Raw genomic sequence first — 72089 nt, forward strand, 5'->3', positions numbered from 1 at the left:
TGTGAATCTTTGTCTATGGTGGCTGGGACTACTGTATACATTGAGCATGTATACGCTTTGTTGTGATACGTTGCCAGGGAGAATTTCGACCATAACGTGCTCAATTTCGGGCACATTGAGACCGTGCGCTGTGCAGGTAATCTTGTTAGCGACCAGGGTGGCGATACCACGTCTTCCCGAGGGGCCGGGCAACCACTGGTATCCGGAAAACGTGGCGGTTGGTACTACAGTCTCTTGTAATAGCATGATGTGAGGTTTGGCTTCGTGGCTACGGAGGTATTGCTGCAGGAAAGCTTTCTTGTGGGTGAAGCTCCTGCAGTTCCATTGCCAGATTCGCAACTCGTCAATTGGCCTGGCCATCTTGAAGCATTTAGGAGTTGGCCTCAGCACCCGGCGGGTGCATAAGGGCCGCGTGATGCGGTGGACTGGGCACGACTGTACGTTGCGACAACGGCTTATCCGCGGCAACGGCAGGGGCGACGACGTGATCAAGATATTGCTCCACTTGGCCCAAACGATTACCGTGTACCGCGAGAGTAGACTGCACGAGAGCCATGCTTTCGCCAAGAAAGCAAAGGCTTTCCTTAATCGCCGATAGCGTGCTCTTAATGTCGTCTAACTCTGCCTTTAAAGCTGGCTGTTCGTGGGCGACCGCGCGTTTTTTGGGTGCGCTCTCGCCGTCGTCGTTACCGGCGCCTACCGGTTGCGGCTGCAACGGAGTGACTGCATTGTCGTCGTTGTCGGTTGTGGGCATAGCAGCGCGTGCGTTTCTGTCAGTTTTTAGTTCGGCAATTGCGACTGTGAGTTTACGTATTGTTTCTTTCATCATCGCATTTTCGTGCTTTAAGATCGCTATCTCAGATGTGTTGCGTGTATCATGCTCTGGGAGTGAACCCGACCCTACCTGTGATGTAGTCTTTCCTTTTCTCCGGACGGCGTCCGCCCAAGTGAGAGGTCCCCGCTTATTCTTGTTGGCGTTGCCTGACGATGGTGGTGCCGATGGGCTAGGCGATCGTTGACGCGAGACCCCGGTGAGACTAGGGGTGAGGCCTGGAACCAGCATGAGGCCCGGAACCAGAGTGGGAGCCGGAGCGTGACCCGGGCCGGGAACCTGAACGGGAACCGTGACGTAAACCAGAACGAGACCTGGAGTAGCCTCGCGATATAGATCTGGTTGGGGTCACGCTTCGCGTGCCGCGGGAGTGGGTCCGAGGGTGGCTCCGGGACCTCGATACACGCACGGTGCGGTTCCTGGGACGACTCCGGGATCGGGACCGGGATCGGCTGCCATCGGATCGACCATCTGTAGAAAGCTTCGAGGCCTGGTCGTCGTCAGCGGTTGCGTAGAACTCGTTCATTGCTTCGTAACTGTTGTGTCGCGTCGAGTGTGCTCGCTCCCATCGTCGTCGGCGCACCACGTATGGAATGTGGTAGCGTTCTTTACATTCCCTGTCGGCAGTGAGGTGGGTTCCTCCGCAAAGCTTGCATGTTGGTGTGCAGCGGTGTTCTTTTTCGGGGTTCGGCATGCTACAGCCTCTGCACATAACGTCTCCAGGGTTCGGGCACACGTCCGCTCGATGGCCGAGCCGACCGCAGGCGTAGCAAATATCTATCTGTCTACGGTATAGTGTACATTGAAGTAGCACCGATCCGTATCGCACAAAATTGGGCACACGATGTCCATCGAAGGCCACGATCACTGCAGTGGTACTTCCGATGCGCTTGGCAGCCAAAACTAGTGGATTGCGGTCGTTGACAATCTTCGCATCAATGTCCGCCGAACCGTCTTGCACGGAAATCCCTCGAATGACACCTTTGCATGTAGAATATGGTGCCGCTTCGTAGGCACTAACTTCATAGGTCTTGTCAGCGATGCGAATTTCTTTAACGCGCACGTAGCGATTAGCGTTTTCTCTCTTCGGCGTGCTTGCTACTAAGATATTCTGTTTAATGTTGGGGCAGAGCGTGTCTGCTTGCTGTTCCGATGGGCTAATACCTGCCGAAGTCGAAATGGCTTCAGCGATTGTCGCAGAAATACAAAGAAATTCTTCACATGGTATGCACCTCTATTTTGACCTAATTAATACCTGATATCAACCCAGGACTCCCATGCATTATGGTATAGGGGGTGTGTCTGCAGCGCCTGCAGAGGACCACTCATTGGTAGAAGCTGTTGCTAGCGAAGTGCCTCAAGACAATGGTAATGTTTATTTGCAGTTTATTTATGGATATTTTTCAATCAAGCTTTTTCTCTGTAGCTGATGGCATGCACGACAGCACGCAAAACAATGTGACAGCATTCGCCACTACTCTAGAGGGCCGTGTAAGTAGCATACTTATATGTATATTGAGCCGAGAATGGGCTAGTTGGTGAAACATCAACGCTTTCTTTACACAAAACTGCGAAGAGTACTGACAAAGCTAAAAGACACATGAAACATCATCAAAAACTAGCAGCAGTTTAATGCAGTAATGAATAAGAAATATACATTACATGTTTGTTTTGGTGCTAGTTTTATTCCAGCAGTTGTACTTTTGCACAAGAAAAGTTATTTCAATATAACTATTCAAAAGTGCTTTGTCTTTTGTTCAGTTTCACATTGCAAAGAGATAATTATTATTGCTGAGCAGGCCACCAAGATATTTAACAACAAGAAGGTGACCATTGCTGCGTGGGAGTGTGCGCAAGCCATTTGGGCACAGGAAGCTCGAGCCTGCAGGACTGCCAGTGGTCCTTTAATGCCCAAGGAAGAGACGACAACTTAACCCATAAAATGTGCAAGTTGTGAATGGTGGGCATATTTGTTTTGTTGAAAATTTGTGCATCTTCTTCTTTATCTATAGCCTTCACTTTTTTGAAGAATGCTTGGCTTATTGCGACAAATCCAAAAAAGAAGTTGTAACAGCGGCTACGCGTAAGCTCCAGCACATACTATGCGAGAAGATTCAAGATGTCAAAAAGAAGCTGAAGCAGGAGAAAGCTTTAGATAAAAGACATATAAGAAAGTGTAATTCTGAAGCCTGGCCTCCTTTTTGCATGAGGAAAGGCACTTTTTCCATGAGAACATCACGCTTCTTACGATATGAGAATGCTCCCAATTTCTTGCCAAAAACAGATCCCATTTGCTGCTGGTATGGCCTTTGTTTTTGGCTGGAATAACTTGTTTCCAGCTAAAACGACTTTCATTACTGGCCAGACTTATTTTGATTTCCGGCTCGAATGATTTCTATTTCCGGCTAGAATGATTTCTACTTCCAGCTAGAATGACGTCCACTTCCGGCTAGAAATATTTCCAGTTCCGGCTAGGATGGTTTCCATTTCTTGCTAATGTGAGTTTCATTTCAAGCCAGAACGGCTTACATTCCCGTCAGGTAAATGTTGGCTGGAATCGATTTCTTGTCTCATAATACGGCCGGGACTAGAAATTTTTCCGGCTGGGAGCATGTCGCCTGATGGTGACACGTCCTTGCAAGTGGAGCATACCATGGAATCACTGTCTTTTCTGTTGCTGTTAATCCTCCTGACATATAGATGTAGCATGCCACGCGAGAGCTCATGTGTTTATCGCACGCCTGCAGAATCAAGCTCCCTGACGCTATCACGTGATTGCTGAGAGAGTGTAAGGGGAGAGTTGACAGCCTCTTACATAGCCAACTACGCGCTGCGAAATGTGTTAGCCGTTTTGAAAGTGCTAGGACTAGCTGCTGCGCATGCACAGTAAGGTAGCATACGATCACGGGGCACCCCACTGGACGGAACTCCGCCATAAGCTGCTTCGTTTCTAAAAATATTTTGTTCAGAATTAGCCCAAAGCTATTTGACCAGCTCGTCGCACTGATGCGGATACAGCCGTTCAGCAGCAGTGAAAGCAGCTGTCACGGCAGCCCACCCTTGCCCTCGCACTCGGGTTCAAGGACGTCTAGTTGTCACCAGAGGCACCGCCATCATTGACAATAGGAGGAATCGGAGACGTGGTTTAATCCCCTCTTCCCCTCGCCTCGGCTGAAGGGAACTGCAGCACTTTTAAAAATGCATTCATTAAGAATTAGCTCTGTATGCTTCAGTACAAATGGCCCCAAATTGGGTCCCAGGGACATAGGAAGCTGTTGAACCCCTGATACCACATTACGTACGCACCAGTGTGGTAACCTTCATAATGACCACAGTCTAGGTCACTGTGGGTTCGCACTTAGAAAGACACAGCGCGGCATCCACCATGGAATTTTTACATGTAGCGCAATGCAGAGGGGTTGAACGCCATGCGGAAATATGCACAGTGCAATTTAATAACACACAAACACTCCATTTGCCATTGACGGCACTCCAAGAAGAAAGCACAACGTCCGCGTGTGCGCACGTGCACGATACACAAATTGGGAAGTTGCAAGCCCTTCAAAGCTGCTAATGGCAAGCTGCGATATGTCGTTTAAGAAAAGGGTCACTTGCACTGCTATTCTACGCACTCTCACGATGACCACAATAGTTTGTTGTGAGAATGTAGACCATGTAGTGCGACCATGTAGAAAAATAAACTTGGCCAAGGGTGAGGTTGCCGCGCACAAAACGCGAACAGGAAGTGATATTTCAAACAATAAATCACCTCACTGGGTCAGGCATGTTTCAGTCATAATTCAGCAAGTACCGGTGAGAACAGTTGGCCGCGTACTGCTTTTTGGTAGTTGTGACTGCCGTACAAGAAAACGACGCACCACCACCTCTCGCATCAAGAGCCGTAGACACTGCTGTTCTTGTCTAGGGTTTCTAGGCTGTCTTCACTGAGGCACGCAACAGTACAGTGCCAAATGAAAACAACAAAGGTGGAGTGCCAACCATTTTCGGACAAATGGTCGCGAGCTTCGAAAACGAACCCTTCAAAATACATGAATTTCTTCAGTACTGATGAGTGGCGGCCACGGCAAAACTTGGCGTAAGGACACTTGTGGAGGACCAGAAAAGATAGGGATGAACGCCCTGCCAATGTGGACCTTTGCTGTCCCTACTGGCCTCCTAAAGAATGTCGAGTGTATCCTACTATCCCGGAGAAAGTTATTGGGTTTCAAGTTGTTTACTTGTCTTCTATGCAATGGCCACCGGTAAAAATGGAACAACAGGCTAGGAGCACAGGATAAGATATAGTTACTCGCGACCGTGTATACCAACGCTCATCGTAGGCTTCTCACAAACTTCATGCAACTGCTGCATATACATGCACAATCGGAAGTCCAGCCGGCTTCCAACAACGCAGTCATACGAGTGGTGATGCAGACGACAGGAGACACCGGCATTTCCATGTATTCCCACAACCACCCTGGAAAAGCATGTGATTTCTGCCAAACTTTTTCCTCTGCAGTTTGCATTGCGAGGGCCTCTCCATAGCTTAATTTCCTCTATGTTAATGCACTGCTGCGTCAGAATTGTTTTTGCGATCGAATGTACGTTTTCAAGGCACATCTTGTCTATTGTTCCGTAAACGCGTTGATGACGTAGCAACACTGAGTGAATCTTCAAAAAATAAAGACAGCAAGCCTACCATGCAGTCTTTGGGTGAGAACTCCACAGTATCTGTCTTTTTCAAAGTGGATGCCGTCTCACTGGGCGAGCAAAACGTACGAGTTTCGACGTTCTGTTTCGCGAGGCTTTCATCACCGCAGGCTTGTCTGCTTGATCATCATGTCGTGCGATACTAAGCGCAGCGCGACCAATATATGTGATTATTAGTGCCATGTACTTCTTATCAGCCGAGAATCGATGCACATGCTAGGCCTAGTCACTTTGCTAACTCATGGTCAGCCATCTACATTTTGAAGGGAAAAAACTGTTTCTCTAAGGCAAAAGGAAGAAAAGTACCTCCGCTTAATGATGAACATTTGGGACATCGCAGTTTCTCCTTTAAAATAGCGAGGGCCATTCCATTTATTTAATTGTGTGGGGAGTCTTTTCTAACTATATACCCGCTCGCTCTCCGTAGATCAGCCTGGAACTGTGGGTTCGGCGAGGACAAGTTTGCGCTTGACGGAATGTTCCACACACAATTGGTTTTCGGTGTCGCTGATGGGTGGTTCAACGTTTCTTAGAAGAAATGTAGCTGACATTCAAAGCCACATGCAAACTCACAGTCACGACCAAAACTACGACTGAAAAGGAGGAAGGTATAGAAGCAACCCACCATTGGACCGATGAGCAGCACATAATGTTCACAAAAATGGCACGCAAGCCATTAGAGAAGACTCTGAACAAAGTGGAGGTGAATGCGCCGCAAGAAATTCTCGGCGGTTTGAACGACGGTGCTTTCGAAGGCTTGGAAATAACCGGTTGATGTGTTGCCGTTTCAACACCACTGTGATTTAGCTGGCCACAGGAAGGAAACAAATGTGAAAGCCTATGGAAGCACTCAAGCCCAAGAACGAGGTCTGTTGGATCAGACCCCTGTCAATGCGATAGTAGAATAGAATCAATTGTTTTGTATTAGCCGAGCAACCAAAAGCATCCGAAGTTCGTCGTTGATGTCAAGATTGCAGGGGAGCAGGTGACTAAAGAAGTAAATTCGAGAGCAGTGCCGTTAAATTATCAGCCAAAAAGAGTTTGAAGAACAACCAGTAGCAAAGAAGCTACAAAAACGAAACATTCAGCATGTCACTTGGACTAAGTAGTGTTTCTAAGTTTAAGGAAAACTATGGTTCAATTAGAATTACAGGGCTGTAAAGGGCTCGAGGTCGATGGCGGGAACGGCCGGCTTCATTAAGGTAGCTCGCTTCCCGCCACCGTCCCCAAAGCTGATCTTCGCCAATGAGGGGACGCGTTAAGAGAGGTAGAATGAAGATGTATTTACATTGTCGAAAAAAGATAGAAACTATTTATTTATTTATTTATTTATTTATTTATTAATTGATACCCTCAGGGCTTACAAGAAGCTTTATAGAGGGGAGGGGCTAAGGTACATCGATACATGCAAGAACAAATATATACAGTACCATAAAATATAAAGCAAAAACAATATTATAACGGAAGAAAAATATAACAATGTAGGTAAACGAGCGAAAATAGTAACAAATAAATGTATATTTATACATCTGATAAGACGCAACATAATAAAGCAGTGATAAACAGAGGGTGGCAGTTGATAATATAACACAAAAATTTGAGTTATGTACTTAGGTTCATAAATAAATACAAAAGTAGTGATGCAGGAAGAGGAACTAAAACATACAGGATTACTAGAATGACAAAAAATGCATACAGAGTAACAAAGAAAAAGACAAATAAATAATAACTAAGAACAAAACAATAAAAATACGTGTAAAAGTATGTGGCAATCAAACAATAAATCGCAACTGCAATAGGGGAGCAGCATGGTAAAGGCTTATAACGCGTTTTTTAGTGCTTTACGGAAACGACCTGTGTCTCAGATAGCGACAAGTGACGCAGGCAGGCGATTCCACTTGTGATATGTTTTCGGCAAGAATGAATATGAGTAGGAGGTTGTGCGCTGTGAAGGTACATGAAGTTTGCAAGGATGATCGACACGTGAGGAGATATAAGATGCTGGTGTAATGTATCGTGACTTGAGCTCATGGTTATGATAGTAGATCTTGTGAAAAAGGGAAAGACGAGCTAACTTCCTACGAGAAGAAAGGAGAGGAAGGCCAAGTGTTAGTTTCATAATAGTGACCCTAGCAGATTTATGGCAATTGTTAAGGATGAAACGGGCCACTTGATTTTGCGCATATTCAATTATGTTTTTCAGAGTAGCATGGCCAGGGTCCCATATCGAGCATGCATATTCAAGGGTACATCTAACATAGGTGATGTAAAGTTGCTGTTTTAGTTTCGGTGGAGTTAAAGAAAAATTTCATTTAGGATAACCTAGCATGCGGTTAGCTTTCGATGTTATGGGTTCGATGTGTTTTTTCCAAGAAATATTGTTTGTCTTAAGCACACCGAGGTATTTATAGCACAGTACTTCATCAAGGGGAGTGTTGTTAAGTTAGTAAGTAGGGCAGGTCAACTGATTACGTGAAATTCTCATTGTTTTGCATTTATACGTGTTAAGTTCCATTAGCCAGAGCTTACACCATGTTCAAGTGTTATTTAGAGCATGTCGGAGTGTTAACGTATCGTTAGAGCTTTCAATTACGCGATATATGACGCAATCATCGGCAAACAGACAAATAGTACTTGCAATTTGGTTAGGAAGGTCATTGATGTAAATTTAAAAAATTAAGGGTGCTAAAACAGAGCCTTGGGGTACGCCTGAACTCACCGGTACTTCAGGAGAGTCAGTATCGTTAGTGCTCACATATTGCGTTTGGTTAGAAAGAAACTCTCGAATCCAATTAAAGGCCAAGGAATCAATATTTATTTGGCCGAATTTTAGTAAGAGTAAGTGATGGTTAACTCTCTCAAAAGCCTTTGCAAAATATAAAAATATGCAGTCTACTATCAAGCCGGCATCTAAAAATGCATGGAAATCATTGCAAAATGTTATTAATTGCGTTTCGCATGAGAAGGACTTACGGAACCTATGTTGACTGCTATGAAAGAACTTATTTGATTCTAAAAAGTACACTAGATGTGAAAAATTGACATGTTCAAAGGTTTTACAGGGTCTTGATGTCAAGAAAATAGGTCTATAGTTATGAGGGTTGTGAGTGTCACCGGATTTGTGAAGTGGAACCACCTTGCCTATCTTACAGTTTCTGGGTAAGGAGATGCTGTTGAGAGATTTGGTGAAAATAAGGTTCAGTATATTGGAACTATATTCGGCAGTCGCCTGTAAGAATTTCGACGTGACACAATCTATGCCGCACAAGGATGATCATTTTAAGTTTTTAATAATGGAGCAGATACCAGAAGAGTAGATTATAATGGGTTCCATTGGTAGGTAGCAAAGTGCAGTGAAGGGCGGAGAGATGCCAGACTGAGTGGGACCAAATGAACGGGAAAAAACGATGTTAAGTAAGTAAGGCTTTTAAAGCGTTTGTTAGTGCTTTACGGAAACGACCTGCGTCTCTTATAGCGACAAGTGATGCAAGCAGGCGATTCCACTCGTGACATGTTTTCGGCAAGAATGAATATGAGTAGGAGGCTGTGCGCTGTGAAGGTACATGAACTTTGCAAGGATGAACTTTGCAAGGCTGCTTGGGATCGCCTCACCTGATTCATCAGTAAGAGTTATAGTTTGATCATCGCGGGTTTTCACAACATTCCAAAATCATTTTGGGTTGGTTAGGAGTAGCAACGGAAGTGAAGTGTTATAGAAATTAAACTTCGTTTCCCTCAAAGCACTGGAGTATGCTTTTGCTGCGGCCACATAAGCTGACCACTTATCAGCAGATGCCGATTTCTTTACAGCACGAAAGAGCCTACCTTTTTTGTTAGATAGCCGATTCAGGTGTCTTGTGTACCACATTACATTAGATGACTGATACACCTTCCTTACAGGAATATGTTTTTTTTATCAGATGCAACACTTGGTTTTTAAAACACACCCATAATTCTGTAACAGAAGCGTCAGTGTACAAAGAACGAAAGCTGTCGAGGAAGGTAGAAAGCTCATTGTTCACAGTGTCAAAATTAGCCTTATTATAACCTTTTATAGGTTTAAAGCGCTTGCTCCTTTTAGTCGTTGGTACAGAGATTGAAAAATGCAGTACATCATGGTCACTGAGTCCAGGCAAGTGAGTTATTTTAGATGTAATATCAGGTGATTACATCAGTATCAAGTCTAGTAAAGATGATGTAGTGGAAGTAACACAAGTAGAAAAACTTACTAGTTGTGATAGATTGAAATCCAAGCACGTGGTTAGAACGCAACTAGTTCCAGCTGAAGCAGGCTCCACAAACGGGCATGGATCAGACCACTGAATTGATGGAAAATGAAAATCACCTGGAAGGAAAACTGGAATACCGGCAAACAGTGCCGAGATATGGCTTAGGGAATCATCAATTTCCTCACAGAAAGATCCGATGGAACTAGGCGGGCAGTAGCAAATGCCAAAAACCATCTTCTGGACACAAATGATTACAAAGCACCACACCATTTCCGAATTGCATGGGATTTTTAAGAACGAACATTGAAAACATTCGTTCACGGCAATGAGGACACCACCACCCTTTCTCTCAGAGCAATCATAACGATGTATGGTGAATGTTTTCTGGCACTGAAAAAGCTCACACGATGCAACTTCGTCGGATAGCCAGGTTTCAGTCAACAGAGTTATATCTGCATCCGTGTCATTAATTATAGCGCTTAGGCTGTCTCTTTTTGGAATAAGGCTGCGCACATTGGCATAAAGTATTGAGAGCACTGATGGTGAGCCACCACCCCTTGCACTGTCCTCGCTAGTGGCAGAATAAGGGCGGCCTGATCGGTTTGCCCTTGGTGTAGCAGCAATGGCGAGTGGTGGTGAAAGCGCCTCACAAACGGAATTGGTGTGAGCATCAAACGCGTAGCACTTTTTGTTTGCATATAGTCTTTTGTACCGCAACTTCAAAGGCACTTTTAAACCAACGCCGTACTCTGTCAGCTTTTTACGAGCATGGTGAGTTGATGTAGAGAAATTTTCTGAAATACCAATGCCACTACCCGCAAAGCAGATTTCTTAGGCAGTAGGATCATTTTTTACTTGGAACTGCAAAAATTAGCAATGAGTGGTCTATTTTTGCCTGTCACGTATTTGCCATGTGGTGTGCCCGTGCTATGTCTCCAGATGATAACTGAACATCCAGTCTGTCTCGGGCCGTAACGATAATTTTTTCTTCTGATTGGTGGGCGTTTTCAATTGGGACGTCTGGTAAGCCGTAAAACAGCAGATTATCACGTCGGGATCTTTTTTTCTTCTGATTGGTGGGCGTTTTCAATTGGGACGTCTGGTAAGCCGTAAAACAGCAGATTATCACGTCGGGATCTGTCCTCACCCTCATCAAGTCGGGCTCACAATTCATTAGCCTCAGTTCCACGCGAATTTGAACTGGCGTGTGATAGATAGTTCTTGTTGTATGGACTATCGTTAACCGTGTTGTCTATTGCTTGTAGCCGCAGAGTATAGTTGGTCACAGCAGTAGCAACCATCTCGTGTGAAACTTTAAAATCTGCCATTGCCCGTGACATACTGGATTGGTTATTGTCAATTCTAATACAACCCTCATTGGTCTCCTTAACCATCTGGATCAGCTCCGTAAAGGCCTTGTCCAGCCCTGGATTTTCTTCAATATCGCCCCAAAGTAAAAGCAGTAAGGAAGAGAAAGGTTCAAGCAATGCTTCTGGGCACGGAAGCACAATCGCAAATGGGTCAGAAGTCTTGTAACATTTGCAAGGTAAGAGAAACGGGCCACCAACCTGCACAACAAGAAAGATTTGCCGCGAGTCCTTCATTCTGTTTCTGTTGCCGTGCCCAAAGGCGGGGCGGCAAGTGGCGTGTCCTTTAAAACCGTCTGCTGTCACACGTGACGATGACGGTGACGTTGCACTGCGTTGATGGTGGTCAGGGCAGGCCATGACGCTGCTGAGAAGGCTGGGAGCTCCGCTTTCAAACGCGCGTGAAGATTCAGTGAGTGCGCAGGCATCCGAGTGCGTCGATGTCGAGCCGCCGCAAGGAATCTGGTCGGCGGACAGTGATCGCTGATACGGTCGATGGCTGGTAAGAACGCCCCGGCGCTGCACAACAAAATGATGTGCCGTGAATCCTTCATTCTGTTTGTGCCGCCGTGCCCATTGGGATCCAGAAGATCCTGCATTATGTACAGCAGATATTCACTTCATGATGCCGCACATGATTCCCCTCAAGATTCAGCACATGATTCAGCACTATTAACAAAAATGCTTCAGCTTTTATAGCCCGCCGTCACCGCCATCCAAAGGAGGAGGTGACCACTCTTGCCACAAAGCAGGGGACGAAGTTTTTGTGATCCACCCACCAGAAAGGGTGCAGATATTGCACCACACGGCTGGGCGAAACGGTCCAATGGTAACAGGAATGCACCACTTAAAGACGCACCCGGCTCACGCCTTGAAGGCACCGCAGGGCGAGCAGGTAGAGTCCGGAGAGGGAAAGCTGAGCTTGTCCGGAGAGATGGCTGCTAACCCGAATGACCGCAGCGGTCCATGCTGCTTAAACCACGGTAACCTAAAGCTCAAAACATCGCTGCGTGGCCATGATTTGTCGACGACAAAGACTTTTCATTGACTGTCTTAAAATGATGTCACTGACAGGTGACAGGAACGTGAGCTGGGAAACCGAAATCGGGCTTTTTTAGCAATTCAGTGAGCCCAGACTATCAAACGAGTCGAGGTATAGCATTGAATGAATGGCCAGGATTTTGAATACACACATAGTTAATAATTTTTGGAAAACATTTCACGACGGCATCAAGTATATATAATATAAACCTTATTTATTAAGCAGAACAATAGCAGAAACTTGGCTGTGGATGAAGCTTTAGTAAAGTGAAGTATTCAGTTTATTTATGTGTTAAACATGAGATAGCATAATTGTATAAATGTGCAAGATCTACTTATTTTATTGTATGATGCATATGAATTGCATTCATGATGCACTGATTTGTGGTAGTAGATATAAAAGTCTCTTGCCTTCATAGCATGCCTTCTATGTATGAAACAGCATGTTTTGTTATCTGATTGGAAGTCTGGTCATATATATGTTTACTACGTGTATGAGCAGTGCTGTTTAGTAAACTCAACTGGAAAGTGTCACATGTGGTGTATGTTTTACTTGCTTACCTCACTAAAATGAGCAATATAATAAAGTTTTTTTGAGACACTATAGAAAAAGTGAACCGTTTATTTATTTCAATGATCCTTTTTCCTTTTCTGTCTATCTTGCTCCTTCCCCTGTTTGATACTCTACAACACTTTTTTTGCAACAAGTAGTGGTGCACTAACATGGTTTATACTGTGATGTTCTAGTGTTCATGTCTAGTGAATATATTCATTAATGTACCCTTCTGCTTGTGCAAACTTTGTGAATTGCTTGGGCTGCGCTGTCTCACATTGCATACTTTAGGTTACTTTTCATTGCTCGAAGATTTCTGTCTCTAACAAGCAAGGTCTCTTGTTTACTTTGTGTCGCAATGACTGCCCTGGTCTTCCAGTCTGGTGTAGTTTGTTTCCCCTGAACATTTTAATCTTGTTCTGTTGCATTTCATTATATGTGCACTTTATTTTATGTACCTACCAGTCACCAACATTCTACAGTTTACTGTTATAAATTTAATATACTCAATAAAGGTTCTCACTGGCATTTTTGGACTCATAAGTCTTTAGTATACATAAGGTTTTGTTTTTGTGTTTACTGGTGATCTTCACTGCATAATAAAGGAGTGCAGATGCCGAAATCTGAATCATCTGACATGAAACTGATTGCAGCATGAGCTTTGTATACTTGCAAGAAATGTACCACCAGTATACATCTTTGCAGAAAATATGACACCAACATTTTTTCTAATGATGCCAAGGGATCGACTATGCAATTATCTTGTTTTAATTTTTTTTATTTAAAAATACTACTGCCTCGGTTTCGAGACAAAGCAGGAGAGAATACGTGTTTTAAGACAAACAAACAATGAGGAAAAATAATTAAATGCTAAGAATATACAAAAAAGAAGCAGTTATGGTATGCTTACATGGCTTCTGTGTTCCTATCAATAAAATGCTGATGGGAACACAGAAATGGAACAACCGCTAAGACAACGCAAAAAATAGATGAATACTAGATGGAGTCGTGTAGCTTCTCAATGAACTGTTCATGAGTCCGTGAAAGAAACAGACCATTCAAGTTGTTCGAGATTTCGACAGTGAATATGAAAAAATGAAATGGTCAATATGTGCCCTGATATTGATTGATATGTGGGGTTTAACGTCCCAAAACCACCATATGATTATGAGAGACACCGTAGTGGAGGGCTCCGGAAATTTCAACCGCCTGTGGTTCTTTAACGTGCACCCAAATCTGAGCACACGGGCCTACAACATTTCCGCCTCCATCGGAAATGCAGCCGCCGCAGCCGGAATATGTGCCCTGGAAGGAATAATGTTTAGTCTGTGGGTTTGTCTAGTGACAAGTAAGTTTGCAGTTACAAGAGAGAACGATGCCTGAATACGGGATGGCTTTGCCCCCCACGTCAAGTATATTTGTAGAAAGAGTCAAAGAATTTATTTTGCTTTTGTAGGATGAAATAAAAGAGTTTGCATGATGTGGTGGATATGTTTAGTTAAAAAAATCGTAATAGCAATAGACAACCACTATGATTTAGGAAATAAAGATGGACAGTGTAAAATGTCCTGTTTCTTCCTGTTATAAATGTGTGATTTGTCAAATTTCTCTGGTATAATTGTGCACACACACCCAATTTCCTGCAAATATTTGCTATATATAAAACATAATCATTGCATGTTAAGTTGTAGTGCTAAATGTTACATTCAAACTCAGCAAACTATTTCCAGCTACAATTTTTTGCATTTTCTGTCGAATATCTGTGAATTACTTAAATATGATATGTTTTAATCCTATAGAGAACTAGCCATCTTTGTTTTTATGACCGACCTTATTCTCTAATGTGTATATAATTTGTTATAATATTACAAGGTGGGGTAGCCACTACATTTTCAGTTGGATTGTGAGAAGTGCCTTTTGTTAGCTAATGGTGATATGAACATTGCTCTGGAGGATGTATAGCACAGGAGGTAACACACTTGCAAAAGCATACATTATTGTATGATATAAACTGGTATATGGTATCCCTAGCTGAAGCTGAGTACTTTGTTAGGAGGTTCTCTGCCACCAGTAGGGCATTCATAAGGTTGGTTGTCCATAAAAGCGTCTCTACGAGAGGGAAAAAAAGGTGCTGCCACCAACCCCACTTTCGACAGTTGTCCCTTTTGGCTGCATAGTGGAAAACCATGAAAGGAAGAGAAGTGTTACTTCTACACAGTAATCATACAATTACTTGATGAAGTTTACTGCACTTATAATGTGTTTTTTCACTTTTTTTCCATGTATCAAGATGCCTTACTGTAGGTTTTCTGCAGTGTGGTCACCTATGCAACCCATGTGCACAGAGCCTTGCAGAAAGGGCTTTCGCTGAGTAGGGGTATTGTGACGTTCGAGCATTTTTTCATGGCTATATTCTGCTTTGCCAGGCCTAAAATTTGCGTAGTCGTCGATACGAACAGAAGTAGAAACCATGTAAACGTATCGATTGGACCAACAAAACACTTTTCTTGTTTCAGCAATTTTGCCTTTTAATGGAAAGGAATAGTATATCGCTGGTCTATATCAAACTTGCTGTCAGTCGATGTTAGGGCAGATGTGCTCAGTGATTTGGTTGCACGGCATGCACCCAGGGAACTCTAGAAGGGAGATAAGTGCGCATACAACCATCTATAGGGTGTCCAAGTTCTGCCCCATGCATTTAGTCGTACACTTCGTGTCATCTGCTGATGCGTAGGGCCACGGCTAGGCATGTTTTTTGACAATGCATGGCGAGCATTCAAATAACTGTTCACTTTCCACCTACCTAGCGGATAGCATAGGACCAGCAGCATCTCGATCTTGGATCGAATTATATCCCTAGCTTAATTGATTAATTTTAGTTCCTGCATCAATTGTGGAGCGCTTTTCTCGTGCATTTCTTCCATGAACCACCTATGCCCCAAGGAACGCTTCAAGTGCTTGCTGCTAACATATGGTGCGCACGCACCTCCGAACATGCAAAAGGCACTCTCCGCAGGAACTGGTGCAGTGACACCGAAAACTGCACCAATTGTGGAAACATTCACATTTTCTATGAGTGATCTCAGCTGCCATTTCAGTTCCACAAATTGGTCTATCGCAAGTGTATGGATATCGCAACTAGTTTCATTGAAAAACTCATATTCAGACGTATTGGAAGGCCAATGAAGATGATGCCTTATCGTTGCTCACCTGGTTCGGAGACGATGAATGGTTTTTAATCCGTGTGCAGCCGCTGGTGAGTCTTCAGTTGTATACTCTGGGCAAATGCTCACTTGCAGCTCGGAATTTCACACACATACGGCTTATCACCTGTGTTCGACCGCATGTAAGCCTTGAGGGACTTGTCGCGTGGAAAAACATGGTTGCACACCTTGCACTTGATGTACTTGTTTTGAGCAAAGAAACACGTTGGTCCGAGAACGCAGTATGTCAAACGACCGTCAAATATGGTAGCGTCTCCAGTGAACTCATCCTACAGAGCAATACGAACCAAAATGAAGTGAACTCACCACTAGTTGTCCACCAACGACGCCTGTACAAACGTGCACACTGGTTTTTAAACCGTCTGAAGAAACACTCAGGGCGTGACATGTCTCAAAAGTTGATGTGCACAACTTTCTATGCTGCCACTGAAGGCAACATGTAAAAATCCCTATAAGCATTTTCTTCAAAGACACTGCCATAAGATGCGCCCAGCCGTGGTTCTCTACTGGCTAGGGTACTTGGCTGCTGACTGCAGGTGGCGGGATCGAATCCCAGCGGCAGCGTATGCATTTCCGATGGAGGCGGAAATGCCGTAGGGCCATGTGCTCAGATTTGGGTGCACGTTAAAGAACCCCAGGTGGTCGAAATTTCTGGAGCTCACCACAACAGCCTCTCCTATAATCATATGAGGGTTTTGGGACGTTGAACCCCACATATCATCACTGTCATAATATGCACTGCTCCACTTCGGCAGTCATTCTCCAGCACGCAGACTGCAATTCGAAAAGTGTGCTGGCAAGGACCTCGTGCTACCCAACGATATGACTACCTGCACCATTAAAAGTTCGTATTTACAGCATTGGTCTTCCTTGCAACAGCATTGACACTTCATGTAGACAGGTAGGGCTCATTTAAATACACAACGGCCAAAATGAAGAAAATAAAATAGAATCTTTATTACTCACTTTTAATTGTCCGCGTTGCTTGTTCTTTTGCTGATGGGCATGCCAAGACAACTGACTCTACACAGTTCCTTCACTTTTAAGCACAAATCCGGTGTAGATGATATGCGAAGTAGATAATACACAAATGTAGACTATCCTTACTTTATGCTATCAGCAGAGATTAAACAGTGGCGATAATTGCAGGAGAACTATATGCCACATCGCACACTAACTTGGCCAAATGTGGTGGCGGTTGCGTTTCGTGAAACCTGAACAGTGCAAAACATTATTTTGCTCACAGATAGCACTATAATCAGTGGTGGGAAACCTGAGCCAATTGTGCCAATCTGCGCCATTTGGAAATTACTGCGCCATACTGCTCGAAAAGTCTCTTTTGTCTAATTTGTGCCATTGCTGCGCCATAAGGTGGTCTTGAATTCGCAAGTTGTCTTGAAAGCACGGATCGTAAGTCAATACCTAAGTAGTGACAAAGAATAAATGATATAATGTATAAGGTAAATATATTACTAGCAGCCTATGTGGCCAAGCATCATGGTGATTGAATTTTGTCATAGTTCAATAACTTAAGCTTCTGGTGTTACGATGAATAATGAAATATAGCTTTTTATTCTACGTCTTTACTAGCTTCAAATGAAGGGTTTGGCCATCACAGTGCACACTAAGTGCACGCTTGCTTTTTCTGCTCTTGACCTAACCGGTGCTGCGAGTGAAAAGCATATAGACCAGCTTTTTGCCAAGACCACCGCGTTGACTTCCGACGCATTAGTAATCCAACATATCCTTGCTCAAGCCGAACCTCTCAAATTTGAAAATCATAAAACACTCCCACATATACTTTGAAATTGCCTCAATATAACGGTACAATTACAAAAGATGAAATGCAAATATTCATGTTCCCGAAGTCTTATTTGCTCACCCAGTAAAAAATAATTTAACATCCCAATTATCACTCACACAGGCACTCCACGCCATCTTTAGCTCTACGAGCAACTCTGACGCGCTCAATAGGAACGTCGTCAGTGATTCAGTGCTCGCTAAAAACTTTGACAGGCCTTCGCAAATAGTCTGCTCTTTGTTTGCCGGCACTCTAGTTCTTGTAAATGGTTCAAAAGTTGTAGCGCAACGGCGAAGCTCTGCGACGTCCTCTAGTTCAAACTCCACCGCTACAGCTCGAACTTTCGAAGGCTGGTGCACTCGGTCAACGCGTCCCATATGAGTGAATCAGCATTCCCTAAACTAGGTTGACGGAAATCAAACATCGGGGATACATCAGCAGCTAGTGAAGAAAAACGGCGGCCTCGTGTTTGCGGTGCAGCGCCTCTGAAGTAATGTGGAAGCTGCATGTTTTTACAAGATTCAGCTGACCCGGAACCTGAGCCCGAGACCCACCAGCCAGAAGTTGTTTCAGATGCAAAGGTTTCTGAAGATGACGCACGGGTGATCCTCGCTGCTCGTGCACAGAACGCGGTAGGTAAATGGGGGAGCTAGGAAGTATCTTTCCTCAAAACCAGACGCGGCTTACCTTTCTTATCATCCTAGAACTGCCTCGCCTAGTAGCAGGCTGGCGTTAAGGGATGAAGACTGATGCACGAACCACTGGTGGGGATCATTCCGTTTTCTCTCTCTCTCTCTCTCTCTCTCTCTCTCTCTCTCTATATATATATATATATATATATATATATATATATATATATATATATATATATATATATATATATATATGCCACGCTGCTTTACATTCCTATGAACTACCTGTAGAGTGGTCATTCTACAAAACGCTTTGGCAAGTGTCGTGAAGCCGTTTTCCGGACCTTTACAAAAGCCCAGTGCTCTCAGCGTCAGTTTCGCTTGCGTTGCGTCCTTCCTTATCTGGCGAACAGTTTCCCGTCGTTCTCTGGCACTGCAAGTAAAGGGATAGTGGAGTTACAAATGAGCGTGCAGACGAGTCAACGAGCGCTCTTTATTCTCAGTGTGAGCGCGGACACGTCGAGGCTAGTTAGGTGCTCCATCCTGCACTCCATCACAGGTCCCTTCAAGTACAGACGTGTTCGCAACGTGATCGAGTATTGCAGCTGATGGACAGGAACTCGAGTTCTTCCAGATGCGATAGATATTTCGCTCATCACCTGCAAAACACGAACGTTTGGCCGGTATGCTTGTCCCAACGCTAAGCTTCCCATCATGCTATTCCTGGCTAGGTTGCGTTGCGAAGTGGCAATGAGAGAGAGTGGCTTCTTTGTGCTCAGAATGAAAGTACTTGTCGTATACTGCAGCACCGCCTCCTTGCAGCGTTCATCTATCGTGCAAGTCAAAGGGTTGAGGAGCCTTAAGCATGGCAAGACGAAGCCAGCCGGGCCGTCGATGGTCCTCAACTAGTTCCAAAAAAGCGCCAAGCAGCCATCCCCTCGTACCTAAATACAGTAGCAGCTGCAGTCCCAGTCTGTTTATTTAGTGCATGACATGCATAGGTGACGAGGGAGGCGACTGCACAGGCAGCTGGCAGTTCCGATCTCCTTTTTTGGAGCAGAGCTTGCATAGGTTACGAGGGACGACGAGTCCGGTGCCGCTGCTTTCGCGGATATACAATGCACATAGCGTTCACTGCTGACTTCGTTCACTGCTGAGAGTCCTACCGGTAACAAATGAAGAACTGGAGGTCCCACGTGTTCTTGTCTTGTTCAGGCTAGCGACCTGCATTGCAAAGTCCAAGCGATAAGCATTAGTTTCGTTGAATATTGTGAGGTCTGCACACAATAGCTTGCATTTCTATTCCCTTTAGGAATACCGGACTCCTGGTATGGTGTACGGCTTACAAAGGCATCATTAAAAGAGTCCTGCGCCCCCGCTGTCACGGACGTACACTGCGCATAGCGTGTACTGCTGACAAACCATGATATGAGTCTGGTTGTGAATAAATGAGGTATTAGAGGTCTTAGGTGGTCTTGTATAGTTCGGACTTGTGACCTGCATCAAAAAGTCGCAACAAGGCATTAGCTTCGTTGACGACTGTGAAGTGCTCCATACAATACCCCACATATATATTCACTTTTGGAATCCGGCTTTCTTCTTTTGGTGCACGGCTTGCGTAGGTGCAAACAGATATGAGTCCTGCGCCGCCACATTCGAGGACATGCACTGAGAGGAACGCAGCGCTCATAAACCTTCATCTGAGAGTCTGGTAGCTAACAAATATTGAACTAGAAGTCCAAGGTTGTATTGTCTTTTTCTGACTTGTGACCTGCATAGGAAAGCCAAACAATGAGCATTTGCATTGTTGAATATTTGAGGTGCTGCACACAATACCTCGCATTTATATTTACTTCAGGAATTCCGTCCTTCCTGTTTTTGTGCACGGCTTGCGTAGGTGACGAGGTACGAGTCGTGTGCCAGCGCTGTTGCGGACAAATGCTGCGCATAGTGCGCACGGCTCATAATCCATGAATCGTGAGTGTGGTCGATATCAAATAAAGGAAGAACTAGAGGTCCTAGGTGGTCTTGCACTAGGAGTCGTTTCGTTTGCGCATACGACCAAACGCTTAACGCGTGCGCAGTTTTATCCCGGGGCAAGACAATTTGAACTGAGCCAGCGAGACGGCGTTTCTTCCTGAACGATTGATGCATACTGCCGAGAGCACGTGCCACGCGTGACGACGCGTGGGTGAGGCTGCGTGCGGGTGCGCGACTGCGCTCACCAGCCACAGTACTTCCAGTAGAAACCAGCTCCGAGTCACTGAGGACTCCTCACCGCCCTTGGATACAAGATTTTCATAAAGCACTTGTGAAGCATATACTTCATTGATATGTGGGGTTTAACGTCCCAAAACCACCAAATGATTATGAAAGACGCTGTAGTGGAGGACTCTGGAATTTTTGACCACCCGGGGTTCTTTAACGTGCACTTTAATCTGAGCACACGGGCCCACAGCATTTCGCCTTTACCGAAAAAGCAACTGCTGCAGCCAGGGTTCGATTCGCGCCCGGCGGGTCAGCAACCGAGTACCTTAGTCACTAGACCACTGCGGCGGGGTGTACTGGTTATAGTCTATGCATTTATTACTGCGACCACAAGTAAGTCATTCCTACGATGCAGTACACGCCACTGTCGTGATTATAGTACGTAAAGTTTTACCTGCCTTTAGTGAGTGAAATTTTAGGCCTTATTTTAGGCCTGATTTAGTTCAGAATCATTATCATGTCCTGTCGCTTTTTGGCCACCCTATGGCCCTTGCGCCATTAATCTACACATATCATCATATCATACTCTAATAGATATTCAAAGACTGTGATTGCAGAGGAATCGTAGCTATGTAACAGTTGGCCTTTAAATTAAGAAAAGCCTAACATTATTCTCTCAATTGTAGTTTTAGTTTTTACAAACGCCTGCTGGCCCACCGTTCATGGCTACCTCATGCGTAACCACTTTTAAAAGTGCAGCACGGGATCCAAGAAACCTCGCCACGCCGACAATCTCGTAAAGCACCTGCGTATGGCACTAAGTGATAATAGGAGAATCGTATGATAATGCCTCTGAATGCGAGCAGCGGCGTGTTAATAATACGGTTCATACTGGCCTATTCCACTTTATTGTCATAGCTCATCACCTTCGATGCAAAACTTTCGATACTTGTGATTGCGATCGACTTGTGATTGCCGCCCGCGCCGGGACTCGCTAAAAGGTCTGACCACACGTAGCCGTTGCAGCGCGTCAGCGCGTGGCTTTTTGATGGGGCGCCATGCCCTCTCTCTGTGAAGAAGGGGCGCGTGGGTACGCGAAGCTTCGGTCCGCTGTATCTCCATAAGAAGAAGGCACGACGCCACGTCAGACCCATGCACTGACGAGCTGCAACGTTTACGTGTGGTCATGCCTTAATACAACTCGCACCACAGGTCCAAAAATTGATGTCCGCGCGAACAAAACCTGGAACGTGCAGAGGCCGCTTTTATTACAAAGAAAAAGTACGCCTGTCACACTGCAGAACAGCCTCCGACTGAAACTCTGATTGAACCTAAAGCTGATAACGGGTGTGTAAACCAGGAATATGTTACAAGCATTCTGTTGCTCACGGAACCCACTTCGAGAACCCATGCACACACGCTAAAGCATGCAGGAGACGTGTGTCGCATGTAGGGAAATGAGCCCCACTTACGGCAAACGCGCAGGCGCAGATGACCAAACGTAGCAGCGTTGACATGAAAATCGTAGCTACAGTAGGAACGCACTACGCACAACAAAAAACCCAAGAGTCAACCACGCTACGTTTCCCCCTTCACTCGGTGGCTTTCGCTAGGCGGCAGTGGTACGAGAACACCGAACGTATCTAGTAGAAGCAGCGCGCTCGATGCACGACAGCACACTATTGGGAGTTCACGCATATTTAAAACGGTTGAAAGGAGACGATGGCGGCACCATCGAAGCCTTTATCATCAGAAAGGTGCAAAGTAATGAAACACACTTGGGCGCGTCTTATTTTAGTTCACTCGGCCTTTTGTTACCACTGAAGCTGAGGTTGGCATCAAATTTCTTGCTTTCGAGGCTGATTTGAAGCACTTCAGCCCGATTTTTATGCTTTTGGAGCAGCTTTGTGCAAGGAAATGGAAAGATATCAAAAATGCGCAAAATGCGCAGATGTATCACCCTTGTATCGTAGTTGTTAAAGGCTGTGCACTTTTGCCTGTTCCGATTGTACAGCATATCAACTCTGCTCGAGAACAAAGCACCATCAGTGACGTTGAGTAGCTGATTTGGAATTTCGCTATATATTTCTACACAGCACTGCTGCGGTCCCGGCTCAGTTGCCTCTGACAGGTGTGATCAGTACGTACTGTTGCTACTGCTTGACAGTAAAGAATGAGGACTGTGTGCTCACACCGGTGTTCATACTTTCTAAAGAAGGCACACAGAATAAAACAGTGCACCTCGGTATGTTACAAAAAAGTTCTTGCAATTGAAAAACTAAAACGTAAATTTTATACAAGATATCAGCTTTTGGAAAGCTCTTATAGTGAGCTCCATGATAAGATCTATGGAGTGGTTGTGTATCAGCAGAGAGTAAGGCTAAGCTTGAAAACCGGGGGAAGAAATAGTGACATTGCAGTTTTAGTTCTTTATCTTCCATATAAATAAAATCTCCATTTTGATCCGCAAGTGAGACGAATGGTGTTCTTGCCACTTAACATGAAAAAGCGACATTTTAAACATTTGTGTTCATATCTGAGCCTGCTTGTGAGAAACGAGCTCTGCAACCACCCTTAAAGCGCGTCAGATCAGATGGCACCGGCCGGTCACGCGCCGTCATTTGAACGCACCCTCAGTGGTCACTTCTTCAAGGCGAACACCACTTCAGCTCCTCCACAACCAACGCACGCCGTAAAAGCGAACACCGGGCAACATCAAGAGAATTCGAGAAGCTAACGCACGAACCTTATTCTCTGTACGGAGGGCTCATTTGTATTGAAATGATCTATTTCCTTCTATTTTCGCCAGGTGGACGGAGGCTCCATATACCGACAAATGTAGCCAAGTTTTATCTATATATGGAGGGCTCATGTGTATTGCAATAATCTGTTTGCTTCTATTTTCGCTCTGGCGGAGGAAGCATCCATATGTCGATCTATGGAGCCACGTTTTACCTATATTCAAAGGAATCACTATTGTTGTAATAGTATACTTGCTTACGTATTTTGTCAAGACGGAGGGGGCATCTGTATGTTCTGCTATGGCGCCTAATATTCATTGGTGCACGCATGATACGCCCGTGCTTTGTAGCTCGGACGGGTCCTAATAGTTTGAATGAATATACCACCACTTTTTTTTGTCCGTAAATGCAGCATATTTCTTGCAGTGTACCTTGGAGTATAATGAGACCTTCATAATGCGTGATGCGCTCATGGCTGTTTTGCTAGCTCCACATATACCGAATTTGGTGTTACTTGACGTCAATGAATGACGAAGTATATGACTGGTGCAAGCATGCTAATCTAGACACGCGTGTCATGTAAGAACACGACAACATATCACGCTAATAGTGTGCTCGCGGCCGTTTCACTAGCTCTACATGAGCTAAATTTAGTATCACGCGATGTGAATAGATGACGAAGGTAAACGACACATCCTAACATGATAATAATGACAGAGAAGTCGCGTACGGCATCATTTACCTCTACTCCGTAACGTTGTGCTGATTTTAAAGTGACATATCAACCTTTCTTATTCGTGCTTCATATATCACCAATTCCCACTGTACGTGGGATCTGCCAATTTTTTTTCTGTATGTGTTTTTTGCGTGGCATTATGCCTCTCAACGCACATTGGAAGCTTGCAGATTCAGTGCAATCACTAAATTATTTGTTCTGTCCCCCCTCTCATTCCCTCTCTCTACACACACACGCACACACGTATATATTATACACACTAAAAAATGAGGGCCCTCCTTCACGGAAGCAGCTGAAGGTGTAGGGGTACCGAGCACTTCCGTGAGACTAATTAGACCGGTTACAGTAAGAAGGAGTCTTCTCATGGAATGCCAACGTTAGCACGGCCACCACAAAGCACTCCGTCCCAGCTTTTTTGATAGCAGACACTCTTCCGTGACTGAAACACAGCAATTGACCAAAAACAAAATCTTGATACGTACATCATACGTATCTCTGATCACAGCAGAGTACTTCATTCGGAAGAAGCAACTTTCCGGGACGGTATTACAGCTGTTTTATTATGAAGGAGTCTGCTACAAACATCTTAACGTCTTACGTTACAGTTAAACGCAACCCTCTGCTCCAAGAACAGTGTATACGTAGGTCCTAATGATAGCGAGAAACGTGAAATGGACACTGTTGCTGACTAATTTGATGTTATTTCAAGTCAATATTATATTTTGTAGGATTTACCGACCAGTGGTGGATCTAGAGGGCGAGCAGTAGGGGCGATTGCCCCCTTGAAGCCGTTGCCTGTACCCCCCCCCCCACCTAATCGTTTTTCACTAGCGGAAACGCTGTAAGCCAGAATGTGTAGTTTTTTTGCTGTGGTGGAGTTCTTGCGAATTTAGTAAGTAAATATGAGAACTCCTCCTTCTTCATATCTGTTCCAAGTGAATTCCCAGGGGAAGATCTTCCCCTGAAGCTGATCTTCCCCTCGGGCTGACAGACCACAATATTTATTCAGACTTGCATGAAGTGAAATAATGCACAGTGCTTGCAAAAGACACCACGTAAAAATTAAAGGGCTGAGGTTTGCACCTGGAAAATAGATCGACAAGATCGACAATAGTGCAGTGCACCTCAGATGAAGGTAAACTAAAAATTCTTTATAAGGCGATTTAATATATTATTATCGTATGCATCGATAATATATTCACAGGTATTTTACCACTCACCATAAGTGGATTTGAAACATGCGGTTTATATACATATTGCATTGATCATGCGACATCGTAGGCTTATGTGAATACTCAAGCACATCAAATGTTCAAATGAATATTAATGCATTTGAATTAATTTTTATTCAAGTATATATTATTGAAAATTAGGTGCCCGAAGTTACGTGCAACACAAAGAAGCATGTAATCCCCTGTAAAAGTAGTTTCGCTGCAGTATAGAAATGGTATGCCACGAAAACTTATTTGCAAAAAAAAATTCGCACTGCTGCAAAGCTTTACTTTTATAGGTTAAATTGACATATTGCCCTCAAATCAATTTTTTGTTTTAAACTTTAAAAGATTGTTATGCTGGGTTACATGGTCCAAGTATAACAAATCCTAAAATGTACATATTTTACCAGTTATCACTTGCAATCTGCAGAAAGTCGAATTATGCTGCCACTATTCAAAGTTAATTGCACTTCCTTTTAACCAAAAAGACCGACATTTGCATGTACCTTGTTTCACTTGAAAATAATATTGTGCAAGTTGGTTGCATGATGATTAACATGGCCATTTTTATATTATGTGGAATAGACTATTCAAATCCGATTTAAAATTACTATAGCTAAGTACTATTCACTTTGAACCTAAAATTTGCTACTCGCAGAAGCCTACTATGATGTATGAATTTGTAAATAAAGTATAACGAGGCTTGTTTTTCTGACCTGTGTAAATGTTCAAGATGGGACAATGAATATACACATCTGTTTTTGTTTACCCAGTACTTTGCTGTGTATTCGATTCGTTATGCTGTAATTTAACCTGTAATGTAATGCAACTAACTGCGTGCAATATTAAAAAAAGCATGGTCGTGCATGCTTTGCTTGAACTCTGTCTTGCGTTTCTTCAGCAGCTAAATAAAAGCAGCTGCTGGTACTGGTCAATAAACATTGCGATTTTGCTAGCTGGTAGAATGTTGTAGCATGTCACTGTGAAAAGCACATCTTTCTGCGGCATGCATTGCCCCAGATAACAGTGTCATTTCAAGTTCAGCGCGTAGATTACAGTAAAGCAATAAAACGCCTCCTGTGGTAAAATAGCCTGATATTTCTCAGCCGAGCTCATAGCATTCACTATGCTTCCTACAAAGAGTGAGACAGTCCATAGCCTTGACAGGAAGTGTGAATACATACTACTTTTTGCGAAAGAAACTCTGAAAATCCAGCCATTCTAAACATATACAGGTGGTATTTATTTTGCCAATTGCACCATGTCTCATGGTTTACCTGAAAAGAAACACAAAAACAGAAAATATTAGGACACGTTGACTAATGAAAGAAGGCAATCTTTGCCAAAACAAAACACTATTGCATCTACCTAGCAATAACAGTACAACCGATTTTCTCGAAGAATAAAAGACAAGTATCCCTAAAATGTGTGCACGAGTGAACAAAATTAATATTCAAAACAAAAAAGCTGATTGACTTCTGCGTGGATGCCACAAAAAGGAGACACTGAAGGGTGACCACGTTAAACATGATTGCCAGACTGTCCTTTAGAGATCATACCGTAATTACTCGAATCTAACGTGCACCTTTTTCCGGTTAAGCGAGTTCATAAATCGCATGTGCGTTATAATCGAGTACGAAAAAAAAATGAATACGGTCAATATATTGCCATCGGCATTTCTAAAATGGCCGCCACCCCAACGTGCGTCAGCATGGCGCGTCAGCCATTTCTGCCTATGTGTTTCCCATGTGCGGCACTTCGTACGTGTGCTGAGGAGTTCGTCATTTTGTAGTGCATCAGCATCGAAGGCATGATAGGGCCGACTCCAAAAACTCGACGAGTGTACCACAATGCTGCTTTTAAAAGAAAAGTCATCGCGTGTGCCGAAACGGACAGAAATCTGGCCGCATCGCGGTCGTTCGGAGTTCCCGAAACGTGCGTGCGGGACCAGCGGAAAAAAAAGCAGAAGATTGTCGACAGCAAAGCTTCACGCAAAGGCTTCAGTGGACCACAGCAGGGTCGGTTTCCGCAAATTAAACAGCTGCTCGGCGAGTATGAGCTTGAGCAGCGAGCGGCACAGCGGCCTGTGACGACAGAACTGCTCCAAGTGCGGGCTATGTGATTAGTCTTAGAAAAAGGTCTAATGCGGAGCCAGTTTAAAGCGAGCAGGTGCTGGCTAACTAACTTTATGAAGAGGAAAGGCTTTTCCCTCCGAAGGGGAACGGGCATATGCGAAAAGTTTTGCAGAGGAGTACGATGGAAGCTTCACAGTTTTCAGAGGTTCGTCCTAAGCTTGCGGCACAACAACGGCTACTTGCTTGGGCAAATCAGGAATGCCGATCAGACGCCTCTTTACTTCGACATACCTGGCATCATAATCGTCGAGAAGAAGGGTCGAAGCAAGTTCGCGTGCTGACATCGGTCCACGGTAAAGTTACAGTGACGGCAATGCTCTGTTACACGTCAGATGGGCACAAGCTTCGCCAGTACTTCATATTTAAATGGAAGACGCTCCCGAAAGGAGTCGTTTTTTCGAGTGGTGTGATCGTGCGGGCCAGCAAGAAAAATGGGTGCGCGTTGCAGTCGATGTCTTACGTTTTTTTTTTGTCGTGGAAATCGGGTGCGCGTCACAATTGAGGGCGCGGTAGAATCGAGTAAATATGTAACTCCTAAAAGTACTTACAAAAACTGTACTTTATGTTTTTTCTGTAGCAGTAAGTACAGTAAACTCTCGTAACAATGAAGTTAGCGGGACGGCGAAAAAATTTGATATAAGCAGTGATTTGATATACGCAACTGCCTGATAAAAGCCAAGCGTGTACAGCCAAATTAGCCATGACAACTTTCCGAAAGTGGTATGACGTGAAACATATCACTATTCACGCACATAAAAGTCATTCAGCTATCTTTGTCGGGTGCTTTGACTGGGCACGAGGATTGCCTGCTTGAGTTTGTTGAGGCAAATTATCAGGTCATGGTCGCCGCCCAAGCCCTCCACTCTATTTTGTAACAGACGTTGTAACAGACGTTTGCGTTTGTGCCATTGTTAGTATTTCGCAGAGCTGTTAGTCTAGCGGCTCATCTTCCTCATCAGGGCCTCCAAGCAACTTGACTATTTCCGCAGGCTAGTCGACTGGGGCTTTCCTGCCTTTCCCGTTATTAGCAAAGGCAGTTTATCCTCCCCTATCCCATTAGCACCCAACAGCACTGTAATGCGTTCTTTGCTTTGTTTACATCCTGATAAAGTTTCGCCCTGTGAAGGGTGCACCCACTTTTGAAATAGTTTGTAAAATAAAGCGGCCTCATCCAAGTTGTAAATGTCTCTATCTGCGTACTGCTGAAGTAGGGCACTCAGCCGACGCTTGCGCCATTCGACCACGACATCGTGGTTCACGGCTGCACCTTCACCAATGATCAATTTTAGGACACATCATGCCATCTTTTGAAATGTTCAAGCCAGCCCTTACTGCACTTTAAATCTTGCTTGCCCATTCAGGTGTCTAGGGCTTTGGATTCTGCAGTCTATACAGACCCACTTACAGGAAAGTTTGTACTTCTAGTGCTTTTCAACTATTCGAGAAGCACTCTTTCCAGTTCAGAATACATAGAATCATGGTTGCGCTTTCATTTCCCCAGAAATTCTCAAAGCTGTTCAGTACAGGATTCTTATTCTTTAGAACAGTTTATATTGTTGCGGTGGTATTTCGAATGGTCTTGCGATTTCAGACCTTTGCTGGCCTTTTTTCTTTCACCTAACGTGTCAGTTGAACTTTCTGCTCCAATGTCAGACACTTCCGTAACGGGCACCGGCTGTGCCAGTTTCACTCGAACTAATTGCTCAAAGTGTTCGCTCAAAAACAGGCAGCTTGATTCTGCTAAACTTTGTCTCTTTGTACAATCAATGTTTCGAACATTTTAGAGCATAACGCCTGCCAGTTGGTGCTGTTAAGCTGTCCAGACACCAGCTTTTGAGGATTCAAAAAATCCTGGCCCAAGAATGAATCTGCGGCTGAAGAGGCTCCATTTTTTTATAATAGAGACCTGACTTCACTTTTCACAAAACCATTCGCAAAATTATTCCAGTACTCACTAGACATGCAAGGTGTCAGGAGCTTTTCACATTCTGTGTCTCAGTACTAAACTACGTGAAATGTAATCCAGGCAATAAATCAAAAACAAAACCAGTGCTGACAGTACTGTGGAACCCCAATTAGAGGACTTTCAGGGGATCACTCAAAACCGTCGTATAATCCGGATGTCGTAAAACCGGAAAACCAAGAATACAGAGGGTGACATTGAGCCTTGTCAAAAAAGAAAAAGGGCACAGATTGCCAGAATAAGTCTGTGGCATGACCTTGTGGCTCTGCAAGGAAGGTATATTAAACCTGTCTTGCCAGTCGGGGCTAACGACATCATTATTTAGATGAAGAAGGTGCAAGCGAATCTTTATTCGCAACCCTAAAAAATATAGAATCCAGCGTGCATCTTTCTATCAATAGAGTCTGAGAATTGCCTGCACATGAAAATAAAACTGAAACGCGGTCGCCAACTGCTTCCCATCAGAAGAGTCGGGCAGTCATCTCTGTCAAATAATGGCGACGGACCATGAGTTTCAGTTTCAGTTTCAGTTTCAGTTTAGTTCGGACATAGTTACATGACATGAAATATGTCCACGAGGCAAGGCAAAAGGAGACTCATATGTCTCCTGACAAGGCCAGCAGATGAGTGCTAGTAGAAATATCATCTGCTGAGAAAATCTGCTGTTCTATTGTTGCGCATCTCTAGTTTCTTACACATAGTCTCGTTTTGCAACATATGGTAGTAATCACTCTAGACTGATTTCTGCAAAAAGCGATGAAACGAAAGGGCTCCCAATCCAAATCATTATCGTGCACATTGAGTTGTTCGAATTATCAGGAGTCCTTCCCCATAGAATAATACACAGGACTGTGCCGGGACTACGGCATCAGTTCTAATTTGACGTAAGTTTGAATTACAAGGTTTTATTGTATGAATTTAGTACCACTCTGCTTTTGTGCAACGTGAGGGGTGGCACACTGTGCAAATCTGAAAAGATTTGCTTTCTTTTCATAAAGAGCAACTTCTGCAAAACATTTGCCTTCTTTCAATAAAAACTTCTTATGAAAGATCTCCTCACATTTCTGAATAACTTTGAATTATTTATGCAAACCATATTAAATAACAAAGTATACACGCACAATAAAACTACAGGAGATCAGCAAATAACACCACCAAATGTCGACTTACAACATCAGTTCTTCAGCGCAACTGCTGCACCAACTTCATTATCCTGTTGTCCACAGTGGTCCTTGATTTGTGGGCCTTAGACAATTTACTGCCCCTTTCCGGTTTACGTTGAACATCTCCCGGGAAGGCATGTAAATAAGTTAGCTGGTGATTAAGTTTGGTTTCTTGTAACATCAGTTCGTACAATATAAAGTTACTATCACATTTCTTTCTGGTTTTGTAGCATCTCAAAGATGCTTTATTTTTTTTAATTTTGAAGGGCTCATAATCTCTGATTTATAAAAATTCATTAGGCAATATTTCAAATGCACAGTGCCACCTGTCAAGGCCATAAGCTCCATGCATAGGCACAAAAGTGAAACCAGTTGCATCTGAGTTGCATGTCACTGCATCTCAGATGCCAGCTGCTGATTTTTTTCTTTTTGTTTTGCAATACCTTTCCTACAATTCGTTCACTATTTAGGTAACGAGGCAAGTGTGACAATATCGAGAACAAGGTAACTTTGGTTTTATTACCATATTGTGGCCGAAGTATGTGGTGGGACTGCATGAAGAAAGAAGCTTAGCAAAAACTAGGCTTCTTTGTCTAAGCTTTCTATCTTGTGTATCTTACCACTGCAAAGTTAAATTAAATGAACATTTATCAGCTTGCCCAATTTTCCATGCTGCTTAGTAGCAGACAGCGGTAGTTGTCTATAAAAAAACATGAAAGAGACCCCTCGCAATAAAGTATGATGACGTTTAGTACAGTTGCTTCAAAGTAAACAAAAATGTTAAACAGAACTAATGCTTAAATGGGACAATTTCATGTAACATGATTGGTTTCGAACTCAGCCTTCAACCTTGTTGATCTCAGTAAATGTAACTCCTACTCGATACAACATTTTTTTCTGGTTCCTTCAGGTTCTGTTTAACGTAGGCCTATTATATTCTTGTCTTAATAAAGTTTGTTGCTTACATTAACACTTTTATTGATATAGTTCAAAATACAGATATACAATGAAGTATTACTTGACCACCCACAAAGGCGAAGAATTCCCCACAAAACTACGCCTTACGGACAAAAGCAACAATTCAGCATTTTTTTTTTGCACCACAAGAAATTTCAAGCATGATGATGATGAGTGGCTTTCAATGGCGCAAGGGTCAATCGATGGCCAAAGAGCACCATTTCGATAGACTAGAGATATGAACAATGAATGTTATGATGCGTGGCTGTAAAAGGGCCTTAAAATGCCTCGCGCTAACGCGGGTAAAAACATAGCTATAAAATCATGACATGGACGTGAACTATGTGCAAGAATACTAAATGGCGTGACGTCGTGATAGTAGGACAGTGACGTAGTTACAGCCACCGCGGCAGTGACCTCTCTTCTGAGATCGTGCTACGAAGCGCCTGAATATATGACATAAAAAGTATGTACATCTGTTAAAAACGCCAGCAGTGATTTATGAGGAAAAACGGGTTCTCTACCGATGAACATTGATGGGTGCAAGGGTATCTGTTGCCGGAAGTGATATCAAAAGTGCTTTTTTCTAAGGGAATCTAAATCACTGCATTGGACAAGGATGTGGAGAACCGCTCATGGTTCTCCCCATCTCTCACAAAATGGTGCATCGCCACCAGACAGAAGGTATGAATGTGTCGAGTGTGTATGTCCTATCTGTAGTCTTGTAAGTGTGACTTGTGTGTAGCGTGATCTGTATAGTGTGGGCCAATTTCCAAGTCTCGGTTTGACAACATGCAGTTTGTTTTCTGTCTGCCGATCCCATTGGCGCTGCCAGCACGCCCTGAGCTTCCGTCTTAGAAATGGTTTCAAATCAAGCGCAAGGACAGCTACAGATGTATTGGCGCCAGTGTTGTCTTGGGCAGATGCGGCCAGCTGATCCGTCAACACGTTTCCAGCAATTTCGCGGTGCCCCGGCACCCAGCAGACTACAACATGCCGTTTAAGAGCGTATATCGTGCATAAGAGAGAGTACAAGGACATAAGGACAGGGTTTTTATGTTTTCGCAGAGTTTTCAGAGCCATCACTACGCTCAGCGAATCTGTGTATATTACCGCGCGTTATAGTTGCAGTTTCTTAATATGCTTGACAGCCACAAATACCGCGTGAGCCTCTGCTGTGAAGATGCTTGTTTCGGAGTGCAGAATACCGGAGTTGGAGAAAGATGGGCCAACAGCTGCATAGGACACACCAGTGTGAGACTTCGAAGCATCTGTGAAAAATTCTCGGCAGGTGTACTTGTGTTAAAGTTCGAGGAAGTGCGTGCGGATACGTACAGTATATAGATGCGTGTTTAGTGACTTCCATGAAAGATAGATCACAGTCTATGACTTGCCACTTCCATGGGGGCAGATATACTGCTGGAGCCATCAAACATTGTTCTAAAAGTGGCACAGCTGTTTCCCCAGCGAGCCTCCTGACACGGAGTGAGTATGGCTGTCTCAGCGAAGGACGGTTATTGAACAAGGTACAGTTGGACAGATCATTTACTGTGTAGTGAGCGGGATGTTCCTCATCAGTGTTAACCTTGAAATAGTATGTAAAAGACAGGTAACGTCTCTGCAGGTGGAGCGACCATTCATTTGATTCTACGTATAGACTCTCTACGGGGCTAGTTCGAAAAGCACCCGTAGAGAGGCGTATGCCTAGATGGTGGACAGGGTCGAGAATGTTTAAGGCTGATGGTGTCGCAGACTGATAGATTATAGCACCGTAATCTAGGCGCGTGCGTACGAGGCTTTTATATAGATTCATCAGACATTTCCTGTCACTGCCCCACGTAGTTCGTGATAACACTTTCAAAATATTCATGGTTTTTAAACACATGTCTTTTAAATACTTCATGTATGGGATGAAGGTTAGTTTTGTGTCTAATATTAGGCCCAGAAATTTATGCTCTGTCTTCACGGAGAGACGTTGACCTTGCAGGTCGATCTCGGGATCAGGATGAACGCCCCTCTTTCGGCAGAACAAGATGCAGGTACTCTTTTGCGCGTTCAGTTTAAAACCATTTTCATCTGCCCGTTGAGATACGTTGTTAAAACCTAGTTGAACCTGACGTTAACACACTGAGAGTTTACAGGACTTAAATCCAACCTGCACGTCGTCGACATATGTACAGTAAAACATATTTCGTGGGATAACGAGGCGCAAAGAGTTCATTTTCACTATAAAAAGTGTACAGCTCAATACCCCATCTTGCGGCACTCCTGTTTTTTGAACAAATGTACGGGACAACGCAATGCCCACTCGAACACGGAATGTCTGATTAGACAGGTAACTTTTGATTATTTTCAACATTCTGCCCCACACACCTAGGTGTGACAGGTCTCGGAGAATGCCAAAGCGCCACGTAGTGTCATAAGCCTTCTCCATATCGAAGAACACTGACAAAAAGAATTGTTTATGAATGAAAGCATCACAAATTTGTGACTCGATACGGACAAGGTGGTCAATAGTGGACTTAGCCTCTCAGAACCCACACTGTTAAGGGTCAAGCAGCCTATTTGTTTCAAGAAAATGCATCAATCGTCTGTTCAGCATTTTTTCAAAAACCTTGCAAAGGCAACTTGTCAATGCTATGGGCCTGTAGTTTGATGCTAAAGATGGGTCCTTGCCCTGCTTAAGAATTGGAATAATGGTAGCTTCTTTCCAGGTGGAAGGGATCTCACCGGAAAACCAAACGGCACTATACAAGGAAAGGAGGGCTTTTTGGATTTCAGGAGGCAGACGTTTGAGCATTTCATATAATATACGGTCAGAGCCTGGGGCGGCTTTGTTAAAGCAGTTTAATGATGCTTGTAACTCAGCTATGACGAAAGGTTCATTGTATGCCTCATTGTTTATGGATTTAAATTCTATTTTCTGTTTTTCTATTCTTGCTTTGTATCGTTGAAACGCTGGACTGTAATGGGACGAGCTGGAGACCTGTTCAAAATGTGCACCAAGGGAGTTCACTTGGTCTTCCAAACCATTGCCTTGTGTGCTTACTAGAGGAAGAGGATGTTATTCTTGTCCTACTACTCTACTGACCATTTTCCAGACTCTTGCTTCATGTGTATATGTATTGATTCCTGATATAAACCTCTGCCAGCTCTCCCTCCTGGCCTGTCGACAAATTCTCCTGCCTTGGGACTTGATGTTTTAAAAATTGACAAGATTTTCAGCGGTCAGTGAGTCTCGAAGCAGTCTCCATGCTTTGTTTTGTTGTTTGCGAGCGTTTCGGCATTCGCTGTTCCACCAGGGGACTCGTCGTTTTCTGCCCAGTCCAGATGCTTGCAGAATGCACTTAGCTGCAGCTTCAATAACAAAAGCAGTAAAGTATTGTACAGCTGCATCTAAGCGAGAACCGCATATGTCAGTCCAACTTAAGCTAGCAGCCTTCTAAAACTGGTCCCAATCGGCTTTTTCTATCAGCCATTTCGGAAGCTGTGGAGGACTTTCATTTGGTACTGCTGAGCTCAGAACTACAGGATAGTGGTCAATTCCAAAAAGATTACTAATTACTTTCCAGTGAAGTATTGGAAGAAGCGATGGAGGTACAATGGTTCGGTCGATTGACTAGTAGGTATGGTTAGCGAGGCTATAATATGTTGCCTCTTTCCTATTGAGGAGACATGCGCCATAGGAGAAAAGAAATTGTTTAATCAGACGACCTCCTGCATCGCAGCGCGAGTCACTCCACAGACTGCTATGTGCGTTAAATTCTCCAAGGAGAAGGTACGGCTCTGGAAGTTCATCAATTATTGCCTGGAATTCTTGTTTACTAAGTTGGTGCTGAGGAGGTATATAAATAGAGCATATTGTGACCAGTTTATTCAAGATAACGGCTCGGACGGCTACTGCCTCAAGAGACGTCTGAAGTGGTAAATGTGTACAGGCAGTTCCTGGAGCCACAACAATGGCAACACCACCGGATGCCGCGACTGCATCGTTCCGATCCTTTCGAAACATGGCGTAATGACGTAGAAAGTTTGTGTTTCGGTTTCAGGTGTGTCTCTTGTGCACACAGCACTTTTGGTGTATATTTGTGTAAAAGTTCTTGAACATCGTCAAGGTTTCTCAGGAGTCGTCTGACATTCCACTGTAAAGGTTTTGTCTTTATTTTTAATGTAGTTAAGTGCTGTGTGTACAGAAACGTTGCCATAAGTTACAGGGCCTGTTGGGGGCCCTGTAACACGCGGTTGCTCTTTCTTGCTTCGCTGCAAAGAGCTGCGCCTTTCCTTCGGCGTCCGGGGCGCCGGAGGAGTGTGGCTTATGTCCATCACCTCTTTTGAGGGGGTAGTTGGTGCCTGCTTCGCAGGCACCTTTATGGCAGTTTCGGACCTGACTGCACTTGCAGTGGTCCGTGGTCCAGCAGACTCTGAAGTCTGCTGGCCCTTTTGCACAGAAGGTGGAGCAGTACAGGCTGCTCTAGCCGGAGGCGCTTCTGGCACAACCGCAGTCACACTTGGTGTGGATCTCGTGGCTGCCGAAACACGTGGCACGGCACCTTGATGCGCCACGTCGGCGAAGGAAGGTTCAGAATGATTGTGTCTAGAAAAACGTTGACGTGCCTCTTGAAATGATAGGTTGAACTTGACCTTAAGTTCTAATATTTGCTTCTCTTTTTTCCATGCAGGGCATGATCGGGAGGAGGCACCATGATCTTCACAGTAGGCGCAACAGGCTTCTGAAGTGCACTTTTCGGATACATGTTCACAAGATGCGCACTTCGCGCACCTAGCGTGCCCTCTGCACGTTTGGGATCCGTGTCCGAAGCGCTGACACTTGAAACATCGGCGAGGATTCGCTATATAAGGTCTGACACGAAGCTTGCAGTAACCAGTTTCAATGGAGTTAGGAAGGTTGCTTCTACCGAAGGTAACTATGATTTGCTTTGTTGGGGTCTGTTTATTATCTCGCCTGATTAATATTCTTTGTACTTTCACTACATTTTGTTCTTGCCAGCCTTCGAGCAATTCACTTTCAGACAGCTCGAGGAGGTCATCATCAGTCATCATCAGATATGACACCACGCACTGTGTTCATCGACCTATGTGGGCCCACTGATATTGGGATGTTATCAAATGAAACGAGTTTTGTGTGCTTGTCGTACTGAGTCTTGTCACGAACTTCTAGAAGGAGATCGCTCTTCCCCATCTTAGTTACTTTATAGCCAGGGCCAATTGCATCTGTCAGCGTTTTCAAGACAATAAATGGTGAAATAGATCGAACTGTTTTTTTTTTCATTTTGGCTGTGGATTACATGGTACTTGGGGAAGGTCTGTTAAGGCTGTGCAATAAAGAAGCTGTCACCGGTGCGCCACCTTTTAAGGCGGCGATCAGGGAGTGCGAAAAAAGGGTTTTCCATAAGAAGCATTTTAAATTCGGCGGCGATGGTGGCCACCCACCACCGAGCCCAACAAGGGGACGCTACAAGGTTGAATAGTGAACACTTGGAGACGCCAGCCATGCATCGCCGCTATAACCGAATATAACTACCCAAGGTTGGGTAAATACACAGGGTTAACCTTCGCCACCAGGAAATTCGGAAGCAAACGGAAAAGAGAAGATGACAGGATGGATAAAAAGTGAGACATAAAGACAAATATGTAGGAAGAGAGAGATAGGAAAAGGCGACTGCCGATTTCCCCTGGGTGGGCCAGCCCAGGGGTGCCGTCTACGTGAAGCCGAGGCCAAAGGGGTGTGTTACCTCTGCCGGAGGGCCTTAAAGGTGCAATCACCCAGCGTCAGCTCAACCCCCCGGATCCCCTTTTCCTCGGACACGGCATAGCCACGCACTTCTAGGCGTGGGAGGGAGTCGGAACTCCCCCGTTAGCTCGGGTCCGTGGTGTCGCTACACACCAAACGCCCACTTGCGCAGGTGCCCCTGCGGGGAAATTTCAAGCAGCGCCTAGCACAGTGATTATATTCATTACGAACTAAAATTATTTAAATGTTGAAATGTGATCAACAGCACTTATTCAAGTTGAAACTAACCAAAATTTGTAGTCATGCATAATCAGACACAAGAAATTGTATAATGTCCATACAAGTTTCTTTGGCCTTAATGTCTGTTGCATTTATCTCATTCCAGCTCACAAAAAAATGAGCTCCTCAAAAAATTTTCCCTTCATTTGTTGTTTTCTATAAATGACGAAGCAGCACAAAAAAACAAGAATGACGGCAATAAAGGAACACACCCGACAGGACTAGGACTAAATTGCCAACTGAATCGTTACTGAAAATTGATTCCTTATGTCTACCTCAAAACAATGCCTCGTCACTACAAATTTCCAACATAACTCAAAGATGGCAGGCATAGGTATTGTTGTACTATCAGGTGGTTTTGAACAAAACATCCATTAAAATTATCCAGTGCTGACAAATTTATCTTCCCCTTTAGCAATATATTAGGCTTCGAGATTCCTTATCAGTTTTCACAATTTTAAGGGTTACATGTCCCAAATTCTCAATATGCTTGTGAGAGACACTTTAGTGTAGGGCTGCAGAAATTTGAACCACCTGAGGTCCTTTTGTAGGCGCTTAAATTTAAGCAAACGAGCCCCCAGCATTATCACCTCCATTGAAAGTACAGCTTCCATGGCTGGGATTGGATCTCACGACCTGTAAGTCAGCAGTATAGCACCATAATCACTAGACCACTGTGGTGGATCAAGACGCCGTGACTGATTGCATCCTCAGCACATCTCGCCTCTGAAGAAATTCTAGTGTTGTCGTGGCAGGGTCTGCATAAGCTAAGTTGAAAAAGCTGCAGCTCAGAAGTAAAACACAGGTAGCCACTGAAAAATCTACAGCCTCGGTGAAAAGAAGCTGCTGTTCGCAAGCCACAAAGCATTCCTTCTTGAAGATGCTTCCTGTGAAAAGATGGCAAACAAGCCTACGGATTGAAATCACTTAATTATTAATATAGTCAATGCAGTCTGAAATGCATAGCTGCTTTATCAAAAACGTTTCCACTACATTTACTGCATCCAAAGCACCTGATCACAGCATATGAATTAGGTTTCAAGCCAAGTGCAATTTTGTCATATGGTTGAATGAAACTTGTCTCGCTGCAGATGGCTTACAATTTCCAACAGAGAACTGAATGTTTGCACAATATACTAACATGATAGAGGCCCCTGACAATAAAATAAGATGATATTGAGTACAGTTAACTGTCAGTAAACAGAAATTAAAACATTTCACCAAAACGTCTTTCCACTTAACCATACAGCTGCCTATTTAACTTCCGAAAATTGTACAAAAATTGTTAATTTTTTAAAATGTACATCGCTATATCTATGCAATTCTGATTTTCAAATTATTATCACGCCGATTTCTGGAATCTGCACAAAAATTTTCAAAAAAAAAAAAACTTCTGTTGAGGACAGCTTTCTCTCAATGAATGACGTGGTAATGGGTCACAGCATACTGAAACCTGAAGCATTTTCATTATACAATACATGCTAACACACTGACAAGTGCTAAGATGTTTATTGCGCAAGTGGTCGACTTTCAACGTTCACGCAATGCCACACATGTGCATTGCTCACTACATCAACTTCACTGCTGCTCTTGTCGTCATCAGAAGCAATACGCCGGGTAAACGCAATGTCCGAGTCGCTGTCGGCAACAAATGTCATGTTGCCACTAATGCTGCCACTGGCAATCTTCTTGCAAAACAGCATTAAGAAATGACTGTTGCCGAGATTAAAACACGCGCTAAAGGCACTAAACGTCGTTTTTGATAAACAATCGCTGTCTAGAGCTGAAAACTGCAAGCAAAGTAATTAACATCTCTCACGCGTCTTCGGCAGTGGTACAAAATCGTGTGATGAGTACAGTTCGGGGTCGGTGGCTTAAAGGGGCCCTGAAACACTTTTAGATGCGGAGCATCTTATACTCGCGCCTTGTAGTGCGCCGTCCGCGCCGTCCGCACCGCTTCTCGAACATTCGACAGCTGACGCGCGCGCATGCGCCGTCGCGCCGTCGCCCACTCTTCCACCATCTGTGCACCCTTCCTCCTCTACACACCGCGTTCGACATCTACAATTCTCCTGATTCTCCAGTGGACGCGCATGTGGCGTCGCGCTTCGAGAACATTCAACAGCTGACAGTGCATGCGCCGTCGAGCTGTATATATACTCAAGGTCGGCGCTCGCTCGCTCAGTTGCCGCTCGTCGGTTGGTTTGTACGGCGCGTCGACGTCCAAGGTCGCGGTGAAATGAATTCCAACGAATCCACAAACACAATGATCGACGTCCCTTCGACCAGCGCCGCCCTTTCGCATACGTGTGTACGTGTTCACTCATTTAACACCCCCTCCTACAACCACGTTAACCAATTTAGCCATCGACCCAAGTAAGTCGCAATTTAACACCCCATTTCACAACCACGTTAACCAATTTAGCCATCGACCCAAGTAAGTCGCACTTTAACACCCCGTTAACCAATTATATGCTCCGCATCCTCCTCAGTGTTCCCCCGAGGTAAGCTGCGGGCAATTTTTTTTGAACATGGTCTCAAAACGCTGCAGATTCCTGACAACACGCGAGCTAAGTAATATAGCGTTGCACATGGCATGCAATTCAGAATAAATTATCAAATTTACCTAAACATTGCACTTTCTTCTCAGCAAATGATGGAGCAAGCTCAAAAAGCACTCGTAGAAGGCCTTCTACCAGACATTCGATGATTTGAACATGGCGCGCTCGGTCATTACAGGGATCTCTGCCGGAGGCCGTGACTTGTACACGTGTGCACATGCGATCCGACTGAAAAAGCTGCGGCTAAAAAAAAAGAAGTTCTCATTATCACGAGGCGTGAGTCGCGAATTTTTATTGACCACGCCACCCCCGCACCTCCCCTTGCTTTGCTTCCAGCGCTTTTGTCAGGACGAGAGAAGAGAGAATGCAATTGCAGAGTGCGACAAATTTTTGTTATTCCGCTCGTACAGGAAGGATTCTTGAAATTCTAAGGGCATTGAATTCATGAAACAATAAAATGTTTTCGTGAATCCATTTCATGGTTACTTTGAAAAAGTGTTTCAAGGACCCTTTAGGTGTGACTTAAAAGAACCGATTATACTGATTACATCAACTGATTAGTGAGGTTTTTTGGCTCTTAAATTCCAAAAATGCTGCTAAGCAGAATACAGGCTCCCTCCCTCAGCAGCAATGAAACTAATTTTAATGAGTCAGAGCTGTAACTGTTCCACAACAATGTTTGAAAACATGATGAAGGGCTAATACAATGTGCAGCACATTTCCTTGCATTAATGCTGCTAAGTCAACAACACTATACTTATTGGAAAACAGTGATCAAGTCGTCTTGCAGTCGTAGCAGCAGCTGTTTTTTGTGAGTACAGCAAGCTGCACAGGAGATCCAAAAATCTTTCGTTACTCACTGATGAACACTATTAACATTGCTTAGAGAGCTGATTTAGGTAGATTCTTGTATGACTTTAGAGCTTTATGTGAAAAGCACCTCTACTTTTTGATAACTTGCATTGAGAGGCTCTACAGTGACAGATGCCCACCACAGATATACTTTAGATGGTTATCATTTGCATAGCAGTATAGAAACAACTTTTGGCAGAGATAGTGTCAAAAGTCACATCTTTAAATAAGCAGTCAATTGGACATGTGGTTTGCTGCAAATGGGTGCCACACAGTAGTGTGCACACAAATTCAATACGGTTTGGTAATCCAAATTGCTCCACCTTCTCCTCATGATGACAATTTGCAGCAGACAATGTGCTACGTTGTCATTTCAACCAATCTTCTCACTTAAGCTAGCCAAGGTGATGCAATGAATGTGCAGGCTGCTTGTGGTTATCACTGACAGGGTTTTCCACCATCAGAGCACATTAAAAGCTGTACTCACAAGTTAATAATGATAAAAACGAAGAGTACCTATTCAATACGCAAGACGAAAACAGTTGTATTCTTTATTTTCCTTATGCACAGCCAGCAAAAACCTAAACCAAAGAAAAGACTCTTGTACATGGTCAGAAAAAGGAGCACATTATAATCTTTCCTGACATCACGTTCATTCCTGCCCTCCCTACTATAAAGGGAGCAGATGTGGTGATAACATATGAGGCAAATTCAATGCGAGTTAGGCTAAGTAATTATTCGGACATATATAGCAATGCAATGAAAGCTCATGTTTGAACACACCAAGTGCAATGATAGTAGGGGTGCGTGGCAGTTCAGGGAGTTTTTCTGCGATGCTAGTTCCTAGAAAATAAAGAGGAATACACTTGACCAATGTTAGGAGCATGTCCTCAAAAACTCATCTCAACATTTTGGACATTCCACTTGAGCGGATATAAAGGTGAAGCTGCTTATGCCCGTCTTATATATTTGATCCTGCTGTGAAACTACCCGCATTATGAACAGGTAAATGTACCACAAAATCAGCGCAAATCCCACTACTCGCTGCTACGTCTCACGTCATATATCTGAGTTGTAGTCGTGCGCTGATGTACCTGTGGGCTCATACCATAGCATTGAGCCTGTAGTAGCCCTGATGGGTAAGAGGATGAGTACAGAAAAAGAGACAGGAATATAGATATATAAAACAAAAAAATTTCTACCAGGAAAAATCTTCGCAGGGCGGGATGTTAACCAGTGTACCCTTATTCCGAAGCAAGCATGCTAGCAGAGCACAGCATGGCCTCGTATCATATTGCGTAGCAAAAGGTATGGAATGACACCGACCTTGAGGAGCAAAATGAGGAAGGAAGAGAGTAAAACTGAGCGTATAAAAAAGGAGAGGGAAATAACGATAAATGCAAAAAATGACAGGAAATATCACGAAAACAGTGAGAATAGAGTGAGAACAAAAACTGAGCATGCAAGCTATGCCTAGGACTAGGCATCACATGCAACCTCTGCTCTATGGTGCACAGCTTGGCTGCACCACCATCGAGGCCAGAGAGTGAAGAGGCATCCCAAAAAAGTGCGTACTCTTGAGAGAAGTCGCAGATCTTGACGCTTGGCATCAGACAACAGAGAGTACAAGTATGGCCTGCCCATGCTTCGATGTGCCAAGCTTCGCACGACTGAGCGCAAAAATTGAAATATTATTTTCGTTTATGACCTTTTTGAATCATATCTGCACTAAATGCGTAATTTTGCATGCCAATTTCGAACTAGTAATTGATTTTTTTGTGTGTGTGCAACAAGTAGCTTTCATACGCTTAAAAATTCATACATTCTGTACGGACTACATGAAAAGTGACCCCGTGTTAAAATAATGGATATTAAAAAAGATAACAGCTCATTAAAATAATATGTATCATCAGATTACAATGTTGCAAAAATCAATGTTCTAGGCCCACCTGAGCTAAAGTATATGTAACAGAAGGCTTTATTGTTTATTATTGTTTAAATAAATAATAAAATTACATGCGTAAAGATTTTGTGGGCTTTCTCACCTTAAACAAAGCTCTTTTAGTTCCGAAGTAATATGACACCAGCAGAAAATGGGGATTCACGAACTGATACAGCCAGATAAAAAAATAATTTCTTGAACATCATTTTGTTAATGCTTCTTTTTGTCTAGCAGCAGCCATAACACTTGTAAACAAGATGTACTCTATGCCTTATGACAGTTCAAGACAGCACTTAAAACCTCTAAGAGAAATGCAACTCACTTCAAAGACTTGGAACAAATTCCTTTCATCTTCTTTGAAATGTGCGCAGAGAAGGGGCAGCAAAGCTTCTTCCACTGCATTCGTGATGCCTTTTTTGAATCTTCTTGCATGATCACCAGCAAATACACAATATTTTTGGGGGGACCGTCTCCAAGTACTGAATAAGTGGTGATGTGTACGCTGACACTTTTTCATCAAATATTGTCTTATAGTGCATCTTTGAATCCCAGAGTCTTGAATTAACTTCACTTGGTAACAAATGCTTTGGCGGTAATGAATGCACAGAACACTTCTAATATATGGTGAAACTAAGGTAGTGCGGAAACTCGCATTGAGAAGACAATTACCAAATATATCTAAAATATAAAAAATATCTATTACTGGCAGGTAGAAATAAGAGAAAGTGGTAATAATGTTGGTAAAATTCTTTCTTGCTAGCAGTTGTTCATAACCATGAGGAATGTCTGACTTTTATTTCCTAGTGTTCCATAAGAATCACTTGGCTTATGCTTAAAAAATGCTAGAAAAACACTGGAGTTTGCTGTTTTATTTGCTAGTCAATTCAGATCTGTGCTACTGTCTCAAAGTAAAATCCTTAGCTATGATAGAAGACAGGATACCCTTAGTATCTGACCAGCATAAACTTCACTCAACTGTGATATTTTACTCCGGAAAACCTTTAGAAATGATTTTTCAATAGAACGATTCTGTAGAATTTAATGTCCAATTTTAATTGACTGCATATAATTTTACGCACGAAAAAAGTTAATTAGGAACATTTTGCACCTTCCTTTAATATAATAAATAGCTCATGCAGTATCAAGCATTTAAACAAGCCTGAAAGAGATTAGAAAACTAGGAAACAGTACAAAGAAAGTAGAAGGATGATAAAGAATAAAGGGCACATGCTCTGCTACAATGGTTTAAACAGGGCTAAGTTTTTAAGTCAGACTCTTATAGTTGGATATATCTTTAGAAATCTGGCATTTACGACTCAAAAGGAGATGCGCAAAAGCCTGCACCAATGGGCCCATGTTCCAGACTGAAGTCATGATCCAGATGGCATGTGACCACATCTTTTGAAAGCGTGGCTGAGTGCAGTAGCGGGACTGTTTCTTTAGTAGGGAAGGCAATCAGCTGCCACGCTTTGATCATTTGGGAGAGCCCTCCCTGGACTCCCAGACTTCTTAAGTTGTATCTTACTATAGTCAAAAAGGTTCATACCAGGTTACATAGATAATTTCTGCAGCCTAGATTGGAGAGTTGCAGAAGTGTTATAGACATTAAAGAGTACAAGCTTAAGATGGTGCAAGCCTTCACTAATTTGTCATTTTGAGAGAAAGCGAGAGGTAGAAAAATTGTTCAAAAACATTGAACAAGAAGCTTAAAACTCATAAATTAGTGGTCATTGGCAGAGAAAAGATGTCAGTGAATGGGAGAAAACTTTAGTGACCAACACTGGGATGAGTCATGGTGACCTGTTAATATGACTTGCAGGTGAAAAAAGTGTAAAGCTTTTTATATTACTGTAAGAACTGAAAGTAGAAAAGTAAGATCAAGTCAGCTGGCAAAAAATAAAGTTGATGGCAATTCGTGAGGCAACCACAACAGAATAATAGCGTGAGGCTCATTAGAATGTTCGCCAAAGAAAATGGAGGCCTATATTCCGTGACGGTCAGAAGTCAAAGAGGGAAAGCAAAGATAAATAACTTTTCGACATAAAAGCAAGATTATAAGTAATGAAACACTTTGCACCTTGACGTCCTTGGCAAGGAGCTTATTCCAATGCTTATAAATAATGGCTTGTGAATGAGCATTGGCCATTCTTCCTTCACAGTTGGAAACATCGGGAGGAGGATCGTCATTCATGAAACTCCTCTGTTCGGGATAAGTTTCTTCCATCTACACTGTACGAAGTGCCGTGTTCACATCTTTAAAGCTTTTCTGCCCCTCTCGTTTTAAAAAATTGATCTTTTCATCAATGCCCTCTGGTGGTTCCACGTTCCTCAAAGGCTGCCAATTAACGCATCCATACGACCACTTAACCAGCTTCTTCGACCTCCGCTCATCTGGTGAGGTAGTTGCTTTTCTCCGAGTCATGTTTTCAACTCGCATTTCTAACTGCTGAAACAATCAGTCATACCCTCTTCCTAGCAGATCCTCACCATGGCCACGATCTTCAAGGGCATCAGGAAAAGCCTGCACTACTATCATGGCTGCCTCTCGAATGAAGTCTCGTCTGGGCCTGGAGCAAATTCTGGTCATTTTCTCAGCTACACACCACACCAATTCTTTTCTTTATCTTCGGGGAAGTGGCCTCTGGGCTTTAAGAGCATTTCGAACGTGCTCCGGCAAGCTTTCAAAGTGAAATGAAAATGCCGTAATTTGTTACCTTTCACTGAAACCCGTTGAGCTAATGCCCCCCTGTGAAGTGCCTGAAAGAATAGAAAAAAGCAGCCTATCAGGGATAAAATTAGACACAATGACTGATTTCATGTTAAAGGGGTAGTGACACTAAAATTTAAATTAATTTTCTTAGGTCAACTGAAACCCAAGACCAAAAAACACTAATAGAAATAATAGTAAGCATAGGTGCACCTTGGAAAGTTCATTCCTGTGCATTTTTAAAGGCTAGTATCAGCTTTCACTGTACCCTGACCTCATGCCACAGTATGAGCTCTTTGCCTTGTACTTGCACAAAATATTGTAACATTTCCTGTTATTTACATTGGTGATGTACAAGCATTTATTTTGAATGTTTTAGTGACAGCCAAGTGACCATTTTGAATGCTTTGGTGCTTGACGTCATCAAAACTAGCCAGACTGGCGAATGAGGTCACCAGAATTGATACCATAGCATGACGTCATGATAGCGTCAATGCCAGTAGGTGCACCCTGTGAAATAGTCGTTAGTGTCAGCATAAAATTTGTCACCGACATTTACCAACCTACAAAATTGCTCAGAGCTGACTTGGCATTTAGGAGATTTGTATGGTAGTGTAAACTCGGCTTCGAAAATTCGTGTCAATACCCTTTTAATTGGGAACATGAGAGAACATAATGGCAGCTACTTATGCTCAAAAGAGAAATGACATTCAGAAGTTCTTATACAGATAAGCATATCCTTCAGAAGTCATGCCGACCCTTAAGGACTTTTTTATACAATAAAGTAGAGGCACGTGATAGTCAATGAAGAGAGCACACGCTAGGCTCCTTTTTTTTGTTTGAATGTTACCACACATATGGTGTGCTATTTTATGTAGCATGCTAACGAAAGGCTGTGACTCAAAGTGCGACATGCATATGCAAAATTTAGCCTGCACATTAAGACTTGACTTAGCCAGCTACATTTTTGGAAGTATGGCAGGAAATAAACCGGTCATAGAAACGAGAAGACATTTCGACCTCGCAGTACTAGAAGGGCTTGTTCTGTATGAAAGATATGTTTTAAGTGTCATTAGTTATACGGGCTCTATGAGGTGGCTGAAAATCATGTGCATATTAGGTGACGATTGCCTGGGTAGCAGTTGAGTGTTTTTTTTTTCAGAACATGCAGAAGTTTGAGATTAAGGCTGTTTTCTTATTTTCCTCTTGTCTTGGCACAATCTCCGTCAATGCCATGGACTGTGGATACTGCATGTTCGAACAGCGTGCTTTTTACAACAAGTTTGACACCCAAGCACAATTTCGATGTAAATAAAACAAGCATATTACAACAAAAGCAATGCAGAACACACAGCCACTATGTACCATGGCATTGACTAGAAAAGCACAAAAATAGTTCAAAAAAGAATGTCAAGGCCTAATCTGAAAGTACTGCCATATTCACGCATTGGTAAACACAATCGCAACTCAAGCAACCAATCAATGATGTAAACTCATTGCTTATGTCCCATAATCAAAACCACTATAGCCAATGCTACTTGACACATTTCATTAGGTGAAGGAGGCCCCCATAGCAGGGTCTCAAACGTTTTTATTTCTGCTGTTGGTCGCTCCTTGCTATTTCCTGCCATGAAATTTTCCATCTCGATGGATGCCTGCAAGACCTTGGAGAAAATTAACTAAAGAGAAAATTTGAAATGTGTCCCTTAAAGAAAAAAAAAGCTTCAGAATAAGGGTAACAACGCTGGCTTCTTTTGAGTGCAAAAGCAATGAACTGAAAATTCAGAGCATTCTTTTTGGAAATCTTGTAAAAAAATCAATATATTTCAAGTCTCAAAAACCACTGATAAAACAAACAACAATGGAGAGCATCTGGAGGATCAGGAACAGGTGAAGCTTTTGGAGCCCCTTCAGCCACAATCACCACCCTGTCATTAAGGGGGAGCTCATTCATAATTTCTTGAAAGGTTGTGTCCTTAAGCTCAGTCCAATCCTTCAGAAAAACCCGTGTTTCAAATAATATAAAACAAGGACATAACAAATGTCCTTACATATGTGACTTGAGGTGGTGTCATCATGTTCATGATAGTCAAGCTCTTAGAGTTTTGTGTCAGAGAGATAAAATACTAGTAATGTTTTTCAAACCAAACCTCTGGTAGTTCAATTTTCACAACAGTTAAGGGCTATACAAGTTCAGTTAAGGGCTACACAAGTTAATTCTTTATTGCAGTCTAAGACATTAGGAATACATAAAACTACACATGACATTTCATAGCAAGGAGCATAGCCAGAAACTAGTAAGACACGTGGCAGATTTCATACTTCAATTCTTTGAATTAGAAAGACCCTTTTCACCTGAAGCATTCCTCCAAATTACAGAACTTGGCTTATAAGTTAAAAGAAGGCATTCCAATAAAACGTTAACAAATTTCTTCTATTATCATCATCAGCCTGACTACACCCACTGCAGGACAAACGCCTCTCCGTTGTTCCGCCTGTCAACTTGCTGCTGCGCTTTCTGCTGCCACTTTATACTCGCCATCTTCCTATCATCTGCCCTCCTAACTTTCTGTCTCCCTCTCACCCTCTTGCCTTCTCTTGACGTCCAGTCAGTTACCCTTAACGAACAGCAGTTATCTTGCCTATGCGCTACATGCCCGGCCCATGTCCATTTCTTCTTCTCGATTTTAACTCTAATATCCTAGACTCCTGTTTGTTCTCTGACCCTCTCTGCTCTCTTCTTGTCTCTTAAGGTTACACCTATCATTTTCCTTTCCATTACTAGCTGCGTCATCTTCAATTTAGGCTTAGCCCTTTTTGTAAACCTCCAGCTTTCTGCTTCATAGATAAATACCGGCAAGATGCAGTCGTTACATAACTTCTTTTTGAGGTATATACCAGTCACAAGTTAAGAGCGCTTGCCCAATTTGCTCTACCACATTCTTATTCTTGTATATTTCTGGCCAAAAGTAACCTCAAGAACCTGTCCTCACCACCACTAATTTTTTGGTGTGTGAAAATAAAACATTTAGAATTGGAAACAATTGTGCATAGAAGAGAACAATTTACAATGAATTTCATGCAAATTAAGATCACATCAAGTAAATGGCCATAAGGTCATTCATGTCCTTCCAAAGAAAGCCTGACCTGGAATTAAACACTAATTTATCAGTGTAAAATTTGGGTAATTTATATAGCTCAATTTCATGCTTGCGTAGCACGTTTGCAAAAAAAAAGTCCGAGGTTTGCTCGTAAATACATGAGCCGAACTAACACTACAGGAGATCAATAGAGCACAAGAGTGCAAATTATTCTTAAACCAGCCTTTGCCAGTGGGCTCATTTCTTTTGTGGTCCAATTACACTGAACAAAATGTTAACTTTGTTAAATTAATTTACAATAACTACAGGTTTGAAATGATAGCAAATCAAGTACACATGGTAAGCATGTAAGGAATGTACCAAAGAATGCAACAAAATGCTCTAGGTAGCCTAATCAAACTAGGCTTGTTTCAATTTGGCTTAGTGAACATTACATTCTATACCTTATCATCTGCAGAGCCACAGACACCCTTCTCCTTTGCCTGTGCAAGCACCTCTGTCAGCGTTCCCACAGAGGCTGCTTTTTCTACTCTGGTCTCCACTCCATGTTTTTATTGGCATTGTTGTGGCAAGCCTGCAGTTTTATGAGAGAGGCTTCTTTAGAAACCCTAAATATCTTTTTCCAATATATGTTACGTGAAAAACAACATAAAATCACTTCTGTCTTGCCCCATCAAGCCATAAGGAGAGGCAACTTTTAATATTAGGTATGCATCAAGCGAACAGGCAACTCGCACTCGCAGTACGTAGTCTTTAGTACAGAAGTTTGACCATGAAAATAAATAGTGCCCGATATTTCAAAAACACAATCCAGACAATAATGAATCATTTGGGGGCATACACCTAGCATGCACTTTATATCTACACAAAGAAAGTAAAGCAAGCAAGACACAGCTGCCACAAAAACTAGTGACCCAGTATAGCAGCAAATCAAATTTACTATTTAGAGAGACATTAAATTAAAGCATTCACTTCACCCAGAACATTACACTTCAAATAATAAACAAACCACTTGTACACTGTGTAAATAAAAAGCTGCAACATTTACAGTTCCTCTGGAAATGAAGAGTTCAGGCGTATTACTGAGGCACTAAAAACAGTGTAGGGCCTGTATGGTGTTCTGACAAGTAGCTGACAGGGGCGCAAGAGTATTGTGTCACTAATGCCACTTTCCAACACATAGAAAGATAAAGCAGATGCGAAAGTCGCATGGACACAGTTCACCAGCAAAAACATGTCTCCACAGCTACCTTTCACTATAGCCACAATTTTTGCGAAGACAGTTTCATACCGCGTACCTGATACAAGCACATGATCGTGGATGGAGTAAATGATACCTTCCACAGTTGCTTTCTTGAGCAGGGAGGGTACTGTCAGTAAGAATTACACCATATCTCACGCCACTGAATATTCCCACCTGATCAAGCTCTCCCATCTCTGTGAACTCAACAGGAGTCTGAAATAAGCCCCTTGCAGCCAGCAGTGCCTGGAAAAGCTGATGCTGCTCACTTAAAGTCTTTGTGACATTCTTAAAGTTCTTTGTGCACCTTATGCACTGCTTAAAGGTGCTTCCCTTCAAATCTCATATTCCAGACATGGCGGAGAGGGCCAAACATCTGAATACACTCACTATAATGCAGCATGTAGTGATGCTACGGGCGCGACTTGGTCTTCGGAAACAAGAAGCATCGAGTTGTGATGAATGCTTCAATGATCACCTTTAATAATGCCACCTGGGCAGACATTATTAGAGGGGCCATTACAAGATCAAATATATGCATCAGCTTCAGCAAAAGCTGCCAAGTGGGGTCATTAAAATCAGCTACTTTTGAGCCAACCTACATAGGCAACAATCTCAACAAAGTCAAGTTTTGCAACGCATGGCCACCGAGCTTGTTGCCCTTGCTGGGGACTTTGGCTGGTTTATTGCGCAGATCATGTGCACTGTACTGCATTGTAGAAATCCTGTTATTCAGGTAATCATAGCTGAACCAGGCTTTTTAGAGACAAAATATTTGATATACAATAGCACATCATGTTGTACCACACCTTCAAAAACATCATGCCCAATGCATGAGGGTAACCCAGGATGGCATACATGAAAGTGCTCCAACATGTGAAAAGGGTAATTCCTGATAATACCACAATCATCTTGCACAGTTTCACAACTTGCAATCCGTTCATATGAATGAGCATAGTTTTCTGGGGTGCACTTTTGCCCAATCACATGGGGATTTTCGCAAAACTCCGAACGTGTCAGCAGGCAAAAATGGCAAAGGTACATGGACGTACTGAAATGCTGAGTAAAACCGCCTACTGTGTGGCTTCCGAGGTTGTCACCAGTAATGAAGTCTAGTCTAACTAGATAGCTTCCTCCATCAATCGTCAAGCCTTTCTTTTCAAGAGTGACTATATCTTGCGTTAATGGGTCCAGAACTTTGTCCAACCCAAACTCTTTTACATCTCTCTGCTGGCACAGCATCCCTAACTGCATGCCTTGGAGGAGCGACCTACAATGCAATTGCGCATTCCCAAGTGTCATATAGACACAAAGCAGCTTTAAATTTCCTTTTGACGAGCCTAATGAACTAGCTATTTCAAATTCATCCAGATAAAGAATGAGGTGAACCGCATTTTTCTCTGGACGTTTAAAGGACTTGCAAGTAACAAAATCGTATTAGCAGTCATCTAATGCATTTTCTTGACAAATTTGGCTGAGTTCTGGTGCGCAACAAGCCAAAAAGTGGATGAGATCGTCAATTGAAACATAATGATAAACAGAAGCAATGTTCTGCTTGTTTATGCCTAGTGTTATCTCTCTTGGTGGCACAAAACAAAAGCTGTTTCTGTAATACTTGTGCCACTGATAGGAAGATGAAATAAAAAACCTGTAGTTGAAAAAGCATCTAGAGCAAACGCACAACTAACGGCGGCAAGACAATCAGCTGGAACAGCTTTCACAAGCCTGCGCAAAGTTATATCTATGTTGAGGTTGTGAATGTTCTGCATTTCCTTGACAATGTATTGTACTGTTGCTGCAGGCACATGATGCTCAGACTCGAGTTTCAACAGGAACAGCGCAAAGTTGTCACTGAAAAGCTTAGCATCTCTTGTGCAATCAGGCAGTGAATCATGCCTGTCGACCACACTGTCACTTGGCGAACGAGAGGAGACTCCGCTAGGACCCAGTTCGTGATCTATTTCCATGGTCTCACTCACGTCTGGCATTTCTGAATACTGCGGAGTGTCCTGTATACCATACATCGATGTTGGATGGCACCTAGACACATGAGTCCTTAGTGATCCAGCTGTTCTCAACACACTGGAACATCCAGTGAAAGGGCATGTGACAAAACTTGTCCCACTTTCAAAATGTGCAACCATGTGTGACATGAACCTAGCACGGGTTGATTCGCTTGCCTCACAAGATGGCACAAGGGCATGCGAACACAGCACTGCTTCGTTCATCACTTCGATCGTCATGCTGTCGGTGGTGCCTAAAAATGTGGATTTTCAGGCCTTCATAACTTTTCAACACAACCTGGCACGGCACACAAGAATAACTACAACCAGCTGAAACACTGCTGTGATACATCTGGTGCTTGGAGTAGGCTGCCACTGTTGGAAAAGCTTGAGTGCAGAATTGGCAGGCCAGCATCCTTTGTTGGCACTTATGCTGCAATGCAAGACAGCAAGTTCTACTGATATGATTTTCACTTCATAGTGGTTATTCTGTTACTTATTAGAACAGTTGTTTCTACAGGTATTTCTATTTATTTATTTCTCTCTACATGCTTTATTGTCTATCATTCTTCCTCTTTCATACCTTGCTTCATCTCTCAGCATTTCACTTGCTTCTTCCTTCGTTCTATTTTTTTTTCTCTACATCCCTCTCTGTTCGTCTAGCTTTATTTTTGGTTATCTCTACTTTTCTCTTTCTCTATATTTATCCATATTCTCTCATTCATTTTGCAACAATTTACTCTCTCCCATTCCCCTCAATATTTCATCTTCACTCACACTCACCCCCACCCCCTCTTGCTTGCTACACTCTACAATACAAGGCTATGTGACACTTTCCTAGCATGGCTGGATAGTGAAAAAATTGTTACGCTAAAATTACTGTCTCTTTCATAATATCTATTTTTTTCAGTTATCTCCCAGCACTCGTTCTCTCACCCAACGCCTCCGAGGCGCTGCCTCAACCATCGTGGTTATTACAGGCCAAGGGCGCTATGCAGGATTGGCCGAGTTTCGCGAAACACGGGATCTTCCCGAGCTCTGCCCCCCCCCCCCCCCTTGAACAAGCAAACAGTACAAAAACGTCAAATCCACCCCTCATCGCGCTGCGAATTATGACGAACCAGTCATCGCGTCAAGGACGGTCGGCTAAGTTGGGTGGTGTTTTCAAACCAGTGGGATCTTAATTCTTTCATTTATTTGTCGTTCCACTGAGTGCAGAAGTGCAGCCTATCATGCATGACTGCGAAGACTGGCAGTGTAACCATCGGCTGAGCTCTTTCAAGCGGTGCTCTTCGACGAAAACGTTCTGTGCGTCCCACAAGCGCGCGGAAACACTCCCACGTGCACTGCAAGGAATACGCACCAGCGTGCTAGTGACACGCGGTCCGCGTCACACACGAACGCTGTGACACCCAGTCGGCGTTTCAGAAGCGCATGCACGGAAAGAGGGGGATGAAAAGCGCGTCGCATGTTTTATAAGCAAGGAAGCTGCCACGTAGCGTTCACCGCATCAAACGCATGACAGTCTCAGCGGCACCATCACAGTCACGAGTTGAACTCGGGCCTTCTCAGAATCAACGAGTTTGTATCCGTGTTCACTCAACCATCAGTTTGATTGACAGAAGCCCGCGACGAGTATCAAATCCGCCCACCACTTTAGCTTTTGCCGAGGAGCAGTGCTTACGCCGCAACGTCAGCCAGCGCATGGTTCATCTACCCGCTTTACTGCACAGACTATGCACACACGCACGCAGATGTAAAGGAAGTCATGTCGCTACTAAAAGCGAGGTATATAATAGCGCACCGCGAGCCTTTGCGGCGAGGTAGCTGCCACTGCACATGCATTGTAACGCGAGCCGCCGTTCGCATTCACGGCCCGCCTGCAGAAAATCCAAAATAGCGCGCAGCGACCGTGGCCCGTGAGGCCCGCGATGTGCTGTGTGTAGCTTCCGCACATTTGGGTTTGCGGTCGAGGTGAAAGTTTTCCCAGGAAGAGCAAACGCTATTCTGAAACCCATATGGCGCCCGCAACTAAAGCAACGCCCGTAGCACCTGCAAACGTTATTTTAAACCTCCCTATGATCTCATACTCCATTTAACCGCGCTCACGACATCACAGCCGCGTTGTCGACAAGATGCAAGCACCCCTGGTGACCACCTGTCCTTACATTTATCCGTAATACTTGATGGAACCGATAGAATCAGCACGAGAGCGTAGCGTGAGCAGCCTTACTGTCTTCGAGAGTGAAAATTTCCATGCTGCAGGTGGAGCGAAATAACCTGCGCGAAAGAGGACATACGCCCACGAACACGCCTGTGGTAGGCGCGTGTTGAGTTGGCAAAAATACAGCACGACAATGACTCTAACGTCACTGCAGTGCTAAAATGTTAAGGGAGTAGTAGCGCTGACGTGCTCGCACACGTTTTTTTTTATAACCACCGCAAATGCCCCACATGTGTTTCTAACGCCTCGCGCATTCGTGCAGCCATTTTTGTCCACACGGCTACCACGTGCTCCGCACTGTCATCGTGCCACAGCTACCGCAAGGGAGCTCGGAGCAAACTCGGCTGCACGAGAAGCTCGGGCCATGCTGCATTGCACCCCAGGCCAGAAAAATCGGCGCACGCGTTCTGGGACGCGAAGCAGATCCATGGTGATCCTTTCCGTTCCCCGATTGACTAATCACGGCGACTTTCAACAGCTATGCCATTCAGTATATTCAATAAAGAAAGGAGGGGAGGGGGCACGCAGGCAGGTGAGCATTAACATCATTTTATGTACCAGTATTCATCTGGGAACAGATGTGATTCCGCAATCGAAGAGAATTAAAGGGTGAGGAGGGAATGTCTATCTAGTTGAGAAACAGGATGGGCAAGTTTAAGGGCAAACAAATATCATCGTCGACACCACACTAACCATCGCGCGACCGCGCGCGACCACACATTGCAATACGTGGATGCTATAGCAAAAACTTGCTGATAAAGGAAACAAACAGGATGCTAGGTAAAGTAAAAAAGAAAATACATATTATTCCCGAAAAGTGCCAGAACTTACTCGCTCTGCATGGACGAATACGAAGTCTTTCAAAAAGAAATACGGTGCTGTAAACAAATAGCAACGACCACTTGCCATCAGCCTATTGGTCCTCTGAGGACTGAACCTTTTCTGAACGTCTCAGTGTAGTTCCATGGAGCACACCACAATAGCAGTCGCAAGTGCAGACGAGGAGCGTCACACACACACACAAAAAGGCTCATTACAATCGGATAACATTTCTGTACAAGGCAGTGGTCAGATCAGAACGGGTTGTCAGGTCGGAGATGACGCCACCCACTACGTAATATTACATCTTCAATTATCTACATGAAAGCATCACACACAGAAACTCGAGGAAAGGCAGCAAAAAAAAAAAACAAGACGTTTACACCAGAAATTTTCACACGGGGTTGCGTGAAACCCATTATTGATACAAACAAACAAACGTCTTTTGTTTGATACAAACAAACAAGCAAACAAACACTATCTCCCGTAACAACTGCTCTTTCCTATTTTTGGTATGCATCACCACATGACAATTTTTTTATTGCAACGGAGTTGACTTGTGTTGCTCTTTCTTCACGAAATGGCTAAAAAAAAAGCTGTTGCGGTTTTCTTACGGCATATACACGCAGAAATATTTTTCTATGTTCGCACATTTCAAGGCTAAACGTAGCTAGAAACAGGTAGAATTTGGCAGCAGACCACACAACACATTGGCAAGCTGCTAAGATTGCATTGGCAGCCTGAATTAATCCATACCAGAGTGAAAGAAAAGGCACCTAATTGACGCAGCATGTTGTGCTAGTTTATGACCTTTCAATCACAGCAAGGGGTCCTCATCACTTCCACTGGTTCACCAGGGCTCCAGGAAATATTCCGTAATACGTGCACTGCCAGCGAAGCACACACGTGTAACACGCGAAAATATAGGTCGAGGCATTTAGCCACATGTAACAACGGACAGTACAATAAACGTGCGCACGAGGGGCTCAAAGTCAGCCTCATACATAGACGTATAATGGGAAGGGGGCACTGCGACAAACCTCCCTTCTCCTCCGAAGGAGAAGCCTGCGCACACCTATAGATATAGCAACACGTACGTTTCTCTCAAGAAACACGTGTTTCCGTCACTCAACTCATAGCGCCAGCTTGAACTAATAAACCCTGACCATTCTCAGCACATTACAAATACACAATGATGAGCCCACGCGACACGCTCAGCTCAAACGTTAACAACCACCAGCATGAAAGGTTAAGCGCTCAACGGGTGACAATGTATGGTTTCGAATTGTTGTTGCCCAAAAGATAAACCTCCTAATGCCGCTCTGGTTAGAGCAGTAAACGGTTCGGCAACAGGAACCTTATTTCACGCCTTTAAACCACGGGCATTATGCTTTTATTAAAGATTATACGCTTTGCTGATCCGTTGCTAACTGATCGGGAGTGCTGCGCCTTGAGCCTTACTTAGATCGCATACACGTTTCGCATGCCTGTTATGTGGAATATCAACAGCAAAAGCCAAAGTGAAGCACACGTACCTGCGGTAAAATTCCCAGCGAGTCCTGTCCTGAAGATCGTCATACGTCGTTGCAGTCTCTTGCCTGAACAATATGTCGACGAAAACCAACACTCGAACGGATCGAACCGTGCGCCGAAGAGAGTCCGCACAACACGACCGAAACGAAAGGCGGGAAACGTTGATCACGTGACTTGGAGTCTGCCACGACGCCCGCGCCAAACGGCGCCTTGGGGGCGCGGCGCCCGGCTGTTCAAGCGCTTGAAGTGGCTGTGCGCTGCCGCAATTACGCGTTTTGCGCAAGAGGGGCATATGGTTCGGCGCAGGGCGTGTACTACCGCGTGCTGACGGCGTTATCTCGGTGACAACCTTTCTACATTGACAGCGTCATGCCGTAAGCTTGGTAAGCGTCATTATTATGTCGCGCTGTAGGGCAACCGCTCCCTCCGTCGATAACTGCTTTAAGTACTCATTTTTTCGCAGGGTCTCAAATGAATGGAATCAACTGTCCAACGACGTGGTGTTGCAGCCGTCTCTGAATTTATTAATCTCCCATAGTGCGCAACTAGCTTATTTTCCTTTTCCTTCTGTTATTAACTGTATTCGAGGTGTTGCTTCCATTTTATATATATATGCATAGACTTTGTACCACATGTATTTTGTTTTTCATTGTTTTTGTTTGCCCTACTAGTTTTATCAGATATTTGTATTCCATCCTGCGAAAAAAAATCCTTAATGTTGTCGCAGTATTTTAAAATAAATAAATAAGTAAATATTATTCATTCGTGCTTACTCACCACTTCCAGGAACAAGTGGGACGAAAAAAAGAGTGCACACCTCGCAATTTTCGAAACAGTGTTTGATTGCGATTACTTGTTTTGAAATACTAAAGACAGGCAAACGTCAGTGCGGTACGTGCTTCCAATCTTGCTACTTGCGGTAGGCGAGACCGTGAGGCGCGAATGCCCGCGACAGAACTGCAGTTAACAGAATGCCAGGTGATTGCGTTGTTTATCACAGTGACCTTATTTTATTGTCACGGGTATTTAGGATTATTTTCGCAGTGCGTGCATCTGTCACCAACACACTGCAGATCGTTTCTCATTCTTCATATACGCATCCATCTGCTTAACTTTTACGATTTATTTATTTTTATCGATTTCATTATTTTTGCTTTACATGATCGGTAAGTCTAACTGCCTTTTTTTTTAAGCGTAGTGGCGTTATATTCACACAACATCGAAGCTGGCCGCGGCGGCCACACTGAATTTCGTTTCGATAGAGGAGCTTGTGTAGTGCGCAATGCTAGTGTGCGTGGCAGAACACCAGATGGACTAAATTTACGAAGCCGTTCAGTACGGCGTGACTCATAGTCATACTGTGGTCCCATGGACAGCCTTCCTGATTCTGACGAAACCTATACGCGCAGGTTTTTCGCTCAGAAGAATGATTTTGAAGTTAGTTTTACAAAAAAAATATTGTTCATAGAAAATAGAGGTATAGAAATTGTGTCCACATAAACAAACAGCAATAAAACTTTACTTCCAAGTTCTCAAATTCTGAACTTGGAGGGTGACCGACGAAAAAGGATACAGTTCTCAATCACGATAATTATTCCTATGAAAGAAAAAGTGAAAATCTGTATTCATTTTGTTTTCCTTTGCTATCAAATGAGATAACCAATAAAATACAGTAAACTTTCAAAAATACTATACTCATAAGATATAAGGCTGTACAACAAGCTTTTAACCGTTAATAAATGAGTAACATGAGCGAGAGTAAGATGTTCATTCAACTTTGAAGTTCGGCTTAGCGGCAGCGCAGAATAGGGTTGGTTGTAGGTATTCTCTTTGCATAGCACTCTTACGCTGCAATGAGACCACTTTCACAAAGAGTTGTATTATACGCTTATTCTATCTCTGGGAATACTGCGATTCTTTTGAGTATTCCTTGTGCACGAATATTTGCACATGTCTGCTTCGCTGCAAATAATACACGCAGGCAGTCTGGCAGTATGTAAGGACGACAGGTAAATAATATTTACTTCGCTGCTCTAGAGCGTGACATATTAGGTTAAATTTGTTGTATTGTGTCGCGCATCGTATGCGCATCGTCTGCATTCTACCCGCGGTCGAAACTGTGCGATTAGGGAGGATATCAATTTGGACATTATATGGAACATGACGGCGACGGCAACACTGGTGGCAAGAACACGTCAAGAGTAGTCATATAATTGTTATTGCAATAAAAGTAGTCTGTAATGGTCTTCGGTTGGAAAATACCTTAAGAGTGAAATCAACGTAACCACATTTAGGAACTACCCACTCCAACCAATATGTCCGTGTTTGAATATACAGCATATGTCCGTTCCCATTTACGGCTATTTACGACGTGTTTTCAAAAATGACAGGTGTCCGTGAGTACTACTGCGTTTGAAAAAGAGTTATTACAGTATATATATATATATATATATATATATATATATATATATATATATATATACTGGACTATATGCAACACTACGGCCACTCAACCACCATGCCTGCTATATATATATATATATATATATATATATATATATATATATATATATATATATATATATATATATATATATATATGATGATATATGGTGTTTTTTGGCGCAAGGGCCTTTTGATGTCCAAAGAGCGCCAGTTCATGGGACAAGGAATGTGGACAATGATTGTGATTAGCGGCTGTATAAGGGCCATAAAATTCCTCGCGATAACGCGGGTAAAAACATACAAGTAATAAAATCATGACCATGCCGTGAAGGGTGTGTGTGGCGCGAATAGATGATAAAAGTTGGTGATAATAAACACAATGGTGGACATGTATGGCATTAGCACAAGTGCCTCACTCATTCATACCCTTGCGTCCAAGGGCCGTGAGGCAAGTGCTTTGTCGAGTAGCCACCGCAGCGAAAACCTCTCTGCAGAGGTCGTGCTACGGAATGCCCGGGTATATGATATGAAAACTATGAATTTCTTTTCAAAACGCTAACAATGATTTATGACTAAAAAGCGGTTCCCTACCGACGAACATTGCAGGGTGTAAAGGTATATGTTGTCGGTAGGGTAATGGAAAGTGTTGTCTTCTAAGAGTGTCTAATTGTTTACATTGGATTAAAACGTGAAGAACTGTTAGTGCCTCACCACATTTATCACACAATGGGGGATCGCCACCGGACAAAAGATGTGTGTGTGTCATGTATGTGTGTCCTATCCTGAGTCTTGTTAGTGTTACCTCTGTTAGAGGTGATTTTGATACTGGTGGCCAATGGCCAAGGTGTGGCTTGATAACGTGTAACTTGTTTTGTGTGTGTCTGTCCCACTTGCTCTGCAAGTAGTCCCTGAGCTTTCGTTTGAGAGACGGCTTAAGATCAAGGACCGGAATTGATATGGGTGTAGTGGCGGTGCCCTCATGGACGAATGCAGCAAGCTGATCCGCCATCACGTTGCCTTGATTATCACGGTGCCCTGGCACCCAGCACACTACAACATGTTGGTTGAGTGTGTAGAGTGTGCATAAAATGGAGTAAAGTGAGACGAGAACAGGGTTTTTTTGTTTTTTAAGACTGTGCAGAGCCATTACCACACTGAGGGAGTCTGTATAAATTACTGCTTTTTGTATTTGTAATTGTTTGACGTATTTAGCTGCCACAAGTATAGCGTAAGCTTCCGCTGTGAAGATACTTGTGCCTGGATGTAGAAGGCCACCATCCGAAAAGGAAGGGCCAACAGCAGCGTAGGGCACAGAGGAGTTGGACTTAGAGGCATCTGTGAAAAGCTCAGGACGTGTGTATTTGTGTTGAAGTTCCACGAAGTATGTTCGGATATGGGCAATAGGCGAATGTTTAGTAACTTCTAGGAAAGACACATCGCAATCTATAGTCTGCCACTGCCATGGTGGCGGGTATGCTACAGGAGCCATTAAACTGTGTTCAAGTGACACTCAAGTGTCCTCAGCTAGACCCTTCAGGCGAACTGAGAAGGGCTGCCTCATTGAAGGCCTGTTTTGAAACAGAATGGAGCTCGACAAATCATTAATAGTAGAGTATGAGGGGTGCCTCTTGTCTGCTTTCACCTTAAGGAAATATACAAAGGACATGTAAGTTCTTTGCAGATGAAGCGACCACTCATTTGACTCAACGTAAAGGCTTTCTACGGGGCTGGTGCGAAAAGCACCCGTAGAAAGGCGGATGCCCAAATGGTGCACCGGATCCAGCGTCTTCAAAGCGCTTTGAGTCGCAGACTGATAAACAATGGCCCCATAATCTAAGCGGGTGCGAATGAGGCTTCTATACAGGTTCATGAGGTATTTCCTGTCACTACCCCACGTAGTACGTGACAACACTTTTATAACATTCATGGCTTTTAAACATTTTATTTTTAAATACTTTATGCGTGGTATGAAGGTCAACTTGTCCAAGATTAAGCCTAGGAATTTATGCTCCGCATTCACAGACGGATGTTGGATGTTCAGTTCAATGTCGGGTTCTGAGTGCATGCCTCTCTTTCGGGAGAACAAGACACACGTGCTTTTTCCTGGGTTCAGCCGGAATCCGTTTTCCTCTGCCTATTTGGAGACCTTGTTTAAACCTAAATGAACCGGCCGCTCACACATTGCTAGGATGCATGACTTAAAGCCAAGCTTGACGTCATCGACATCTGTGGAATAGAAGATGTTGCGAGGGATGGACAGGTGTAAGGAATTCATTTTAATAATAAAAAGTGTACAACTAAGTACACCACCTTGTGGTACTCCCGTTTCTTGCACAAATGTTTGCGAGAGAATACTGCCCACACGGACACGGAATTTCCGATTGGACAAGTAACTCTCGATTATGGAAAGCATTCTACCGCTCACACCCAGGTGAGACAAGTCTCTTAATATGCCAAAACGCCATGTTGTGTCGTAGGCCTTCTCGATATCTAGAAAAACTGAGAGGAAATATTGTTTGTGGACGAAAGCGTCTCGGATCTCTCCCTCGATACGCACCAGATGGCCGATGGTGGAGCTACCCTCTCGAAATCCACACTGAAATTGGTCGAGCAGATTGTGTGTTTCAAGGAAATGGAAAGGTCGGCGGTTTATCATTTTTTCAAAAGGTTTACAAAGGCAGCTGGTTAGTGCAATGGGCCTATAATTTGCAACTGAGGAAGGGTCCTTGCCCTTTTTCAAAATAGGGATAACAATAGCCTCTTTCCAGGAAGCAGGGATGGTGCCTGAAAGCCAGATAGCATTGTATAGAGAGAATAACGTTTTTCGCGTTTTGAGCGGCAGGTTTTTGAACATTTCTTATGTGACACGGTCGTAGCCTGGAGCGGAATTATTGCAAGAGTTTAGTAATGTTTGTAGCTCAGCTAAGTTGAAAGGTTGGTTGTATGCCTCGTAATTTGTGCACTTGAATTCTAGTTTCTGCTTTTCTATCTTTGCTTTGTGTCTTTGGAAAGCTTCAGTGTAGTGGGATGACCTAGACACCTGCTCGTAGTGTGCACCGAGGAAGCGCGCTTGATCTTCCAGGCTGTCACCCTGTGTGTTTACGAGTGGGAATGAGTGTACTTGTCTTCCTGCTACCCTGCGAACCATGTTTCAGACTTTATACTCTTGTGTATATGAATTTAACCCTAATAAAAACTTGTGCCAGCTTTCTTTTCTGGCCTGCCGACGCGTTCTCCTGCCTCGAGATTTTATTTTCTTAAAGCTCTCAAGGTTTTCCGCTGTCGGCAAGTTCCGCAGCAACCTCCATGCCCTGTTCTGTTCCTTTTGCGCATTCGGACACTCAGTGTTAAACCACGGAACGTGTCGTTTGCCGAGCAGTCCAGATGTTTGTGGAATGCGCTTGGTTGCTGCGTCAGTAAGAAACGTCGTGAAGCACTGCACAGATTCATCTATGCCTAATCCGCATATGTCAGTCCAATTTAGGTGAGTAAGCTTTTGAAGTTGTTCCCAGTCGGCTTTGTTTACCAGCCATTTGGGAACATGTGGACGACATTCATTTATTATTGGTGTACTCAAAACTAAAGGGAAATGGTCACTTCCGTATGGATTATTTATGACTTTCCACTGAAGTAATGGTACAAGTGAAGGATATCCGATACTGAGGTCTATGGAAGAGTAAGTTTTGTTGGCAAGGTTATAGTATGTTGCCTCTTTCCTATTCAACAGACAAGCACCCGATGAAATGAGGAATTGTTCAATGAGCAATCTCGTGCATCACAGCGAGAGTCACCCCACAGACCATTATGTGCGTTCAGGTCCCCAAGGACCAGATAAGGTTCAGGTAGTTGATCTATTAAAGACTGGAATTGAAGTTTTTCAAGACGGTAGTGCGGAGGTATGTACAAAGAGCAGACTGTGACAAGTTTGTTTAGAATAACTGCTCGGACAGCAACCGCCTCGAGGGAAGTTTTAAGGGGTAATTGTGTACATGCTATACCTTGATTAACTATAACCGCTACACCACCAGATGGTGGCATGGCATCATCTCTATCCTTTCGGAAGATTACGTAGTTACGTAAAAAGTTTGTGTTTGCTCGTTTTAAGTGTGTCTCTTGTACACACAGCACTCTTGGATTGTGTTCATGGAGGAGTTCTTGTAAGTCATCGAGGTTTTGAAAAAGGCCTCGGATGTTCCACTGTAATATTTCTGTCTGTATATTTAAACAAGAGAGATGCTGCTGTGTGTACAAAGAGTATCCTGTGTTAGAGTGAGCTTGTTATTTCAGGTGGCGGGATGGTCGTCCGGCCCCGTTATTGGTTTTTTATTTTTCTTGGCGCGCTCCAAGGAGGCGCGCCGCTCTTTCGGTACCAAGGGTACCGTTGTATCCATTGCCTCGTCAGAGGCACTGGATGCCCGCACATGCGAGCAGGTGGTTCGGATTTTAGGCCTCGCCTGGTGAGGGGAGGCCTTGAGACCAGAGGACCCCGGAGTCTCCGGCCTCAATTTGCTTGGAGGCGGAGTAGACTGAACTACTGCCGCCTTAGGGGCAGGCGCCACAGCCGATAGTTCGTTCTGCGCTGGACGAAGGGGTGGCAAGGGCTGGTGCGGCGTTGCCCCCTGACGCGCCGCATCAGCATATGTTGCGCCATAAAATGGCGACACTCTTCGTCTTGCTTCTTTGAATGTGATGTTTTCTTTTTAGATGCGGAAGCATCTTATACTAGCGCCTTGTAGTGCGCCGTCCGCGCCGTCCGCACCGCTTCTCGAACATTCGACAGCTGACGCGCGCGCATGTGCCGTCGCGCCGTCGCCCACTCTTCCACCATCTGTGCATCCCTTCCTCCTCTACACACCGCGCGCGCTTCACTCCTCCACCATCTGTGCACCCTTCCTCCTCTACACACCGCGTTCGACATCTACAATTCTCCTGATTCTCCAGTGGACGCGCATGTGGCGTCGCGCTTCGAGAACATTCAACAGCGACAGTGCATGCGCCGTCGAGCTGTATATATACTCAAGGTCGGCGCTCGCTCGCTCAGTTGCCGCTCGTCGGTTGGTTTGTACGGCGCGTCGACGTCCAAGGTCGCGGTGAAATGAATTCCAACGAATCCACAAACACAATGATCGACGTCCCTTCGACCAGCGCCGCCCTTTCGCATACGTGTGTACGTGTTCACTCATTTAACACCCCCTCCTACAACCACGTTAACCAATTTAGCCATCGACCCAAGTAAGTCGCAATTTAACACCCCATTTCACAACCACGTTAACCAATTTAGCCATCGACCCAAGTAAGTCGCACTTTAACACCCCGTTAACCAATTATATGCTCCGAATCCTCCTCAGTGTTCCCCCGAGGGAAGCTGCGGGCAATTTTTTCTTTCTTCCAGTTAGGACACTAACGCGAATACGCGGCATGTTCCCCGTCACAATTCACGCAGCGAGGCGTCGTAACACAGTTATCAGATGGGTGGCCGTGGCTACCGCATCTTGCACAAGTTTCCTGACCCCGGCAGTTCTGCGAGCCATGACCAAATCGTTGACATTTATAACACCGTCTTGTATTGGGAATGTAGGGACGGACAGATAGGTTGATGTAGCCTGTGTCTATAGATGAAGGCAGTGTGCTAGATGCGAAGGTGAGTATTAAATGTTTGGTAGGTATTTCTTTGTTGTCGCGCCTGATGACGATTCGTTTCACATCTGCGACATTTTGCTCTTTCCACCCTTCAAGCAGTTCCTGTTCAGACATTTCAAGAAGGTCTGTTTCTGAAACAACTCCGCGTGAGGTGTTCAGTGATCTATGAGGTGAAACAGATACTGGGATATTACCAAATGCTACGAGACTGCCAAGTTTTTTATAGTGGTGTTTTTCAGGCAGCTCAAGGAGAAGGTCTCCGCTAGCCATCTTTGTAACCTTGTATCCTGGGCCAAAGACGTCAGTCAGAGATTTAGCAACAAGAAAGGGAGATATGGCTCTGGCTTGTTTTGTTAGGTTTTCGCTGTGCACAACATGGAATTTGGGAAAGCATTGTCTGGGTTGGCTGAAAATTGATATGACATCGGTGTGTCCCCTCAGGCGGAAGACGATCTAGGAGACGGGGAAATGCAGGTGTTCCCATAGTAGTGTACTTTTTTTCGGCAGCAACGGCGACCACCCACCATGGAGTCCAACCAGGGGACGCTGAAGCACTTAATAGCATAAGGCTGCAGACGCCAGCCGTACATTGCCACTATAACCAAATATAACTACTCAAGGTTGAGTAATTACACAAGGTTAACCCTTGCCACCAGGAAAAATTGGAAGTAAATGGAAGAGAGAAGAAGACAGCATAGATTTAAAGACGAGAAAAGACTAACATGTAGGAAGAGAGAGATAGGAAAAGGCGACTGCCGATTTCCCCTGGGTGGGTCAGCCCAGGGGTGCCGTCTACGTGAAGCCGGGGCCAAAGGGGTGTGTTGCCTCTGCCGGGGAGCCTTAAAGGTCCAATCACCCAGCATTGGCTCAACCCCCAGGATCCCCTTTTCCCCGGACACGGCAAAGCCACGCACGGCTAGGCGTGGGAGGGAGCCGAAACTCCCCCGTTAGCTCGGGTCCGTGGTGTCGCTACACACCAAGCGCCTACTTGCGCAGGCGCCCCTGTGGGATATATATATATATATATATATATATATATATATATATATATATATATATATATATATATATATATATATATATATATATATATGTATATATATTTATATATATATAAGGGAAGGGAAACAAGTGTATACTTTAGGGCTCGTTTTTCGTGTTTACACAATAATAATGAGATCTAACAGACAATAATGCTAAGGAAGGTGTAGGGGAAGTTATTAGGCCAATTGTAAGGTAAATGAGAAGAAAGGAACGTGGGTGAAAAGATAACTTGCCGTGGGCAGGATCAAATATATATATATATATATATATATATATATATATATATATATATATATATATATATATATATATATATATATATATATATATATATATATATATATATATATATATATATATATATATAAGGAAAACGAGAGTGCTTACTACTAATTATTCAAGAAAGGCAACATAGGCACAGGTGAGTGTATTTATTAAAACAGAACTGTCTCATAGGGCTCAGAGACGGACGTTCACAAGTCATCTTCACGCTAAGTGGCAGGCACGAAAGAGAAATTGTGCCGATCAAAGGCCGCGCAGTCCACGCGCTGTATTTGTTGCATGGAGTGGCGAGGCGCAACCAGCAGCAAAGAACGCATGCGCTCCTTTTTCGTCATGCCTTGCGGTGTCACTAAAACTAAATTACGACGTTTGCTCAGGTAGGCCTTCACGTGTGACTTGCTTGAATTTTGAGAAGGCTTCTTCTATAGGGTTAAAGAAGGGACTGTACGTTGGGAGGCGCCTAATAGAGTGCAGGTGCATTATCAAAAAGGAAAACAGCTTCGGTATTTGGCTCATCACGTTCTACGTGGGCCGAAACATCGCTGAGGCAATAATTAAAACAACCCAATTAACTTTTTCCACCACAGTCCAGTGAATAACTCCATTTGCGGACATCCATGCTATAATGTTCAAGTTCGCTCCCTTTGTCGTAGTGGTCCGGTACACAGCTGCTTGTCCTTTAGCTACCTTGCCAAAGTTCCTGGAGATACCAGATATTGACGTTAGTATCGTCCAAATAGCAGCGGCAGACATGTGGTCCATCACACTGCAGCTATTTGGCGTACAGCATGCAGCTATGCTTGATATCGTCACGGTTGGGATCTGTAGGCTTCTGCGTCACTAGCTTCATCGAGTAGCAGCATCCAGCAAGCGATCGACTAAGCTTGCACTGATTGTTACTCCTGGAATTTCTTACTCCAGGGCCTCTTTTATTTGCTTTAATGTAAATGTACAGTTTTCGTCGACAATTCGTCTCAAAGTACTCACGATGTCATCTCCAAACTTCCTTTTTGAAGCCCCCCCCCCCCCCCCATGCTTTGATTTTTCTCTGTCGGTAGCGGCAAATGATCGTGCTTTTTTTAACATTGATGCCGAGAGCGTCGGCCAGTTTCTTTAAGTCACCGCCACGCCTGTAGACGTCCACAATCCTAGCCCTGTCGACCACCGATGCTCGGCTGTTTTTTCGATAAGGTTCGCCGGGGTTCTTAATGTGTGGTCCTCGTTTGCGTCCAGCCATGACTTCAAGCAAAGCTCTCTCTTCGTCTGCAAATGTGCCCGTATGAAAACACACGTTTCAAGAAAACACGCTTCAGCTACACTACGCTTCGTCTGTTACATTAAAACCGGAGTATCTCCTTTGATGCTTTTATAACGACTTATTTCCACATGAACCCGATTTAATGCAAGTTTAGTATTTTAAGTGGTTATTTATGATTTCAAGAACGAATGAATGTCATCTGTTGGTCACTGTTCTCACTGGGCTGAGCTGACGACTGCGGTAGCCTCAGCGAATATGTAGCCAAAGGCCGTCTGCTGAGCCGACGACACGAATCGATGCATATGCGATGGTGTAGATGGTTAGCCGGAATGAAGTAGTAGCGATGAAATAAAGACTAACATAGACTCTATGAGCAAATACATTTAAGTACCTATAAATAGAATTACTACTCGCTGTTTTTTTTTGAAGCAATGACACCAAATTGTTAAGGGGAAGGAGCACTGCGCACTTCATTTTGTAAACGCTACCAAGATAGCCGAGGGAAAAGTTCTTCCTGTGACGTCATGTTTACGTTATTCTGACATTTATACTATATAAAGTGGCTAACTGTGCGTTTCTGGCGCATGGATTTAACTGACTGGCACCTGAATCAAAGTCATTGGCAATTGGAATAAATAAGGTGGCACTCGAATTAAACTCCCTGGCACGCGGCCTCATTGATTTAGTGTTTGGATTAAATATCTTGGCGCTTGGATTAAATATTTGGCTCATGGATTAAATAGCTCGGCGGTCAGATTATTTGAATGGCGTGCAGAATACTTAGGCTGGCACTTGGATTAAAGTGAAAGGGAAAACCTGTAGTTGTGTCGCTCTCTTGGGTGGGGGGGGGGGGGGGGGGGCGCTGGTGCTCTGCCCGTTCTGCTTGGCTCTCCATCTCGCCGCTGGTGGTTTACAAAGGCTCGGGCCGGTTCCACTGGCCGGGAGGGGAGGCTGTCATGGCGGCGGCGGCCGTCTGAAGTCTCGTGGCCGGCCGATTTTTCGGTGTTATATGTTTCGCCCGGCATATTCTGGGCTTTGGTTCCGCTCTGCGTTTGGCCTTTTTGGATGAAATGACCAGGAGGTTCCCAGCCGCCTTGAGCCTTCGTCCTCGGGATTGTGTGGTCGAGGTTGGTGATCGGTGCAGTGGGCTTAATTGGCCAGTCATTCCGGTGTGTAGGACTTGTGCGGCAGTTTTCAGCAGCAGGTCACAGGCCTTGCTTCGCTCGGCCTTGTCGAGTGAATATCCCGAAGGAAAGCCCTCAGGGAGGTCGTAAGCCATTAGTGGTGGCGACGTGGGACTGCAGAATGCAGTGCCAATAGGAGAAAGATGAGAAGAAAAAAAAAGGGGGGGGGGTATAAAAATGGGGAAGGACGATTACATTCTGAACCTTGTAGCCCTAACGAGGGCTGCACGCTAGGTGCGATGCAAGGCTACGAATACAATTTCAAACAATACGTGCATGTGAGTGCACAAAATTGAATTAACTGGGAACTGAGAGAAGCAGAAAAACGTACGTCCGTCTTTCATGAAAATCCTCTCGCACCGTCAAGGCTTGCGCAATTACTGAGGCGTATATCCGCCCGAGGATTTTCGTTCCAGTTGGACTGGCCGGCGTAAACAGCTTCGCTGTTAAAAACACGTGTTCATTTCTGTTCTCAGGCAGACAATCATACGCACAGCTTGAAAAATCATTATCCTACAGTGTAGGCAATGTCCGAGAAAAGTTGGCTTTCATAGTTTAGAAATTATTTCGTAATATTGCTAGAAGTATGTACGCAGTAGCATGTATCTTGCCACTTTAAGTGAAGCTTTCAGTCGAGGTATCTGTGCTTTGTGAAGCTATACCACAATTTGGCAGTCATGTTGTAGCTTCTCGACTGGTTTCAGAGACTGAGCCAAAGCCAAACATACAAACACCAGAAATTGGACGTTTATCTCGAGTAACTCATGATGTTCATGACAACCATAGCCCCTTCGGCGATGGGTGCTGTCGTTGTTGCCAAAAATGGTAGGCTTAGTAACCACCACCATGGCCTCCTCCGTAGTGTCCCAACGGCAGGTAACCGTAGCCCCTTTGGTCGTAGCGCACGCTGACACTAAAGTGGCCGTATTTGTCCTTGTGCAGAGTGAGGTCAGGGCCGCCGCCGCCGAGGTAACCGGCGGCTAGGATGGGCAGCAGGAAGGCTGCACAAACTGCCAGGACGAGCTGCGGGGTATAGAGAGTGTGTTCATAAGCACGGATCGTTCCGCATGCATTTTCGAGAAATCTGCACTATAAATGAAACAATCATTACGTTAGTGAGCTTTGTATTAATGACTAGGTGAATTATCAATTAGATTGTGGTCATTGTTTTTGTTATGTTCCGTTATATATTCAACAACTCTTTTACTTTACCATAGGACACCAATTATCTTCTACATATACTCAGTGCTCAGATTTGGGTGCACGTTAAAGAATCCCAGGTGGTCTAAATTTCCGGAGCCCTCCACTACGGCATCTGTCATAATCGTACAGTGGTTTTGGGACGTTAAACCCCACATATCAATCAATCTACATATACTGAACATATACAAGCTTCGACAAGACACTTGAGAATAACGACTCGGCTCCTATAAAAAGTATTATGTTCCTGCTCTTGTAACAGTCACAGCTAGTTTCCTTGATCCGGCATATTCCATTGTTTCCGTTGTCTGCCACTATTCATATTGTCACAGTGTCATGACGCTGATGAAGGCAGAGACGGCTTGTCCAAAATAAATTTGTTTCTTTGGCCCATCTCGTGGCCGGTAAATGGAGAGACAGATCATAGCGATACTCACTGGCACTGTCAGCGACAAACAGAGCGTCGGCTGTCGATCAACTGACAAGAGGCGAAGCGCGTCGGTATGTATGCATGCACCATCGAATATTCCAGCCTTATCACTGGCTGTCGGGCAAGCTCTGGAATAATCTCGTGTGTTGGCGTCTTGCGCGCAATCTTAACAGAATTAACGATATAATAATCGCCACATTCTTGAATAATGAGGTGCGATTTGCGCTGAGAATTCCTGACAGGCTTTGTGGTCAAAAACCGACTGAAACAAAAGGAAAAATAGGGAACGCGCGTCACAATATTACTTGTCAAGTAAAGTAGCAAATATTTTCTGTAACCGACGCTCATTGTCCATATCTTCGTCGTTACAATTCGAATAGCAAGCTAGCGTAACACTGAAATTTTACGACACTCTAGGAGAATTTGGAATGCTACACTTGAGCGATGAGTATTTGCCCCTGAAGTGACGCACTTCATCCCGTGAGCACTTCACTGTTAAATATAATGGGCAAAGATACTTGTACCTACTATGCAATGTACAAAACGGGTACGAAGCACTTGTCCGCGGTCCATTCGCTAGCAGTCCGGCCCGCACATGACGGCCTTCGCCCCATGTTTAAACCGTAATACACTATTATATGCCGCGTTACAACTACGCTGAGATGAAATATAGTTGCGGAGGTGATGTCGGTGAAATTTGCACGAGCAAATTGCAGGAAAAGAAAATCTTTAAAATCACCACAGCGCTACAAGCCGGACGCACATTATGGCGTGCATGACTTCCATGTCACGATTATCATGTTTAGTCTTGTGATTTACCTTTGTCGTCTATTCACGTTACATAATAATACCAAATTTGGTAGATGTGGAGCTAGCGAAACGCCGCGAGCACGCTATGAGCGTAGCATGTAGTCATGTTTTACATGAGACACGTCTCACGATTATCATGTTTGGACTTGTCATTTACCTTCGCCGTCCATTCACGTTACGTAATACTAAATTTGGTAGATGTGGAGCTAGCAAAACGACCGCGAGCACGCTATGATTGTAGCATGTAGACAAGTTTGACATGACACACGTGTCACGATTATCTTGTTTGGACTTGTCATTTACCTTCGCCGTTCATTCACGTTACGTAATACCAAATTTAGTAGATGTGAAGCTAGCAAAACGGCCCCGAGCTCGCTAGGAGCGTAGCATCTAGTCATGTTTTACGTGACACACATGTCAAGATTATTATATTCGGACGTGTCATTTACCTTCGCCGTCTATTCGCGTTCCATATACCAAATTTGGTAGATGTGGAGCTAGCGAAACGGCCGGGAGCAAGCTATGAGCGTAACATGAAGTCATCTTTTACATAACACACATATCATGATTGTCATGTTTAGGCGTGTCATTTACCTTGGTCGTCTATTCACGTCACGTGATCGCAAATTTGGTATATGTGAAGCCAGGCCAGGTTAGATTGAACCTGTTCGCGCTTCTTTTTTTACGGCCTTCTCACCCGACGCGAGTACAATGGGAAAGTTTCCGAGTATGTTTCGCCACCCGTGGGCGGTAGGGGTGCAGCGACCCTGACATTGCATCTTCTGAGCCGCGCACACGGCACAAAGGAGTTTGTAGACGTGAAACCGAGAAATAGGGTTCTCGACGGAAAGGGGGAGGGGGATTATCAAAGAAATCGAGAATAGAGAGAGGATTGTCTACTAAAAGAAAACTAATTTACCAGACGGCTTGCCGCTTAATGTAGGTATGTATGCGCTCGTAGATAATGCAAGCTGAAACTCAATGAAAATGCGGAATAATCGGCTAATGAGAGGCATAATACAGAAGGCATAAAATACTGGCAACAATCAGAGAGATAGAAGAACAATGCTGCGCCTGTTCTTCAATCAGAGAGTACTAAACACATTTGGCCCTTGGTCTCGCCGGACAACGACGTCGCAATAAGAGAGGTCGCTCACGAGCGCGCCATCCCTTTTGTAGATATTTTCTATTTTTCTTTATTTTTCCAAATACATTGCGGGTGTTTTCAGAGGTAATTGCTGCTGTCTGCAGCCTGACTACTCTTTTAAACACGTTCG

General features: G+C 43.9%; 1 long non-coding RNA gene across 1 annotated transcript; it reads right to left on the reverse strand.

The window, feature by feature from the left end:
* Positions 1 to 43433: 43433 nt before the first annotated feature.
* Positions 43434 to 56704, reverse strand: LOC142774986 (uncharacterized). The gene is made up of 3 exons (XR_012886611.1): positions 56522 to 56704; positions 49144 to 49274; positions 43434 to 45649 (listed from the first exon to the last, which is right to left on the reverse strand). It is a non-coding gene; the product is annotated as an uncharacterized LOC142774986 (long non-coding RNA).
* Positions 56705 to 72089: the final 15385 nt, after the last annotated feature.

This window comes from Rhipicephalus microplus, chromosome X (genome assembly GCF_043290135.1).
Source record: "Rhipicephalus microplus isolate Deutch F79 chromosome X, USDA_Rmic, whole genome shotgun sequence".
NCBI lineage: Eukaryota > Metazoa > Arthropoda > Arachnida > Ixodida > Ixodidae > Rhipicephalus > Rhipicephalus microplus.